The sequence below is a fragment of the Salvia hispanica genome, chromosome 5, assembly GCF_029641045.1.
Source record: "Salvia hispanica isolate PSC_SH4W2 chromosome 5, Shi_PSC_v1, whole genome shotgun sequence".
Classification (NCBI taxonomy): domain Eukaryota; kingdom Viridiplantae; phylum Streptophyta; class Magnoliopsida; order Lamiales; family Lamiaceae; genus Salvia; species Salvia hispanica.
The window spans coordinates 46,472,766-46,544,854 of NC_142696.1; the positions used below are offsets into that span (position 1 = coordinate 46,472,766).

At 34.1% G+C, this 72,089-nt stretch overlaps 5 protein-coding genes and 1 pseudogene across 12 annotated transcripts; 3 read left to right on the forward strand and 3 right to left on the reverse strand.

Moving 5' to 3' along the window:
- Window positions 1–2,029: 2,029 nt before the first annotated feature.
- Window positions 2,030–7,334, reverse strand: LOC125190195 (Tetratricopeptide repeat (TPR)-like superfamily protein). Its single transcript, XM_048087418.2, has 4 exons — window positions 4,536–7,334; window positions 3,439–3,545; window positions 2,635–2,808; window positions 2,030–2,223 (listed from the first exon to the last, which is right to left on the reverse strand). Exon 1 carries the CDS (start codon window positions 7,280–7,282, stop codon window positions 4,811–4,813), a length of 2,472 nt encoding a protein of 823 aa, XP_047943375.1. The 5' UTR covers window positions 7,283–7,334; the 3' UTR covers window positions 2,030–2,223; window positions 2,635–2,808; window positions 3,439–3,545; window positions 4,536–4,810.
- A 1,251-nt stretch (window positions 7,335–8,585) lies between these two features.
- Window positions 8,586–13,191, forward strand: LOC125187060 (Metallo-hydrolase/oxidoreductase superfamily protein). Of its 2 annotated transcripts, none has more exons than XM_048083572.2 (10): window positions 8,586–8,845; window positions 9,285–9,420; window positions 10,361–10,488; window positions 10,899–11,046; window positions 11,147–11,252; window positions 11,790–11,848; window positions 12,297–12,332; window positions 12,411–12,520; window positions 12,648–12,709; window positions 12,976–13,191. In XM_048083572.2, exons 1-9 carry the CDS (start codon window positions 8,655–8,657, stop codon window positions 12,703–12,705), a joined length of 972 nt encoding a protein of 323 aa, XP_047939529.1. In that variant the 5' UTR covers window positions 8,586–8,654; the 3' UTR covers window positions 12,706–12,709; window positions 12,976–13,191. The 2 variants fall into 2 exon arrangements, with proteins under 2 accessions (XP_047939529.1, XP_047939530.1); XM_048083573.2 differs by having other exon boundaries at window positions 12,980–13,191.
- Window positions 13,192–18,488: 5,297 nt separating this feature from the next.
- LOC125191068 (Remorin family protein) lies at window positions 18,489–21,642 on the forward strand. Of its 5 annotated transcripts, none has more exons than XM_089059596.1 (7): window positions 18,489–18,686; window positions 18,796–18,886; window positions 18,981–19,146; window positions 19,474–19,992; window positions 20,444–20,891; window positions 20,978–21,059; window positions 21,153–21,642. In XM_089059596.1, the coding sequence occupies exons 3-7, from the start codon at window positions 19,011–19,013 to the stop codon at window positions 21,354–21,356; spliced, it is 1,389 nt and encodes a 462-aa protein (XP_088915722.1). In that variant the 5' UTR covers window positions 18,489–18,686; window positions 18,796–18,886; window positions 18,981–19,010; the 3' UTR covers window positions 21,357–21,642. The 5 variants fall into 5 exon arrangements, with proteins under 5 accessions (XP_088915722.1, XP_047944487.1, XP_047944485.1 ...); XM_048088530.2 differs by having other exon boundaries at window positions 18,796–18,880; XM_048088528.2 differs by lacking the exon at window positions 18,796–18,886.
- A 135-nt stretch (window positions 21,643–21,777) lies between these two features.
- Window positions 21,778–27,452, reverse strand: ARF6 (auxin response factor 6). 2 transcript variants are annotated; one of them, XM_089059594.1, is made up of 15 exons: window positions 26,865–27,452; window positions 26,683–26,771; window positions 26,071–26,183; window positions 25,889–25,987; window positions 25,744–25,800; window positions 25,480–25,635; window positions 25,064–25,148; window positions 24,717–24,807; window positions 24,470–24,634; window positions 24,260–24,382; window positions 24,103–24,178; window positions 23,816–23,963; window positions 22,573–23,687; window positions 22,228–22,418; window positions 21,778–22,123 (listed from the first exon to the last, which is right to left on the reverse strand). In XM_089059594.1, the coding sequence occupies exons 2-15, from the start codon at window positions 26,720–26,722 to the stop codon at window positions 21,919–21,921; spliced, it is 2,664 nt and encodes an 887-aa protein (XP_088915720.1). In that variant the 5' UTR covers window positions 26,723–26,771; window positions 26,865–27,452; the 3' UTR covers window positions 21,778–21,918. The 2 variants fall into 2 exon arrangements, with proteins under 2 accessions (XP_088915720.1, XP_088915719.1); XM_089059593.1 differs by having other exon boundaries at window positions 25,480–25,638; window positions 26,865–27,451.
- Window positions 27,453–46,856: 19,404 nt separating this feature from the next.
- LOC125186193 (putative late blight resistance protein homolog R1A-3) lies at window positions 46,857–52,466 on the reverse strand. Its single transcript, XM_089059297.1, has 3 exons — window positions 51,309–52,466; window positions 47,367–49,560; window positions 46,857–46,885 (listed from the first exon to the last, which is right to left on the reverse strand). Exons 1-3 carry the CDS (start codon window positions 52,464–52,466, stop codon window positions 46,857–46,859), a joined length of 3,381 nt encoding a protein of 1,126 aa, XP_088915423.1.
- Window positions 52,467–64,747: 12,281 nt separating this feature from the next.
- On the forward strand, window positions 64,748–71,840 carry LOC125186087 (putative late blight resistance protein homolog R1A-3; annotated as a pseudogene). The gene is made up of 3 exons (XR_016130536.1): window positions 64,748–65,872; window positions 69,211–71,405; window positions 71,590–71,840. The product of XR_016130536.1 is annotated as a putative late blight resistance protein homolog R1A-3 (transcript).
- The last annotated feature ends 249 nt before the right edge of the window (window positions 71,841–72,089 follow it).

Here is a 72,089-nt window from a genome sequence, read left to right on the forward strand (position 1 = left end):
AAATTCGTAATTTGACTATATGTCGTGGACCAAAAAGGAGTCGTGCTCTTTAAAGAATGGAGGTTGTACAGAAAGATCCCAATGGTTGATTGTTCCCAATCAAGAATAAAAATGATTGTAACAATTGTTACGCAACTGAACTCTTTGTTCATGAACATTAATAATTGAGCACATCAAATTTCTGAATTGTAGTGGCCAGATGCATAGCAGCAAGACCCCTCTTATTTTCCACGAGGCAAAAAAATATATAAAAATTAATTCTATTTAAAAAAAAGTTTAATTTACGGTTCTAAACAAAATACTGTGGAAACTCCAAAATAAAATTGAATAAGTGGGAGAAAAAGGAAAGCTTTGATAAAAAAGAGGCAGGTGAAGTAAAGGATAGTTGGCACTAATGAAGGAGACAATGCATGCTGTATTGTTACATTCAAATCAAGCTTTATGATAAAAGAAATCTCCCTTTATTTATTTATTTTCTATATCCACTTTAATCTAGTCATCTTTGCTTGCAAAACAATTGTAATCATTAATCTTCCTAAAGCAAATATCATACAATAAATGAGGTGTGACATCCTCCTTTTGCTCCACTTGGACCCTAATTTGCTAATATTACCCTCCATTATTCAAACGTATTATTAAAATAAAATAAAATAAAATGTTAGTAGTACTACATAGAATAAAAGATCTTGTCCCAAAAAAAGAGAATTTATCGCCTTTAAAGTTTAAAGTGTAACTAAAGATTTAATTTTTTAATCAACATGACCCAGAATTCGAGGCAGTTTCCAGGTTTCAGTTTTTAACTTTTGAGTATACTTTTATCATAAAATTATTAGTATATAAAATTGTTGGGTTTAGAATTTGGCATATTGAGACTATTTTATCAATAAGATCATAAACTAGGTAGAATATATGTCTACCTTTGCAGTAGCATTACATGTAATACATAGGATGTTCAAGTCATAATGACAGGTTGTAGCACAAATGCATTTAATCTAGGAAATGCAAATATATATTAAAATAATTAAATTGATAGGTTTTGTAGCACAAGTGCATTCAATCTGGGGAAGGCAACAACTAAAAATACTATTGAAATAATTACATAATTCAAAGATACATAGCGTATCTGTATTTTTTATTTCCTTTAGAGAAACCCATCATTTTCAAGCTTTGCACCAACATAGTAGGATTATTGACTTGTTATTGTAGGAAGACCAGATTTGATCACACTTAAATTTTTACATTTTTAGCAGTGTAGTATAGGGTTGGTTGGCCACCTTCCCGGCATCACCCGCTGAAGCATCGACATCATACACATGACGTGCACTGATGAACAAGTACATGAGATGAAATCGAACGAGAATGAACAGACCTACTCGAATCTATACCTTGGGGCTATGACTCGAGCTAGTGTGTATCCTAATGAGTCCAAACCACTGACAAAGTAGAACCCGAGCATATTGGATCGGATTTACCCCACTTGTACCGAGCAATATACGTGTACGTGGAACCATTATCACTCGTTCACGTGGCAAAGAAAAGACGGTCGCGAAGACTATGTTTTAAATCACAATGATATTTGAGGGAATTTAGGGAAGAGCAGAAAAGACATCTGAATGAATCCTTGGCAAGTATAAAGGAGTTTGGATCCACTAGCTAGTCATTCTGGACAAAATGTCGACAGATGGAGTCGTGTCCTAGACTTCTATGATCAAAATTCTAGTCATGTTGTTTTCAACTCTCTCTCTCTGTCTCTCTCTCTCTCTCTCTCTCTCATGACCAACAACTGTGTCCATCACACATTTAGATATTATGGAGATTGGTGGTCAACATAGTACAATGCAGTCACAAAGATACCAGCAAGTAAAGTTTTTTCTACATTAGAGACTATGGCCTAGTCTAACTGAACCAAGAAGCTAATGTTACGATTTTCTCAGACTAACGGTGACAAGAAAGTTTTCGGCATACAGGTTAAACAAAGTTGGATAACTATACCCTTGAAAGTATTTGGGAGGAGCATAGAAACTACGACTAAGCAAAAAACCATGAAGTCGACTTAATCAACATTCCAAGTAAATATTCAAAAAACTTATATTTCACAAGTGTAATTTGGTTGAAAGCAGAGTTAGTACAATAGATATATGAGGGAAGGAAACATACTGGCCCAGTCTGCTTATGGAAGGTTTAGAGCCTTGACTTGAGAGCAGCAGCTGTATAATCACAAACCTTCAAACATGATCAAACAGAATCAGCTCCTAAGAAGCAAAGATTACTAATGGAGTAGCCAGAAATATTGTGGTTGAAGAGCAGATATACAAATTTCACACATAATGAACAATGATAACATGTTACCGACATCACGAAAGAACTAGTTTTCAATGTCACAAAGAGATGAGGTCACTAGTTATATTATCAACACCGGCAGTTTTGGGGGTGTAAACATTGAGTGGTAAGTATCAAGCTACCGGTAATTCTCTCCTCCAGGATAGTATCATCAATTGCAAAGACAAGAAACTTTCTCAACCTTGACTTGTTTTTTTCAAACATCTCATCAAAATGGATTTAGATACTCATGCCAGAAGGTAAGATCATGATTGATGTAAGCAAACAAAAAAAGAGGTATTAAAAGTAGTTGACCTTTTGTGCTTGGAGCTTTGGACAAGGACAACTGTCTTAGGATCCCAACAATCAAATCATCGGACACAAGTTCTCCGTGTAGAATCACAAGAGAGTTTCATTTAGAAATCCTCAAGTCTTTTCAGGAGTCGATATAACATATCACGAGTATAGCTTTTCCAGATCCCCGTGGACCTGAAAATTAACATGAACGATACAAAGCATCAAAACAACTGTTAAGTAGAACACCTGTGGAATGTAACAACTGCTTGAATGAGCCTCCGAGGAAAGTATATGCTTTTACTTTCATTCACTGTCAAGAACAGGGATCCGAGATCTATAAATGCAGATACACCATAAGATACTCTTGAAATTATGTCTTTATCTTGGTGAAGATATCACTCAATTAAGAATTAACCTAATTGTCCTCATTATTATTTCCAGGCACCCATACTAGATCCTAATTTTGTAAATCTGCTAGCACCTCTTGGAGTGAACTTAATCCAAATAAACAAAGAATCAAGTACATCATAACTATGAAATTACCTTACACCACTTGACCATCACATTTCATACATACATTTGGGGGGAGATGAGTGTTACTTTTCATCCCCCATAAAGTGAAGCTTTTAGTTTTATTACAGCAGTTAATGTATAAAAAACCACTATTGTTATCAAGAATATGAAATTACCTTACACCACTTGACCATCACATTTCATAAGATGTACTAATACATACACAAAAATATTCCAATTCAACTGCAAAATTGAGGGTACTCATACATATTCCTGTGATCGTCTTAAAAACTAAGCATACAATCATACCAGAGAGTGGAGGCAACGTTAATGAAAGTAAACATTCAACTATGATTCTACAGCTGCATCTAGATTTTCATCCGTGTTCAGCTTTTCATTGCGCGGCCGTTTCAAAGCTGAGACAAGAAATAAAGATAAAGGATTATTAGCATAATGTAACCAGTAAAATTAAGCATAATAAACTGATCAGAAGAGTAATTGAACAACAAAAACTCTGTCCCAATTAAACACCTTAAATAGTGCCACAAGCTTTCTTTTTAAGCTAACATTGAGCCGTTTTAAATGGTGTCCATGCTAATAATGCAACTTCACTAAAATTCAGTATATCAAATCCTAATTCACAGCCAAAATCCAACTTTTGATTTCAACACAGAATTGCAGCAGCTAAAGCTAACTCTCTCTTTTTCATATTAGTTCTTGAAGTTGAATGGTATTACTGTTTAGGAGTTCTTCCCAAAACTACTACTATTCACATTATTGAGCACTCTGTGTGTGACCCATTAGTGATGGCCATATGCTATTGTTAGCTGTTAATGGGGGAAGAAAGGGTCACACAAAACACAACAAAACGAAGCATGTGACCCCGGTGCTATAAATGACAGTAACATATAGTGGCTTCAGCAAAAGGAGACCACCATTTTCTTCTGCTCAAAAGGTGAGACTTGCAAAGTTATTATACATTAATACACAACAACTTATTAACTTCTATAATTCTATTCATTAAGCCAAATGCATATTCCAGAGTATCTATTCTGGAATCCAGCCCAATGGTTTTAGGCTGGTATCTAAGCCTAGAATACACTGGTCATTTTTTTAGCTAAAAAGGTTACTTTTTTACTTAATATATGGCGGTGCAAGTTTTTAAGCTCTAAAGCATTAAGCTTTTAAACTCTAAAGCATTAAGCATATAGTGGCATGCAACAAAAGGAGACCACCATTTTGATCCAACAAATTATTTCGAACAAAATTCAGGGCCTTGCGGTGGCACCAAGTCAGACTAACCATGATCTCTACTCACTAAGCTATCTACTAAATTGCAGTTAGAATGAGAGCATCACATCCAACGTCAGAATTCGTAAAAACCAACTAACAAAATGCAGACTCACATCTGATAGATGATCCAGCGAGGCAAGTGAGCCTTGATTTGGTATGGACCTCACTCAAGGGCTTTCCGTCAGCAGCCTTTCTCACGTCCCAGACGCGTATTACACTATCAGATGACGCAGATGCCACTATATAAGGATTCTCCCCCCCTGAATCAGCACTGCTCTTAGATAACACAACAATGCCTTTGACACGAGCTGCTTGAGCATTTTCAATACTGTAAGCCAATTTTCCGCTGGCTGTGTATGTACATCGAAGAATGGCTGAACTTTGCAGTTCAACTATGGAGAGCCTGTTTTCTGTTAGGCGAAAAATGCCCACGTTCTACAAATCGCAGCATAAGCTTATCAGCCTCCTCTAGCTTCTTCTGTGAAATCAACTTCTTACTCACTTCCTCACACAACTTCAAATCAGGAACCAAATTCCGATTGAACATTCTAGAAGCCACTTGATATGATCCAAGAGGATTCTCATTCCTTAAGAAAGTTCTCATAAGAATGTGGCAAGTATCCACATCAATTTTGGAAGCAGTTCTCAGAACCCTTCCCAAGAGCTTGTAAGCCTCATCAGTGTGCCCAAAACAACAAAGCTTTTCAATGATTTGGTTGTAGGCTGTTTTGAAGCTTTGTCGAGGCAGCAGCTTGTCCATCAGTTTCAACAAATCATCTACCCTCCCATGCTGGCAGAAATTATGGATAAGTGATCTATAAGTGACGGGTGTAGGAAGCAAACCGCGATGGAGCATTTTCTTGACCATTTCAGTAGCCTCGTCAATTCTGCCTTTTCTTCCCAGCGTATCTACTACCGTTGTAAATGTCACTGCATCGGGGTGTTTGTTATTCAAATACATGTCATCAAACACAGATAGAGCTGAGGCTAAGTCATCGTTTTGGCAAAATCCATGAATTATAGAGGTGTAGTTCACAACATTGACAGCACACCCCTTTTTAAGGCACTCCTCCATTAACTTCCTAGCTTGCTCTGTCTTGCCAGCTCGACATAATGATTGAATCAATAGGTTGATGTCGACAGGGGAAGGATAAAACCCTTTTCTGATCATCTCCATCACTATATCACAGGCCTCAGACAGCTTCCCTTCACGACGAAACCCATGCAAGATTACACTGTACGTCACAGAGTTCGGAGTCCACCATCCCTCGCTCATGTCCATCATCTCTCTTGCCTCTGAAGAGTTCCCACCCCTACAAAGCCCGTTTAACAAGGCTGTGTATGATACACAGTTAGGCTTGCAACCATGCTTGTACATCTCCTGCAGCAATTTCTTAGCTTGGTCAACTTTCCCCACGCGACAAAATCCATTCAAAACAGCAGTATATGTCACAACATCAGGGCTGCATTCCTTCAATAGCATTTCATCAATGATACCTTTAGCCCTATCTATTTGTCCTTCCTGACAAAAGCAATGCACTACCGCAGTGTGCCCAACTTTGTCGATACGAAACCCTCTTTCCTCTGCTTCCCCTAGGAACCCCAGCGCCTCATCTCCATGACCATGCTTGCAAAGCATGTGAATAAGAGTATTATAAGTGACTTGATCTGGCTGCAATTCACTCTCTTCCAACATCTTCTTCAGAAGCCCTTTCAGTTCATCAATCCTTTTCTCCTTGCATAAAACTCCCATCACAGTATAATAACTAACTTTATCTGGAGCACAACCTTTCAGAGGCATTTCTTCGATCAGCTTCACTGCATCATCCAACTGTTTCCTTTCACAATAGCCCTTAACCAGACAGTTATACGTGACAACATTAGGTTCAATCCCAACCATCTGCATCCTCTCCGAAAACCTCAATGCTTTCTCCAACTTGTCCCCCTCCACCAAAACATTAACAGCAGTGTTGCAAACTGAGATATCAAGCTCGACTCCCGCTCTCTGCATTACATTCAACACCTGCAATGCTTTACTGAGATGACCAGCTCTACTGAAAGACACCATTACACAACCAAAATCTTCGGGCCAGAGCTCAATCTTCCTCCTAATCATAAGATGAAGAACTCGCTTAGCCCCTTGGCATAGCTTCGTCTTACTCAGAATTCTCAGCATATCGTGATAAACAACAAGGTAATGCCTGTATCGCCATTGCCTGTCAGCCCAGTAGAAGAAATTCAAAGCATTTCTTTCATCAGATTGAGCTCGAAGCACAGCGCACACTTGGCTCGGTTTCAGGCTGCGCAGTAATCGCTTCAACTCCGATTCAAGCTTCGGAGACCATGCTGCCCTGCGATCAATCAACCTACATATCTCTCTCACTAAAGGATGCCTCAAATCACCTTCGTCCACCTCAATTCTTCTAGAAGCTTCGATTCGCGCTCTGTTCCCATCAAAGGCACTCAATACCCTAAATTCCTCGTCGCTCTGTTCCCCTTCTTCATCAGACTCGTCGAAACCATCAAAATCGCAGTTTTCTCCTCCCCAACTGCTCGAATTATAATCTGAATTCAATAGGCTTTCTTTCGAAACCGTTTCCGCTGTCCTATCATAAAATCGTTTGCTATCGTCGATACTATCGATTTTCACGCGTTCGTCGCGAATTTCGGAATTGCCAGCTGAAAACGTTGAGAAAAAATGTGGAATCGCTCCAATGCGAGCGGAAAACCGTTCGTGGAAGTAATTGTGCCCGATATAATCAGAACAAGAACACGTATGTGACGCAAAAGTCTCACTCAATCGGTGAGTGATATCTGAAGTTTCTCGATTTTTCTTAAATTTTCTGAAATACAATGACATTTCCGGTTAAATATAGAGCAGATTGGAGTCTATGAAGTTTAGAAATAGGGTTTTGAGAAATCACATTTGAAATATTCAGGAATTTATAGATGGAAGAGCTGAAACTGAAGTGAGCTGCAATTGGATTTTCACTAATTCAAAAAGGGTAAAAACAATTCGAAACGTCTGCAGTTTAGGAAGTAGAAGCAATGTGAGTACTAAGTAAAATCAGAATATTAATATATGAATAATTTAAAAACAATTTTTTTAAATCTTATAAATATATCTCATTAATTAGTTAGTTTAATTAATTTAATAGTGTTGTTTTGTAAGTTAAGTGAAGAGAATAAAGTACTAAGAGATAGGAAAAAAACAGAGTGAGTGATATTTTTAATTTTAGAAATGTGATATTTAGAGACATTCTAAAGAGGAAAATTATTCACTTAGATTGAGACAAAGGGAGTACCTACTAAAATGAGCATCAACAATGGATTCGAAACACAAACTCAATTCGTAGTGAAGAGACTTTTCAGCTCGTGTTGTGGAAAAGGGTAGCTCGCATTCGCATACGATGATGAGTAGATTGCACGAAGGGAAAAGTGAGTAACTCTATTTTTTTTTTACTTGTAAGAATTTAAGAGATAATGCGTTTTGGAATGAGATAAGGGTTAAAAAAATATAAATCCAAATATGAGAATTAAGAACAAATAGGGTAAATAGCAAAAAACCCCAGCAATATTTGATCTTTTAGTCTATCCCATAACTTTAAAAAACGATCGATGAAATTATAACTTTGACAATTTTCTAAATTGTCTCATGAATTTAAATTTGGGTAGAATTGAACATGACGTTGCTGCCAGGAGAATATTAATAGCCCGAACATTTATTCCACGACATGCTCAATTCTCCCCTGACGTTCTCAACGATCACATCCTACGTTCTCGGCGTCCATGTCATGCTTAATTCGTCCGACGTTCTCAACGTTCACATCCTATGTTCTCGGCGTCCATGTCATGCTTAATTCGTCCTAATTTCAAATCTATGGGATGACACAGTTTAGAAAACCATCAAAGTTATAATATAATTAATTATTTTTTAAAGTTATGGGATAGCTGGTTTTTTTTAAAGCTATTTACCCAAACAAATAAAATCAAAGAGGTTTATGGAGTATAAAGCTATTATATGATGTTGGGCCTTGTGAATTTTAGCCTATATTTTGATACTGGGCTTCTGAACTTCAGCCCATACTCTGATGTTGGCCTTCTGAATTTCAGCACATAAAGCAGTTATATTTGTAACCGAATTTTTTACTAGACAACTCACCAATCTCTCTCTCTCTCTCTCTCTCACACACACACACACAGACACGTCATAGAATCAATTCGCCGGAGAGATGGCAACTGCCACCGTGGTGGTGGCCGACAACGGCAATGCGCGGACGGAGGAATCCGCTTTGATATTTCTCGGCACCGGTTGTTCGAGTGCAGTTCCTAACGCCTTGTGCTTGATCCAGCCTTCAGATCCTCCCTGCCCCACCTGCTCCCAATCTCTAACCCTTCCGCCTGATCAAAACCCTAATTACAGGTATTTGATTGATTGTTGTAGCGGTTTCAATGCTTATTACTGCTTTAAGCAAATCTGCAGTCAATTTGTCTCGATCCATATTCATTCTTTTCTGTTTCTGGAATGATCACTTTTGAGCTACTAAATATGGCATATAATGTAGATTCCTCCGTTCTAGATGCCAATGCTATAGAAATTTCATTGCCTGATAGTACAATTTAGTAAATTGTTGAGGAATGTGATGCGGCAGATGAATGTTGTAGCTCGTTTGAGTGAGTGATGTTGATGCCAATGCTATAATATGGCATATAATGTAGATTCCTCCATTTTAGATGCCAATTCTGTAGCAATTTCGTTGCGTAATGGAGTATACAAGTAAATTGTTAATTAAGGAATGTGATGCGGCAGATGAGCGGTGTTGTTGCTCGTTTGAGTGATTGCTGTTTATGGTTTTTTGTAGGTGCAATACATCTCTCTTGATTGATTACTTTGGCAGCGAGGGAAAACATAAGTATATTTTGATAGATGTTGGGAAGACTTTCAGGGAGCAAGTACTCCGATGGTTCACTTTTCATAAAATCCCTCAAGTAGATTCAGTAAGTTGTGAATCTTCATTTTCTAAAACAATCTCTCAATATTTAACTTTCCGGCACAATCATTTGTCTTACTGGAATTCATAAGTACATAGTGACTTGGTGTTGCATAGCAATGATCATAGTTATTCCTTCATGCTACCTAATTTAGTGTTACATAGTGACTTGGTGTTGCATAGCAATGATCATAGTTATTCCTTCATGCTACCTAATTTAGTGTTACATAGTGACACTGTAATGATAAAGCTGTATACAAAATGATAAAATCTATGTCCTGAAAATTGGAGAATCCACTAACATATAGGAATGAACTGCCACTGTGTCACATCCAGCAAGATTGATGGTAGAACAAGATTGATGGATATAAAATCTTGGTCAGGTTTGGGCAAACAAGAGAATTAGGTTAGATGAATTTAGTTAGGAGGTATTCCTTCTTTCTGTTTACCTTATTCACGTTATATGTTCGAGTTTCATCACTTGGTATCTATTGTTGGTTTATTAGGACAATATGATCTCATCTTATCTTATGTTGGTTTAATTTTACTTTTCTTTCCCCATCATTTAGTAAAAGCATTAAGATAAACTATTTCGTACAATGGATGATTCCTAGTCCACTGAACAGAGAAGTTATTCCCAGTTAGTGTTTTTAGATGGAAAGGAACTTCTCATTGTTTACATTTCTTCTCAAATTTAATTAATCTTCCATGCTTGCTATTTTTTTAACACAGGAAAGAAAATAGAAAATGAATAAGAAAGTGGCAAAAGTTGATTCATCTTAAACAAAAAGATCATGTATTATGAGACTGCATCCCCCTAATGTTTGTAACAATGATGAATGCCTACTTCTGCTTTACATACTTAACCCAGGTGAGATTGTCTCACTACCTGATATGGGTAATGGTCCAGTAATTGTTCTACTTGATCAATTTTAAAACCTATGCAGATTATATTAACTCATGAACACGCTGATGCTGTTCTTGGTTTGGATGATATACGTGCTGTGCAACCTTTTAGTCCAACTAATGACATTAACCCGACTCCCGTCTACCTTACTCAAGATTCAATGGAAAGGTATACTGCACCTTGAAAGAATTTTTCCCATACTTCCAGTGGTAAAAATTGTACTAATACTTTTCATTGCCATATCTTATAACTCGACTAGCAAGCTTAAGCAGTGAGACGATTTCATTACTTCATTATGGTTTGAAAACGTGATACCAATTGGAGTACACACTACACATGCATTTTTTAATGTAGAATAGCTGTTTGATATTAAGTTTCCTTGTGGCATTAGTGGATCAGTCTGCAGTTAACATAAGATATCTTATGCATACATATCTTAGACTATAAACCTTGACATTTATATTTTATGTGTTTATAATTTATTATAGTTAAAAGCAAACTGTAAATTGAAAATCTTGCGACCAATGTTGTTTGCAAATGCAATATTCTATGCTACATAATTTATTGTTTTTTAACAGCATTGCAGTGAAATTCCCTTACTTGGTTCAGAAAAAGCTAAAGCCTGGCCAGGAAGTTAGACGTGTAACACAACTTGACTGGAAAAATATAGAGAGTGATTTGACAAAGCCATTCATGGCATCTGGATTGCAGTTTGTTCCTCTCCCAGTTAGTTATATCTTATTCCTTTTTCCGACAATTGTATTGTTTTATCTGAAGATAGTTCTTATGCCTTACTTGTATACTCAAGGTTTTCTGCTCTTTATAGGTGATGCATGGTGAAGACTATGTGTGCTTAGGTTTTCTCTTTGGCCAAAGATATAAAGTAGCTTATATATCAGATGTTTCACGCTTTCTTCCATCTACAGAAAACTGTAAGCACTCACTTTCTATTTGTTACTGGCGTACCAGCCCGGCCAATCTGTTATTCCAGCAGATATTTGTTATGTATAGCATGTCTATCATCATTAATTAGAAATGTGTTAAATAATAAGAAATCAAATGGTATATCTTATGAAAGCAAATGGTCTAATGGTAAGACTTAATTAAAGGGTCTAATGACAAGATTTAGTCAAATGGTCTAATGGTAAGATTTAATCAAATGGCCTAATGATAGATTTAATCTTATCAATTAACCTATCAGTATTCTCTTAAATCTTAGTCTTTGTTTCTATCATGTGAATCTTGTGATACAATTCTTTTTATCTTCCATGGCAAAAACATGTTGAAGAACTTCCAAGGTAAGAGAAAATAAATCAAATGGTCTAATCTTGTAACCGGTAGTTGTGATTTATATGCTGCTGTGCTGCGTGACAGAGAAACACATTTTGATTAGCCTGAAGTTAACGACCATACACTTGTGCATAAGTAGAAATCCGAACCCTCTTACAAATACACCCCTGTTTTTGTAGATATTTCAAAAGATGGTGGTCAACAGTTAGATCTTCTTATCTTGGACACTCTGTATAAGGTAAGCTGCTGCACCTAAGATCCTTATACATTCATGTTTATAGTGCCACTTGTGAAGAATTTTGCTTAAAATCAATTCTAGTTCTCGTAATATTTTTTCTTTGATTAGATAGATAGATTGGAGGGCTTGCTTATTCTGAAAATGCAGAGAGCTTTCAGTTTTGAATGTGTTTTCTTATATTACTATATTAGTACTTCTTTATACTTTCCAGTTATTGCCTCTTTGAAAAGCCTTTTGATTTAAATCATTTGATATGTTTCATTCTCACGGACTGCTTGAATCTATTATTTTTTTCTGTGTATAGCTTCTCCACTGCTAAAGTGCAAGTTCAGAGCTAACTAATTGTCATTTTTATGGATTGTCCTCTTTATTTCCTTTTCTTCTTAATTAACACTGATATTCATGCTTACCTTATCAATGTTGCTTATCTGTCTACTCATATTTGCAGAAAGCATCCCACAACACTCACTTATGCTTTCCTCAGGTTCAGCTTATGTATTTACTTCCTTAATAAAAGAAATTCCTCAGTGCCATGTGTTTCACTGTAAAGTTTGTTCTTCAGACTCTTGATGCCTTGAAGAGGATACATCCAAAGAGAGCCTTGCTTATTGGAATGACCCATGAGTTTGATCACCATAAAGACAACGAATTTCTCAAGGACTGGTCTGAAAGGTATGCTTATAAAAACAAGTTCAATTTTCAGAGGAGGTGAGCGGATCGCATATTTGCAGTGACCCCCGCCATACTATCTTGTGTATTCAACATTTAGACATAATATACAATTTTTTATTGATTCCAGAGAAGGAATTCCGGTTCAGCTTGCACACGACGGACTGCGAATCCCTGTAGACTTGTAATGAGGTAAGCTTTCAAAGTCATTAATCAGTGATTTAGCTGAATCACTGATTTCAAGTCGACTTTATAATGCTCATTCTTTCCTGTGAAGTTGATGATGAAATTGTTTGGGATACAACACATCACGAATGCTACGTGTATATAATGTCTTGTTACAGCGTAGTACTTTAAGGGACATGCATCACATTCTAAAATGCTATCTGCAATTGCATTAGCTAGTATTGAATCTATTGATTGAGATTATAAATTTACCTATTTTGTGTTTTTTGAAGGAAGGTCGAATAAACTGCTTGTATGAGAATGACTGAGGAGACTTTCTTGGTTTAACTGAATATACTTGATCTTCTAGCAGCATGCACTGAGTTTGAAACTCCAATTTGTAAACTCAATACCATTTTTTTTTCAAAATTTCAGCACACATACAACTGTGATCAAATTACAGATCCTCTATACCAAATGCATTTTGTTGTTTTAATATACATATATCAGTTTCTGTAGCATAGCATTATGAATGTTTCCCAAATTCTAATTCAGTTTACTTCATGCACAAGTGACAGCACTTTGATTGGTTGGAATTTTATATTTTACAGATCGACTTAAGGGTATGTTTGGACGACTTTTAATTTAATGTACTTTTTTTTTGTTACCATATTGAGATTTCCCTCCACAGCTCAAAAATAAAATAAAATGATTGACTTAGTACTAATTGGATAACTCGATCTTTAAAAACCACTAAAATTTGCAATAGTGCAATATCCGATAATAACTACTTAAGTGAAAGAATTAAATACTACTCCAAATCTCTTTAATTGATAACTTGTTCAGATTTCGATAAATACCCCCAGTTTTTTATATTTATCATATTGGCCCTTTATGTTTTATTGTCTTCTTCTTTTGTCTCCTTTTAATTTTTTGTTCCTTCTAACAAAATGTTATTGTCTCAAGATACTCCCTCACTTGGAAGTTGATCTAAGATTCTTAGAATTTGAATGTAAATGCGATTTTATTGAAAATTTTTTCATTAAGTTCAATAAGTAAATCAGAAAAAAAAAATTCTTGTGTTATCGATGAAACTTTCGGTTCAAAATTATGTCTTATGTTTGCCAATAGTCCATATCCATCATTTGATCCTTTTTTTGTTCTGTAGCTAAGAGTGAATTTATGGCATATAGATTATGATATTGAATGTACAAATAGATTGGCAATGTGAAGGCAATATTGGTCAAAGATTTCATCCAAATTGACTAAAGCAGAAAAAAAATTCTTATTGATATTAATAGCATCATCATCATAAATGTAGTAATACAAATTGATGTGTGGTCAAAGAATTGGGCAAGGTCATAAAATGGAAAAAGATATTTGAGGGAAATGTCTATCAAGAAGAGAGGGGACACTATATATCCATGTGAATGTGGGTTCACTATTGCAATTAGCCCTACCCTTAGAAAGAATATTTTGGACTCATGCTTCCAAACCCATATCATTTTCCCAAATTGACAAAATTCCCCTTAGAGCATTAGTAGTGGGGAAGAGGCGGGCCGGACCTATGTCACGAGTGGTTAGTCGCGTAGAAGGGGAGAGGTCGGGTCCGGCCCTCGGTACGGGTAGCATATTAGAAGGAAGTGCAAAGATAATGCAAGAGAAATAAAAATAACCTTTTGCAAGAAAAAAATAATAGTAATAAATAATTAAAATTCACGTGAGAATGTGTCTCATATGGATATGAAATTAGCAGTCTTGGGGTTCGCAATCACATGGGATTAGCTTTAAGCTAATATCTAATGATAGCATGGAAAAAAGTATAATAGCAGTACCTGAACAAAACATAATTTACACTATGCCTAATCCAATGCCCTATTACATAATCATGATTCATGAGTAATAGCCTACCCCCCATCTATATGTGACAAAAATATGGACTTTGGATGCCCCTTTATTATACATAGTAGTGATCTAGGGAAACAAAGAGTAATAATACACATACAAATTTTTTTATACAAAATATACTTTTATCTCGAAGCATAAAATAGTTACTTAGAGTAAATTTTAATCGACTTTAAAAACTAAACATAAACTTACGGAATTTCAATTATTCGACTAGTTTTATCCGGGCGGAGCCAGGATTATAAATAAAAGGGGACAAAATTATATGTGTTGAAAATTTTAGAATTTGAGGAGGGGCAAATACAAGAAAATTTTAATAAGGTGGCTCCGCCCCTGGTTTTATCTTAGAACAAAACATTATCGTTTATTAATACTTTAAAACAACATTATTTTATTAAAATAGATATTTTTTATTTTATTTATTCATAAATGAATGGTATCATATTTTCATAAATACTATACTCATGTCGTATTTAGTTTTAATTCGAAAAAGAGTATAGGAATTTGGAGTTAAAACGATTCAAATTATAAGTATATATTTTGTATTATCGAAACATTATCGACTTAGTAATTGGCAATGGGGAATGCATGATTGCCATACAAAAAAAATTACAAACATATGATATTTTAGAGGAAAACGGAAATATTATTAAAAAATATAATAATCACAATGTACATTGCATTGCGATGCATTATTCTATATCAAATAAAGCAATTAGATATATACAGTTTATAACATTTATTATTAAAAAAAATACTCTTATATTGATAGAACAAGCACCACTGATAAAAATCCCTTAACAAACTACTTTTTGACCAATTACTATTTACTAAGCCTCTTGTGATAATATAGTACCACCTTAAAATATTTACTCTTTTTATTTAATAAGTACTAGTATTATGATTATCTTCACTAATAAAATACGTTCTATGATATGTAATCCTAATACCAGTAGCCTATTTCCTGAATTTACAGCTAACACTATTATTCATTCATAAATTTTTGGAATATGGCCGAATTATTAGGGTGAAAAAATACGAATTCAATAGCTTCATGAAAAATTATTATTCAAATGGAAATGTGATATCTATCACGAATGACAGAGGGTATATGATTATCAAGATTGCTTAATTGAGTCTATTAATTTTCTTTTTATCCCTCCACATTTTCCCATCTTAATATATCTTGATAATTACTAGTAGTAGTATTTGTTTTGTTCAATACTCTCGATTTAATAATAAAATACTCCATATGTGTTTCTCTCATGTGACGACCTCATCAGCACCCACTTAGTATGCCGAAATTAGAACTATGGAGATTAAATCAGCAAATAAAATGAAATAAAACGCGTGCAATTATTCAAATTGGATGATAATAATTCGTTTATATTCTACTGAAGAAGATTCAAATATGTTCAATGATAGCTAGAATTATACTCATAATCTACTGAGAGAGGTGGTGTGTTTTTAATTAAAAATAGGCCTGCATAATAGCCTGAATTAATGTAGTACATAACTTCTGAAATAAGTAAAAAAAAAAAAAAAAGATCAGGCATTTCGTGACAATCATTATCACCTCTCTCTCCCGCCTTCAGTTTTGAACCAAATCATCATTCACTTCAATTCAATCCTTCATCTATCAAAAATATACAATAATACGAATCATAATGTGGGGTGAATATTGTGAATTGTAAATCGTATTGCTCTACATGGAATGTGATGAATTTCATACGCACATATAAACAAAAAAAATTGTTTATATTTTTGTGAACGGATGAAATAATACTACTCCTTGTGTAATATATTAATCTACTAAACACATTAAATTCATTTTTCAAAAGTCTAGTAATTTAAATTTTGAAATTAAGTGGGCAAGTTGGTATCATTTTCATATACCTTTTCAACTACTACAATACGGTATACTTTTACACAACATTTTAAAGCCAACAATGATACAAGGAGTGAAAAAAGTTAAACGGACCCATTATCCCAAAAGTGTAAAATGTTGGAGTCCCTTTTTTTCAAAAATTACGTTTAATAAAATCAGCAAAATACATTGACAATAATCCACTAAACCCAAATTTAGTAACCTAAGTGATTTATTTGTTGGGTGTAGTGAGAACCAGCTGGAAATTTATTGAGGGGCTAATTAACACACAATTTTAAATAGTTAAAGATGAACTATTGTAAAATACTAGTAGTATGAAATATAATTAAGAAGTTATACAACGATTTTAATTTTTAACTGCGATCCTCTCACAACAATTTTCGTTTATTTTTTGAGCTGTTAAAAGCTATATTTTGCTCATTTTTTCAACCCATTTTTTATTTATATTTCTTGTCAAAATGCAATATTTAATAGCAGACGGATAAAATATAGTAATAGCCTTGTTAGCTCTTATACATGAATATAAATAACTTGAAAACAAAAATTAACAGTGTATCAAGATATTAAAGAATATAGTACCTTGCAAAAACATTTGTTAATAAATAATTAAATAAATAGTGAATTAAGTAGTACTAATATATCACTAAAATAATTCAAACATAAAAAATTAATTATAAATTTTAATTTAAATAAATAAGAAAGTCATATGATTGTATTATTGTGAACGTTTCAAGACAATTTAAACTCGTATAGATTTTCTTTAGTATTATTTATTGCACCAAAATTTAGTGACGATTTTAGTATTTAAGCATAATTATCCTTGAAAATAATAAATACTGAATTATCTACTCCTGATTGACAGATTTGAATCCACGGGAAAAGACAAATGGTCATACATTAAAGTCATAAATTCCATTACAACTTAGATGTAATCATCATAATTGCCAAAAACAATTTGTGAAGTGGAAATGAATAGAATAAGGCATTAATAGTATTTCGAAAAAATGTCGTTCATATAATAAACTGAGTGATTGAGTCTCAAGAATATTACCAGTTTACCACTACATACCATTTATGCACCAACAAATATTTCAATATTATCAATCTCCTAAATATTATTCTCCCGCATAAGGACACATTGTAGATGTTTGTGAATAATATAAACTTCTCACTTTACAGAAAATATTAGAACAAATTATCAAAGAAATTGCAAAAGATGAAAATTTTGGTCTTTTTCACACATTTCAAAAATTGAATTTTAAACCACGAAAATTATATTTTTCACAATTATTTAAATTTTTTAATTTCCAACAACATACATAATAATGTGATAACCAGTTTTAAATATGTGGATATGCTATGGCTACTATATTAGGAATGTCAATTCACGTCATTATAATGATACATGTTTATGTGGTGAGTGGCGTGTTCAAAATCGATTAACATCATCATCACGTATTTCAATGAAAACAATACAATGAGATGATTGCAAAATTTACCATATTTATATTTCATTATTCAATTTTGGGAAAGTTTGAAGTATATTAGAATTTGACTTTCTTGATTCATCTGATAATTTATTAAATTATTATCCCTTCTTATCCCCATTAACTATTTCATTTTTTTAATACTGTAAATTATTATCCCTTCTTATCCCCATTAATTATTTTTTTTTTTTTAATACTGTAAATTTTACATTCTTATTTTAGTATATGGCTTACAAAATTTTTATAATATCCCTATATTTGGTTTTGTTCGACGTAAAAAAAAATGAGTTTGAATTTGCAATAAGATCGAAAACTCTACACAGAAAATGAAATTTGACAATATAATTGGAGATGTCTTAAAAAACTGGAAGGAAAAAGTAATGAAATGTATATTTCTATTTATCAAATATAGTAAAATAAAATTGGACAATTAATAGAGATAAGATAAGAATAACAAAATGAGACAATTAACGAGGATTTGAAAGAGTATTAATTTAAATAAATCATTCCAACCCCCTCTCTCTAAATAAGGCATCAGATTAGCAAGCTCTGACCAAAAATCGTGTATTGGCTGGCTGGCTTCGTCTTGGCTAGCTCTCTCTCTCTCTACACCTCTCTTCACGGTTTTCTTATATACGTATCTGCGCCTGTGAGTGAAACAGTAGAAAGAGCAAAAAAGCATAGACAGAATCTAATGGAATACGATAGGATACACAAAGTTCAGGTATTCAAGTCTTTAATCTTCTCTCTGCATACATGCATTTCTCCTCCTTTTTCGTGGAATTGTTGTTTCGTCGTCGATATATTTCAAATTAGATGTTTTGTGATCACAGCACGCCAATTGCTTGATTAATGGCCTCAGAGAAAATCACGCTTAAAGAAAATTGAGGTTGAATGAAATGAGATCATTTAAATGGGGTAAAAGTAAAGTTTTGATCTTTTCCAAGTTTTCTAAAGTGGGGTGTGTTAAAGTCTCTCAATTTGGATGGTTTTTCATTTTTTTTGGGTGTTATTGCAGACTGGTATTCTATCTCCGAGTAAATTGAGGATGAAGCTTATGGGGTCACACCATCAAAAGAGATCAAACAGTATTTCCTCAAGAACATCTCCTGCTAGAATGGGAGATTCAGAGTTTGCCAAGGACAGCTTGTTGGCAGCGGAAAATGGGGATTTTGGAGAGGAAGGTTTGATGTTTTTTCCCCCTTACCTTTTTGCCTTCACTTGCTCTGTTTTTTATTGGTAGGTTGCATTTATTAGTTATCTTTAGTCCTTAGATATCATTGAATTAGTGGTAGTGGGCCTAGTAGCTTTTGCCTGCTTAGAGCTGTTTCTATTGGTAGTGAGTGACATATAGTTTCTGCAAAAAATGGTTGAATTAGTTTTAAGTTTTCAATGGGGAAAGACCTTGAGTGAAGTTAATTGTTTCTTTGAGTGAAGCAGCAGTTTTAGTGCTCTAACTGTGAAAAGCCCTTTTGCTGATTTTAGGCCCGCATCCTGTTTTCTTTTTGCAGCATTGAATTTAGAGGTTTCACAAGTTAAGTCTGATGGTGCTAGCCAAGGTGATGGGAATTCATTGCAGCCGAAGGATAATGGCGATGCTAGTCGTTTTAGAATGCAGCTTCTTTCCAAGGGAGATACTGGTAATTCCAGTTCTGTCCACCCCATCAGAATGTCTGAGGATGACAATCTTGATTATGATAGCACCTCGAGCTTTGAGTTCCATAAAGGGGATAGGTCGCTGCACCATTCCATAACAAGATCGTTCTCGAGGCCAATGTCGTCGAAATGGAACGATGCAGAGAAGTGGATTATGAACAAGAAAAATGTGCAATCCAATATCTCAAAGAAGGCCAACATCCAAAATCAGGTGAACAGACAACCAGCTGCGAAAATGGTGAGAGTTGTGCCAGAGCCATCGGTGAAGCGTGTCGATTTTTGCCAACCTGCTTCGCAGACAGGACCGGGGAAATTCGCATTGATGGATGATTCAAATATGCCTTGCACCAAGAGTGTAACAGACGAAACAACAGGTGAATATGGTGCTTCAACTCTATTGTATATTTTGAATGGGTGTTTTTGTTTTCATGCTTTTTTACTTCATCAGCTTGAACCTCCGTTGCTTTTTCATGAAGATAATGATAACTTAGAATGAAAGAAGTGTCGATGTTTCTCTTCCCCTGCAATATTTGTCAGTTATAGAGACAACTTTGCCAAGCTTTTCAAATTTCAAGGTTTGACTAACTATGTAATTTGTTAGATTGAGACATGTACTTAGGAGTAACTATCTCATTAGACTTGAAATTTGGTTGATTTGGTTTGAAATATGTTCTTTATTACTCAAAATGTTACTCCAATGATTCTGCTGCTGCTGCTATCTTGATCTTGTCAGGGAATGAATGAATATAATGTGTAGCTAAGAAAGAAAACAATGGTTTGCAACTTTGTGAAATTGCTTTGCTTATTGGCTTCTTTTGATGCCAGCAGATCCTGCCATACGATCAGTATCGATGAGAGACATGGGAACAGAAATGACTCCTGTTCCGAGCCAAGAGCCGTCAAGGAGTACTACACCGGTAACTCCAACAACCCCAATTCGCAGCCCAATGTCTTCCGTACCTTCTACTCCACGGAGAGGGGAACAAGCACCCACACCAACCGAACATTCCATCAGCAATTCCACTCAGAACTTGGCTGAACATGCTAAGAAGGAATTGTCCGAGCAAGAGCAAAAGCTTAAAACGAGAAGGGAGATTGTGGCCCTGGGCGTTCAACTCGGTAAGATGAACATTGCTGCTTGGGCAAGCAAAGACGAGACTGATAAGAGTGATTCTGGGAATGAAGCTATAGACAATGATGAGCTTACACCGACTGAGTATACAAAGCGCGCAGCTGCCTGGGAAGAAGCTGAGGAAGCTAAGCATGCTGCCAGGTTCATTCTTCAAGCTTTTGTTTTGTAGTTGAAATACCGCTGTTGTTATCAGTTGCAGCTTTCGACTTACTTGAATCTGATTTCAGATATAAACGCGAAGAAATAAGAATTCAGGCATGGGAGAGTCAGCAGAAAGCAAGGCTTGATGCGGAAATGAAGCAGATAGAGGTAAAGGCATCTCATCTCCTTATCAATGAAATGCATAAGAATTCACTGTCAAACATCAAAAGGAAAACTGATAAAAAAAAAATTGATAATCAGGCCCAAATCGAGCAAATGAAAGCGCAGGCTCAAGCAAAGATGGTGAAGAAGGTAGCAATGGCAAGACGAAAATCGGAGGAGAAAAGAGCATTAGCTGAAGCTAGGAAAAACCGACAGGCTGAAAAAACTGCATTGCAGGCAGAATACATACGCGACACGGGCCGTATCCCTTCTTCCACCTTCATCTGCTGTGGTTGGTCATAACCGAGCAGGACGTCCTCTCAGCAAAATACGCAGGAAAACACACTCCTGTGGGAATAAGTTTCTCCATGTGAGAATCACCATTGTGGTTATGCTTTCCACCATATATCTTTTTTCAGTCAAGAATTTGAAGCTTTTGGATTGAACTGCAAGTCTTTGCAGCTATACATGTCCTCATTCACACCATGTATAGTTTTGATGTAATATCTGCCATTTTTGGTTATACTCCATATAAGTTTCCTATCAAGTTTAGTCAAATTAAAAAGACTAAATTGACTTGTCAAAAAAAGTGTACACAAGACATGAGAAGCAAACAAAATAGGGCTAAACTGAGTGTTTTTTTAAATTGATAGACAATCAAAACTAGTGCTATTTCATGATCAACTAATACTAGACCAGAACATGGGAAGAGAACAGAGGAGGATGGACTATGAGATACTTACAGTATTATAGCTTCTATTATAAAATCTTTTCAAGTTAGAAATAGAAAATCTCATGGCTACCAGATTCAGATAAAGCTAATATTACAGACAGATTGCAACTATTAATACAACTGGCTCAGAATTCAGAAATCAAGACTTCCGACAGACGGTATACCGGTGCTCATGTTCCTACCCTCCTGCCGGCTTCCATAACTATCACAGCCGCCGTTTTGGACAGGCAACCTTTGTAGGGGGATTGAGTTTAGAAGCTCCAGTCCTTGTTTCCCCATTTCCTGCACCTCTTGTGGCGACAGGATCTTGATGCACCATACGCTGTTTACGAACTCCCTGAAAATAGTACAGGAATCAGAGAGTGTCTTCGAGGCAACAGAAGATATATACATTTGCATATTCTGTTTAGAATGTGAGTGAGAAATGGAAAGAGAACTTACTGCCAGGGGTCGTCCCCGAGAAGAAGGACATCGTTTTCACGGTCCACAAATACAAGCTGCCAGCCTGATCTCAACGGATCTTCCAATTCGCCTTCAAGGCCAAACATCTGAGCGAGCTCACTGCGCAGCTCCGGATAACTGCTAAATTTGGTGATGTCGAGTGACCTTCCGAACGACCCAGTTTTGTGAACCTGTGGAATATTCACAAACACAAATCAGATGTCTGACTCATAAATGGGTATTTACTTTGGGTGATAGATTAGATTCATAATGCACAGAGCTGAGTTTTTGAAGGATTAGACATATCTATGAAAATTATCCCCAAATATTTTTTGAGCAAATTACCTTAACAAAGGTTCTATCGGACGGATCATTATGCCCACCATTGTCATTAGATATCAGAAAACCCGAGTCATCAATGCAACTGCTTGAAGTCACTGTAGGATTGAGTGAGTAATCAGCACCGGAGCTAGTCATGTAGCTGGAAGAGGCGAAGGTCATGGCAGCGTTATCAGGCTCACTGACTGCTTTCAGGTTTGACAATCCATTCGGCATGAGAAGAGAGGAGGAATCTATGTTCACTCCAAAGAGAAAGTGGTTTTGGGGATCGTTATTCGCTTCTTGCTCCATCAAGCAATCTCTACTGGGAAATGGAGGCAAAGAAACAGGATTGTTGGTTGCATTTGAGTTTAAGAGTCCTAACTGATCAGCCCGCGGTGAGATAGTCTGGGAGGGGATACCACTGGAAAGAGGATCTAGAGCAACCCGTTTTGTCGGCCAACCACTCGAAGATAGCAAGTTGTTCGATCTTGACACGTTGAGGAGGTTGGAGGCCTCCTCCTGGGTGACCGAACTCAACAGGCTGTGCAGAGGAGAGCTCATGTTGCCGACCGGTTTCACATTCGACTCTGGAAAGCACTGCTGCATGGAAGACATCGAGTGCATCGTCTGAGGCTGCACTTGAGAATTTGATGACAACTGTGATAGCTGTGGATCAACAACTTGCTGTGTCTGATTACTGTGCTGCTGCTGCTGCTGCTGCTGCTGCTGGTGGATCTGTGCATCGTTGAACGAGTTTTGTTGGAGCAATTGCTGCTGGAGGAGATTTGCATGCGACTGCGACATTGCCTGAGACTGAATTCCTTGAAGGTTTTGAACAAACGGAGCAGAGGACAGAGGCTGCTGCATATAGCCTGCAGATCTGCTGCCAATGGATTGGGGCTGCTGGAATTGCATAATCGAGGAAAGCATTTGTTTGGAAGGGTCCATAACCCTCATATCCTGCATAGCTGCAGCTGCCATAGCATGATAAATATCGTTTTGCATGCCAAGCATCGATGCATCAAACCTCGGCTGCATCCAAGGTGAGACCCCCATTCCTTGGTTCAGGGCTTGCATTCCTCCGTCTCCACGAAGCCACATGAGGGATGGGTTTAACCCCATGTCATCAATCTTCATCCCTAGGTACAAGGAACAATGTGGATTTTAGAAATTCGATCAGCCCGGAATGTGTGAGAGATGACAATATAGATAGAGCTTGAATAGATCCAATCAAGTATGGCATGAAGGAAGGAAAGTGGGATCCTACCTGCGTAGGAGGGGAGACCTGACGGCCATGGCCGCTTCAGTCTTAGAGGAAACGGCGATGGATACATAGGGAACGTGGTTAGAGGTTCAATTTCCCAAAGTGAAACTCTCGGCTGCCTCTCTCCAGCTGTTGATTCGTCCCAGCCAACCTGTATTGATTAGAAATCATCTAATTAACCAGGCTGTCACATTACAGTTCTTTCAGAGAAGTGGAAGTGGTGAATACCATGTGTATCTATCCATCAAGTCGTACACGAGTTAGTAGGAAGCTGAGAACATGTAGCTTACCTTAACTGATCGCCAGTGTGAATTCGGCCACCTGACAGGATCTGAGTCGCTTATGCCAGTTATCGTGCCCATGTAGCTGGATGCAAAAACATCTCAGAACCAATGCAAAAAACATGTCAAAAAAACATTTCTCGGCGTATAAAGCACCAAAACATACCGACGAACACTAGATTCTTCTGTTTCAAATAGCATCCGGAAGCGCATCCCCACAGACACTCGCGTATGATGCACTGCTTTTATGTATTTAGCCAGAGGTATAACAAATTCGGAGGGACTTGCCCTGAATCAAAATCGGTGTCAGCAGAATGTCGTTAGAGTCCGATATATAGCACATCGTCTACAAATTTATCTAGAGTTAGCAACATACCTGGGATTATAGAATATTGTGAAACGGCTATTTGTTGCGGCTGCATGAGCAGCAGCAGCAAGCAGACCTAGATGCATGCTATCACTAGATAAAACCGACGAAGGCATCACTGTTTGTGGGCGGTTAGCACGTCGAATGCCAAGAAGCAGCTGATTCTTCTCGTTCCTGATCAACGCATAAACAAACCAAGTAAGACCTCGCCGCCCTAGAATTATGTTACCAGATTCTAGAGAAATGAAGTGCATACCATATGAAAAGAACCGAATCACCAGCAACAAGTCTCTTAGCACTCACAAAAACACTCCAACCAGTTGTTAGCAGATGCCTCTTTGGCTGACCTGAGATTGTGATAAAGTAAGATTTTAACATCAAATTGTTGAAAGTTATTGAAAAGAAAAATCCATGGCATAAGCATACATTTTATGACACAAACATCAATTAAAATTCTAATTATGAAACCAGATGTAACGATTATGCTAATAGACCAAAGTGACCAAACCTAAAGGCCATAAATAATTAGGCGTTGATAAAAATATGCAAACTGAAGATATTACAATCTTTCCCATCTACATTTTTGTATAGTCGAGAACTTACCTCGAAATATATGCCTGAATTTCCACTCGTTGTTATGAAGATCCCTGGCAATCAACTCTTGTGCTGGAGGTTGTTGTGAAAAATCCTGTAAACAGATATTGATTGCATAACTATAAATGCCAGACAACAAAAAAGATACTCCCTCCGTCCGCGATTAGGAGTCCCGGTCACTTTTGCGCAACCGTTTTATAAAAATAATAAAAAATAGTTAAAGTGGAAAAATGGTAAAGTTATAGAGAGATTAATGTTGACAAGAGTCTTCTCAACATTATTCTCTTTTTTACTTTACCATTTCTCCACTTTAACTATTTTTTATCATTTTCATAAAATAGGTGTGCATAAGTGACCGGGACTCCTAATCGCGGACGGAGGGAGTAAAAAAGACTTGTTTTTAAATTTCAAAGACATTTTTTTACCAATGGTGGGAACACTTTTTCAGCTGCCCTACGCGGAACTGAGAAGCCACCGTGAGTACTTGTGTCACTAGCTGTCAAAGTTTTGCAGAAGTAATTCGTCGGCTGTTTACTGGCTGCACCCATGTCTGCTGGAAGAAAGGAAACCTCTTTCTGTTCCTGCTGCAAAAGATCACAAAAATCAACAAGGATGAAGCGAAATTTGCAGTTTTATCACAAGGACAAAGACTAAGATTTAAGGAAACCACAATAAGATAAGTGACATACTGCATTTAGTGGCTGCAAGGTCATCTGTGCATACACCTCATCCGTCTCTACGTCGGCCTGGTTAATAACATAAACATGAGCTTCATGAACTAGCTCACATGAGCAACGGAGCCGTGATAAAATTTCCAGACGCGTGATGACTTACATGCATGGTCACGTTATGAAGCTGGCAAACAAGCTGTGCAGGTAAACTTTGGTAATTGGGCATCTGAGCATCGACTTCCTTGTTCGTGGACACAGCAACCTATGCAGCATGCGTTAAGAACTATGAGCTTTTGATTCACAAACTATGTTCATGGATAAATAAATGTAGTGTGAGACGAATACCTGCTCGCTGTGGCCCTGAGGAAAATACACCACATGACTTCCAAGGGACGGGAGAGAAACGAGAGGGCCAGCACAGGCATGCCATAGTTCAGAATTTAGGCAGCTCTTCTCTCCTGATCGAATTAGAGAAAAATCATCAGTAATCAAGAACAGTCAGAATCAACACAAATCTAAGAAAAATCATCAATACCAAAAAATCAGATGAGGAATCAACAACAGTACTATAAAATAAGATCAATCAACAATTCATACTTAGAACACAAAACAAAAGGAAAATGTTAAAAAAGGGCCATGAAAAATATTCATGAAATAGGGAAAGGCAAAATATTCAAACTCCCAGAAAAACAAGGAAAGAAGAGAAAATTCAAGAAAGAGAATCAAGTTCTTCTTTTGCAGATTTTGCAGACTTGAATTATTATTATTATTATTACTATTATTCAATTTTAAACTTAGAAAAGCATAAAACAAATCAAGATTCCACATCAACTTTCTCCAATAAGTACATGTCAAAATCTCACAGTTGAGCAGCCTCAAACCATCAATGCATAGAAACAAAAGGGAAGAAAGGGAACACACCAAAAAAAAAAAAAAGGGAAGAAAGGGAAATCTCACCTTCAGGAGACTGCTGATTCAAGCAAGCAGAGAGTTTCATGATGAAGATTCAAACAATACAGTTGAAGAAGCACAACAAACAGCAGTAACTGCAAACAGCAAAATCCAAACAAATCATAAATCATAAATAAACTAAATCCCAAATATTCCCCAAACTCAAAAATAATTCAGCTTCCACTTACCTCCTCTCCACCCCCAAATAGCATAACACCTGCACTTTTATCCTCCAAATTTCACCCTCCAAAAATTCAAAACTCAAAAGTAAGGCCAAATTTCAAAACTTTCCCCCAAAACTCAGCGCAATCACTTCCTGAATTTTTCCCCCTCCTCAATCAGAGAAAATGCAACTGAAAAAACACCATCTCTAGCTCAAAAAAACAAACTTTCCAACCCTCCTCAGATCTCAACACTCCTCAGAAAGCAGCACACCAAAGCTCCCAAAACCCTCAGCAAAATCCAACCTTTTCCCCCTCAACCAACGCAAACAAACAAAAAAATAGAGTCTTGTGCTGTATTCGAAGGCGCAGATTCCCAAACAAGGACTAAATCAACTCCACCGTTGCATGCGCGTAACAATGCTTCGATAACTGTAAAAAATGGCGAAAACTGAGATACTCCTCTCTGCAAAATTAAGCAGAGCCACTGAGTTGGAGAGGAAAAGGAGTAGAATAATGCGATTTTCTGTGTGTGTATATATGGGTTTCTCACTCCTTCCCCTCTGCTCCAATCAGTCAATATTCAATATCACCTTTTCCAATTTTTCAGATGTCATTTTTAATTTAGGCGAAGAGAGAGAGAGAGAGAGAGAGAGAGAGAATGTGGTGGGAAGAGAAGAGTGGACCATGCAATAATTAGATCTTTTGAAGGAATTACTTTTTTAACCTTTTTGCGCTTTTTCCCATCTTCGAATTTTTTGTATTAAATTAATTCGTAAATTTCCAATTCCAAGTGGGCCTTCTCGGATTAAGACTGAGATCTGCTGAAATTGCTGTCAGTAAAGGCCCACTGCCAGCCCACCCTTCATTTTTTTTAATATTTTCTTTTTCTTTTGTCAATTTTAATTATTATATATATAGTCATTTAAATCGCAGTTATGTGAGAGAATTGAGTCATTATCAGTTCTATGCGACTTTCATTTCTAGGATATTTTGTAACACTGCATGGATGGATGATCATGCAAGGGTGTGGTCGGTTCAGGAATCGTTTGTTTCGAATGGTGAGAAAATGAATCCGAACAAGCCCGGATAAACATTTGATTGTTTCAGCTTCAAATCGTTTTTTTTTTTTTTAAATTTTTTTATCCTTTTAACTTATTTTTATTGATTTTTTCACTATTTTGTCCATTTTCATGGTTAGTTTTGGTTTTGTGCCAAAATCGAGAATTAACCGTCAATTCTCGTTTTGAAAATATTTGAACTGAAACTATACATGTAGAATAAGGGATGTGATCATATCATAACCCATATTTATGGTGATAACCTAATAACCCTCATTTTATGGACGAAAAATATCATTTTATGGAATAGAATATCATTTTATGGAATAAAAGTATCATTTTATGCATGCTGAAAAAATATCATTTTATCGTGTACAAATATCATTTTTAGTAAAAATGATACTTTTGACCCATAAAATGATAGGGTTATTAGGTTATCACATAAATATGAGTTATGATATGAATGCACCCCTGTAGAATAATAAGTCAATCCCAATTAGAACTTTCGTAGTCATAGCTGATTAAGATTCAAACACTCGAATGGTCGATATGGTTTCCGATGCATTGAAGTGAATAAAGCTTGTAATGTTGCAAACTACGTGCATCTTGATCGAATCATTTACGAACTTGATTGAATCTCTTTTAATTGAGTTAATCTTAGTATTAGTATTAAATTAAGAATGAAGTTTACATAAGTGCAGCAGGGCACTATAGTATATAGCATTAATTAACTTGGATATAAATCCTCGTGCACTGTAAACTTTTTAAAATAGAGAAATATTCGTTGTCAGATTATAAATTCACTGATGTAAATTTTCCCACTGTTTTAATTTTGTCGATATACGAGGAGAGGTCGTGTTTGAATTGCGTTTGGCAGATTAAATTATTTCCACTACCAGCAATTTCTAGCAAACAATATGCATTCACTTGAAGATCAATGTCACTACTACTACTACTACTAATAATAATGTATATACATATTGGGAAAATATTAGGAGTTTATCAATTACTCTTCTATTCGCTATTAGGAGTTCCGGTTTTCCATTTTAGTACTATATCCGTCATTAGGAGTTCGATTCACTTTTACTTTAAATGGTGTACACCTCACTTTCCACTGACTCATTCCACTCATATTTTACTATCTTTTTTCACCTACTTTCCTTTATATTTCTTAAAACTCATGTCGAACTAAAATGAGACTCCAAATAAGAAAAGTTATTTGTTAATTTATTTTCTTTCCACTTTAATTATTTATTAGTATCATTTTCCAAACCACGTGTTAAAATTAAACGTCTAGTTCAGTATGGGACGGAGGGAGTATAATTATAAGTATAAATGCTTCAAATTATAAGTTATACATAATGACTTACTCTATATAAATCATCAATAACGGATAAAATGGATGCTCTAGCTTACACAAGGAATGCATTGTATGTATATTAATATAAATTAAAGAGGAAAACCCGCGAATAGTAGCAAGTGAAGGGATAATGATTTGTGAGGGTTGTTTATTAAATAAGAAATGAGATAAAAGACACTTTGTGGATACTCTAAAACATATTCCATGAAAATTGACAAATTAAAGTGAAGGGACTATTACATCCTCAGAAGTTGATAGTTACATCGTAATTTGATAATAGTTACTCCCTCCGTCCTAGATAATTTGGGACACTTTGACCTGGCACGGGTTTTAAGAATTCTAATGGAAAGTGAGTTGAAAAAGTTGGTGGAATGTGAATCCTACTTTTAAAGTATTAGTTTTATAATAAAATGTGAGTAGGAATGAGTTAGTGGAATATGAGGTCCACTACTAAAAATGGTAAAAGTGAAGTAGGATAAATTATGTGGGACGGATCGAAATGGAATACTGGGACGAATTATCTGGGACGGAGGGAGTACTAGCTAGTCATGCTAACTACTATTGCATGAAATTTATTACTCGTGAGAGTTCATGCAGGAGCATATGAGAGTACGTGTGGGAGTAACTCAATCCCCCCATAAAATGAAAATGTAACGTCTCGGAATTTAGAACCCTAATTTTAGAGCCCTAGAATTTATTAGTGATGACGTGGAGTCGTGAATGCATTTATTGCATGTGAGGCTATGGCCGAGTTGAGTCTAGGGTTTGCATTGAAAGTTTGAAAAGTCAAACTTATTGATTTTATGACGTGGCATGTGATTTATTAAATTATGAGATTTATGTGGTAAATTAATTGTTTAAGGGTGAGTGAGAATATTAGAGAAAATTTCCATAAATACTTGTCACCCTAATTCTTGAGATTTTCGACCCCTTGAATTTTTGAAGAAGAAATTCTATTTTTCCGGATTTAATTTAATTCTTGGGATATTTATCCAAATTAAATCCAAGACCCAATTATTTCTTATCTTTAGAGAAAATCGAAAACCCCATTTTATTTATTAGTGATTTTCGAAAATCACTATATTTGGGAAGGAAATAATTATTTTATTTTATTTGACTCCTTACTTGATTTCTTCCATACCTAGAATTTAATTATTCTACCAAATCTTTCCATACTTCAAGAGATCTTGCCTTACCTTATTCTAGGCAATATTAAAAATCCATGCCTTATTTAAATAGACATGGGGACGCCTATTTTCATCCCAAGTTGGGAGAATCCTTATTTTTATTTTGCTCCGTGATATTTTATTCTACTCCGTAAAATATACCAAAACAAAGCCTTGGCTATTTTGGGAGCCTAATTTTTGAAAATCATGAGATTTTGCCCTAGGATCTTTTTTTGTTAATTCGTCTTCCCTACTTCACAATATTATTTTATTTATTGTGTAGAATAAAATCTTACCAAATATTCTATTCTAATTACCTAAAGATCTTGTTGAGCACTATAAATAAGAGAAGACCCCAACCCTAGACCCCAAATTTTCGTCCCCCACCATTCCTCACTCTCTCAAATTTTCTTCTTCCACACACCAATATTTTGTCATCCTTTGAGAAGAATTTAGAGTTTGAACGCCAAGATTCTTGAAGAACCAAGTCTCTACTTTGTTTCTACCGATTGTTTTTCTCTAAAAAGGTATTTTGTTTATGAATTCTTCTTATTCTTCTTCTACTTCTTCTTTTCTTCTTTCTAACCGATTAATCGGTTTTCTTGAACCCTCATGTATCTTGGTTGAGTGAAAGTGGGATAAAAGGGATGTGGGAATATGTTCATGTGTGTGTGTGTGTGGCGTGAGTGTGTGTGTGGCGTGCGTGTGTGTGTGTGTCGTGTATGTGTGTGATGAGTAGTGTGTAGTTGATGGCTAAATAATCTTGTGAAATAAACATGATCTTGATTAATTAGTAATGATAAGATAAATCAATGGAAACGGGAAAAGAGGTGTTGAGACATGCATGAGTAAGAGTAGTATTGAACCTAATTTGTGATATGTGCCTATGTGATTAAAAGGTGAAACTTTGGTAGCGAAGCCGGATAACGGAAAAGCGAAACTACTTGAAAACTAAGCAGTCGAGGTGGGCTTTACTCTAAAAACTCTCTTTTATTTTATCAAAATGTTGTTTGGTGTTATAAGGGTTGTTTAACTGTTATGCCATGCCTATGTTTGTTTTAATGTGATATTGGATATGCTTATAAGAATTCGGGTCTGAGTATGGGCCGCAAGCCCTACCAGGCTGTGTACACGATGGGATCGGGAGCCGTCCTTGATAGTCGGCCGGTCTCGTGGGCGAAAAGTGTGGCCACACTTTCGTCGCACCATGAAATGTTTGTGATTGTTATTTTGATGAGAAAATGGGGGATTATTTTGACTGGCCAGTCTATGAAAATATATTTTGTGATACTCGTGATATTTCTCTTAACTGCTTAAAACTCGAGTTCACTTGGTGAGGGTGGCATAACTTATAAAACGTTTTGGCAATGAGCTCACTGAGTATTTCAAAATACTCAGCCCTGCATGTGTTTTCCTTATGTGCAGGTTGAACGATGGCGAGTGGTGGCGGGTGTTGAGCTTGTTAATTAATTAAGATGGTGGTTATGAACTTCAAACATAGTTGTGTCTTCATACATAACTATTCTTTCTCTTGGTCGTCTTCCGCTGAATTTTGATACACTCTAGAATTTGTTTTTGGAATATTGGCATCTTGCCTTCAGTTTGAGAGCTTAGCCTTTTCTTGTGATTTCGTCCGGGATATTACGTCGTACTCTTCAAATGTTTTGATCGTTATTTATGATACCTTCCTTCTTCTTTTAAACTTGTAGGTTAAGTTATTGTTTTAAATACTCTGATAGTTCTTTCGAATCTTTTGGTCAATACTCTTTAAATGAAACCCTAGCCTATGTTTACTTCTTTGGAGTCTGTTTGGGTAGCAGCCGCCGCATTTATTGTACCCTAGGAGGGCGGGCTGTTACAGAAAAAGTACAAAACTTGTGAGAGTTGTGTAAAATTTGATTTTATTCAATAATTGTGTAAGTTGACTCGGCTCGGATTTTAATAAATATAGTAGAAATTGTGAAAAAAAAAGTTTGTGAAATATTACGTATGTGTCCTATTTTTGTAAATTAGTTTTATAATAAAATATGAACAAAATGAGTTATTATAATTAAATGTGTGATCTATGACCATATATGAGTAATGATATGCTGCGCGATTGAATTTGCGCGACGGATGAGCGCTTCCAATCCACGTCTGAATATTCCTTTTTAATCTATGAATTTCTCTCTCATCAACCTCTCTCCCTCCGTGAACACGTGAACACCGCTCATAATCTCTCTCCCTCATTTATTTTTACAAAATGAAGCTCCAGATCTCGTTCTTTTCTTCATCCTTTTTCTCTACATCATTTTCACATATATATATTGCAACTTCGTTTTTTTCACTATGAAATATGAACTCCGTATTCCTTCCCTTCAATAATATATGTATTCCTTCCCCAGCTTCTCGATATTTGCTACCCCAATTTAATAATTTCATTGAAAATGTTAATCATTTCAATTAATTTCACTCTTCAAAAATGTTTTAATTTTCTTCATCGTTCTGGATGCTCTCAAATTTTAAGCTTTTCTTCCATCTCCCCATATTCTGACCCTTTTGTGTTTTCGAAATTTGAAGATTTTGATATTTGGGGATAAGTCTAGTGGTCGACGGTAGAATTCTAAATTTGAGAGAGTTGGAATTGTGGAAGCATCGTTGACTCTTGTGAAGAAATAAGAGTGGTGGTTGGTGATGATTAAGGAAGGAAAATTTCCAAGTATTTGTGACCTTTTAGAAAGAACGATGAATTGTGGTTTAAGAATTGATAAGAAAGGTTGGAATTCCGCAAGAATGAAGAGTGATTTTTACAGCTCATTTAGGGGAAGTTAAATTCAACGAAAGTTTGTCTATTTGCTATTTTTTCACCTTTTGAGATAAAATTTCAATTGAAATTGTGCCTGAACTTCGAAAATTGGTAAGCTTTCTTAGATACCTATCTCTGACTTTTATGCAAAAATTCTTGAAAACGCAGTCAAATCAATGGAAGGATAAAATTACGTATAGAGTTCAATTTTGTAAAAGAATGGTGGAGAGAGATTCTGAAGATGAGTTTCTTTCACAATTAAAAAAATAAAAAGGAGTGGAGCGGTGTTGACGAAGCTAAGAGGTGAGATAATTTAATATTGATAATATATGCAAAAGAAGTAAACAGTTGTCTGACGTGGAATGACACTCATCAATCGCCCAAATCAGTCGGATAGCATAACATTTCTAGACTATATATAGTAAAAAGTAAATTAAACAATTATTTACTGACATACTTAAAACAATTAATCATGAACGTAGGAAGTGAATATGTTATTACTAAATTCAGGCAACTAGTGGAAATGAAATATTTTTCTCATCCCACCATAAATGAAACACATGCTCTGTTTTAATGGGTAGAGTTTTTATGGGATTAAACCTCTTTAGATTTAGGGGCCTATCAGTCAGTTAATGTAGCCAGATCCATCCATGAACTACCTAACGAGTAACGACTAATGATGCCAATTAAATTATCCAACCCCACAATTTTATTTTATCTTTATGTAGTGCTTAATTAAGTCTAGTTTCGATCGTATTTATTCCAGCATGCCACACTTAACAAAAGTGGATATTCGTCGTTGTTGATTAGATTATACATTTGGTTTTTCTTAAAAAAAATACCCATCGAAAATGGTCCATTTTTCTTTATCCTTCCCAATAAAGATGACTGCTAATTTATTTAGAAAATAGGAGTAACTAAAATATATAACTATATTTTCTCTATTAACTAAAATATATAACTATATTTTCTCTATTTTACTTTATGTTGTTCTCTATCTATATTCATTTCTAGAATTTTAAAACTTCTAACAATCTTTTCTCTTTCTTACTTTATTCATATTAACTACTTTAAAATATCAAATAACCTTCTCTTTATTTAAACTTTTTATAAATATGAATGAATAGAATATGTGCAGTCCAAAAATGGTCATCATTCCCGAAAATAGGAATGCATAAACTATTTTAGGGCAAAATATTGAGATACTTTTATGTAAGTCGTCTCGCTTTAAAAATATAAAAATATAGAATAACCTGATATCAAAATACTTAATATTTAGCGAGTCACTCTTCAAATCACCAATTAATTTTGAGGTGAGATCTTACTAGGATTTGCATTCTTTCCCTTTTACGTATCAACACACTAATGAATAAAATTGTACAATTAAATTCTTTGTATTTAGTGTAAATTGTCTAAAAAAGTCTTTATCAACGCAATAAAACATAAAAAATAAAAAAAATACCATCTCAATTTTTAGATTCAAAATTTTAGCTTTAGTAGTAAAAATTTATACTCTACTTTCTTCCCAATATGCAAGTTGAATTAGGGAGGAAATGAACTAAAAAACACAAAGCAAAAAGGCTTCTCCATTGCCACTTTTTCTGATCGAACTTGACAACACACGTGCAAGTTGTCATGAAATGGTCTTTGAATAAGTAGATACATCTAATCTCCATCAAATAGTACTTGCCCTTAGACTTAGATCCCAATGCAAAATTTGCTTTTTATTCCCAGTTTGCCAGCAAGATTCATAAAATTAATTTTCTCGTACTATTTGGTCAGTATTATAGATAAATGCAATAATTGAGTGGGGGTGATTTAATTAAATGGGATGGGCAGGGAGTGAAAGATTACCAGTCACCAAACAATACAAGCCAAATTCAATAAAAAGAATCACATGTGTAGGTTGGTCCAAGCAATTATAGTTAGAGAGAGAGAGATGGTTAGCCTAACATGGTGGGTTAGGGGGTGGGCTCTTTGGGTAGAGAATTAATTCTTAAAAATTCTACTTATAATTATTTGTGGATAAGCAAAAACAAAAATAAACGGGATACAGACATCTAGTACGGTTTCCGTACTTTTTGGGGAATTTGGACCACTCCTTGCCTTTGATATCTATGTCGTTGTCTTTCTACGCCGTTACGCCGTTTTTTTGTTTGGATGAATTTTGGATATAGATTGGCAACTTGTCTCCACTGATGATGTCGTTTTAATTAGTACTCCTACAAATAATTATACATATAGGAATAGATGGCAGGTCCATGAAATGGAACGAACTTGTGGGGCGGACGGAGCCGATATAAATTGTAGCCGGCATGTGGGAAGATAAATATGGACAGCTAGGCACGAAGGGCGCTCCTGACGTATTAACAAAAGGAACGGGAGATAAATAAGGTTACAACAAGACAACAACGACTTAGACTAGAGTTGGTTAGATAGTGTTGGGATCATCGACTGCACATTAGTTTGATATTGTCAGCTTTGGGTGAGCCAAGCCCGCACGGATTTGTTTTTGGGTCACCCCCAAAAGGCCTCAAACTAATTAGGGATGGATAGCACTTCCCTCACTCATCCAATGTGGGATAAGTTTGCATCCAACAGATAGTAACGATAGACAAGACGTAGAAAGCAAAGCACATGCGATGAGACGAAACGAAATATCTGACTAGCCAAATCACCATTTCCCAAAAAATAGATAGACATGAACAAAGAACATAGTAACAACTCTGTGAGAGTCAACTCTCTTTTTCTTTTTTTTATTCTCTCACTCACAATCGAATAAGTATCAATTGTAGTACTTTTGAATGAGATGTGAAAATGTGGATAAATTACATTATGAAATATGGTGGTGTTGATAAATGAGTTGTAGATAATTGCCTTTTGAATTAAACTTGAAGTGTGCAATTTAATTTATGATAAATATTTCATAATTGTATAATAGTACTAGTAAAAAGATTAAAGGTTCATAGGGTAAATTTGAAAAGAAGAATAATAGTAATATGCGATGTAATTTTCGATAGCTTCTAATATATTTGTGGAAAAAAGGTATTAACATTAATTGATGCATGAAATGATATTTTTGTCATGTGTCTTAATGTGACCTAAACACAAAGTGCGATGAAATTGATATTATTAACATACTGAAATTTCCTCACATGGTAAAAGGCCAAAAACAACATATATTCTGCATACAAAATTTGGTATCAAAAGTTTCTTCACACGAAATATTCGATCGGTTTAAACCTACAATGAGTTTTCAATATGTTTGATTTTTGCTATTCAGACGTTATTTTTCCATGTGATTGTGTCAGCTGTCAAAGGTACAATTTAAAATATATACGCATTAATAAGTAAACCATAGTATACTGTACATCCCCCATTCCTAATCCAATCTATAATATTTTCATATATAGTGAAAATTTATTATATTTATATTTTTCGAAAAATATAAAAGGGTGTTTGGGTCCATCCAAGTGTTATGTGATGTAGCTGTCGTGAGTGGGCATAGAAAAGTGATGGGCCTAAATTAAAAAGTAGTAGTACAATCACATTTAGCTCTTAAAAATTCTTGTCATTATATAATAAGGTAGTACTGTAAAAAATATACGTTAAATTATAGTATTGAGTAGTAATATATCTCGCAATGAATACTTGCTGCAACATAAGTATTTTAAAAGACCTAACAATTTAATTTTTATTCATTTTAAAATACATGCATTTCACAGTAATAAAATAGTGCTCTGTCTCTATATGACTGATACTTAGCAGTATTTCTTAGGGGTAACTGCTTTTAAAGTCATCAATTTTTCATGAATTCCGTTTTTTCCCATGTACTTTAAAAAGTTCGTGTAATGTCACGAACTTTATTGTCGGTTGCCATTTTCCCATGTCAGGTTTTCCGATCTGATTCAAAGAGTTCGTTTCCTATTAAGACAATGTCCAAATTCTTTTATCTTACTATCTTTGAAATAGTTTCGCGTGGGTACCTTGTGCGCCTCAATCGGAACTCGGATGAAGAAGTTATGGTCATTATGATAGTACAAGGTCGCACAAAGGTCGCAGCCTTCATCAAATGGCCATAACTCCGAGTTCCGATTGAGGCGTACAAGGTACCCACGCGAAGCTATTTCAAATGCGAAGATAACGATAGTAAGATAAAAGAATTTGTACATTGTCTTGATAGAAAACGAACAGTTTGAATCAGACTGGAAAACCTGACATGGGAAAATGACAACCGACAATAAAGTTCGTGACATTACACGAACTTTTTAAAGTTCGTGGGAAAAACCGGAATTCATGGAAAGTTGGTGACTTTAAAAGCAGTTACCCCTATTTCTTAATAAGTGATCTCAATATAATATTTGTACTCTCTTGTTCTCATGCGGATACGCCACTGCATATAGCTTTCGGTAACCCCCACCCCATTCCAACCCCACCTTCTAATTTGAGTCCATGGACAAAGGCGTACCTTTTTTGTTTGTTTGTTTGTTTGAATTGATTTGTACAGAGAGAGTGCAAGCTCATACGCAACCATAACATATAGGGTATGTGTCCATTCACAATTTAGGATGGTCGAATGTCACATTTCATCTCTCAATAATGCAACATTGTTCACATCATATAATTATATAGTAGTATATGTAATATTCTATGGATATTTAACTTGGATGAATGTGTAACACTCAAAAATAATAAACATAGCAAATACAGTACTTGCTGTATACACAATAAACGTGCATGCATTCTATGCCAAAGAATGTGTTAGAGTTGTCATCCACTTATTGTTCTTTTTGATAGAATTTCCCTTTATATTTACTCTATTGAAGCAAAATGATATGCGATGTATAATGTACATGTGTAATAGTATATGTAAGTGGTAGCCAAAAAAAATGAGAATATTACACCCTTCGTTTTATAGTAATAGAGTCATTTTGTCATTTCAGTATGTTACATAATATTAGAGTCATTTTTCATTTTAGTACTAAAAGTTAACACATTTTTCCACACCTACTTTACCCTCTTTTACTTTTTTTTCTCTTCATCTCTTTACCTTTTTTATTTTCAACTTTATTCTCCCTTTACTTAACTCACCTAACACAATTTTTCTTAATATTCGTGTCGAAAAAAAATGTCCTTATTACTATGGAACGGAGGGAGTACTAGTTTACAAGAAAATTGTTACAAATAAGCTATAGTATATTGTCATATAAATTGACTATATTATTTGAAATTCTTTATATACTTGGAAATTGGAATTCACACTATGCATTTCAAGAAAAAGTGGAGGAATAAAAAGTGAATACCCTTTACGAATAACGAGACAGTGGCGCAATTTTTACTTTTTATCTCTTGACCACTTTTCCATGTTCAAAAATCGCCTTTTCTTTTGCTTATTATGGGAAAAAATTTGAACAATATCTCGAATTATTAATTTATCACACAGTAATAATTTTCTAGTTATTTATGAAACAACGTTGGCCGCGTTAAGACCACTAATTATAAGCATTACTACTATTCATAAAATATCTCATGTTACATTGCATATTAATTAGTGCTATATTATTGTGAATCTGCGATTGACTGTTAATTCCCTATTTCCCATTGAAATTTATAGTTTTTTATTTTAGGTTTATGTTACGTGTACAATTATTTAGTAGAGATATAAACAGTGGATCACGTTTATATTTCAGTTGAGAGTATACTGATTTTATACAAAAGCATGTTTAATTAATTAGTTATGCTGCAACCTTCTTTTGTTCGTGCATGTTCTAACAATTATTCGATTTGGATTCCTTAATACTCCTACAAGTATTAATTATTTATGGAATCTCACAGGGTCTTGTCGGGATTTCAATGATTGATTATCTAATTAAGGTGTTTAAGGACATAAAACAACTAACACATTAAACTAATCATTTGGATACTGATATTGGACACTATCATATCACAAAATCAAATTTTAAAATCTTGTTTACTACAGATTGTAGTTAGTTGTGTCTTGTTATGGAGGTATAGATGTTATAGTAGGTCAATATATATAAGTCTCGAAAAACACTACTATTAACTTCACTGTTTAGAATTGTCAATTTCAACTCCATTCTAATCCTTTGAGATTTGTGATTCACTTCCGTTGTTGGTCTATCATTTATTGCTATAGATATATGAGTATATCAAAGTATTGTTTTTATCCAAGTTAATTAATCTATTTGATTGGAGCTCAATTAAATTTTTAAAAATATTTGCATCTAAATAATACTTCGGAAATGAAATACTACCAAATATGTAAAAAAATAATACTGAGTAACATTTTATTTCATACAGATAGGAAATATTTACTTTTTGTTTTTTTAAAAAAAATTTCCGTACAAAATATAGCTAGTGAATAAATATAAGCAGTTAATTTTACATTTTTCAATAAATTATTCTGAATATGTCCACATGTCAATATCATATCAATATATTTTAAATACAAGCTGTCTCCATTTAATCAAACATACTATCTGTGAAATCATATTCTCTCCGTCTTTCAAAAGTATAAACTTATTTTCATTTTAGTTTATATTTATAAAAAGTATCGATTTTCTAATTTTAGAAATCTAACTACACTATTATTAATGTAAACTTTCTCTTCACTAACACTATATATTTGTATCTTTTTTCTATATATCTCTTATTTTAAAACATGTAATACTACTCGATCAATTAAATAGTCATATTTTTCAAATACAGGTGGAGTATAAAGTTTTAAGCTCTCAACCAACCGATATCTGTAGACTGTAATAAGTAGGTCAACGACGACTTCTATTGTGCTAACATCAAATTCGCTGAAAATTTAAAATGAAAAGTTATCCCTTTTTATAAACACGGGAGTGTTATATTGCTAACTCAATACTTAATTGTTGAATACAACTATTTAGAGAGAAAAGACTTTCTAAAATTGAAAGTTCATACTCTTGGGGGACGGACGAAAAAAGAAACAGTGCATACTCTTTAGAAATGAAGAAAGTATTTTTTAACGTTTAAACTACGGGCTGTTTCTATAGATTCTAGTGAAATCCTACACTCCACTAACTTATCACACTCATATTTTATTATAAAATTAATATTAAAAAATAAAATCCCCATTTTATTAACTTTTTAATCAACTTTCTACTTATTTTTTTTTTTTTAAATTCGAACCGAGTTAAACGAAAATAGTATAGCAAACTTCTTCGGAGGATCATACAATAAACAACAAACTTTAAATAAATGTGCAGATTTACCAATACCACGAAGGATAACCTTATTCAATAAAGTCGGCCGCCGGATTAAAAAAGTAAAACAAAAATGGCGGAAAATGTTTAAAAGTGTTTAATATAGATAATGCAAAATTAGAGGGGCATGGAAAAAAAAAGTGAAGTAAGAAAGGAACAGCTCACCTCTTAGATTTGAGGGTCCCACCAAATTTTTGCAAATCTAGATTTCCTCGCCTGCGGGTCCCACAGACTTATGTCGCTCTTTTTGACGATGACCTTCCCTAACCTTTCACACATTCTCTTTCCCTCTCTTTATCTGTATAAAAGTTGCTTCTAATCTAAGTTAGGCATGGAGCTGTTTATCCATCCGTTCCATATTACTCGCATTATCCGTAAACTTGGGATTAATTTTTAGTATAATTAAACTAGAATTTTAAGTGTAATGAAACATCACTTAATAAAGAGCTCTTAACTTAATCTAACATATTAATTATATGTATTAATTCTAATTTAAACTGTAAATAGTGTAAGGAGTTTGTGACGGGCCGAAAAGCAAAAGTGCAAGTAACATGAGACTGACGGAGTATTTTTTTAAAAAAAAAAAACTTTATAATAAAAGAAATACACATCACTTATATTACTATGGAGACAGTTCATAATATTTTTGACTTGTGTGATATAGAAAATTTATTATCAATTACACATGACTATATAAACACATTTAATCAATTTTCATGTGTGCTTTATAAATACATTACGTAAACATCTAACTAGATAGTAGGAGTATTTTATAAATTAATTTAAATTAAAAGGCATGTATCGGTAGAATATATGAGTATTATTGCTGGTCCTAAATAATTGATTTATTATCCAAAATAATGTAGCGCAATATATATATATATAAATAGACGACTGTGACAAACAAAATATTCATTCTAGGATAAGTTCATTTATCGTCTTTCACAGTTGCGGCGTCGATGATTTCTATGAATATTCCACTGTTGTATTAGACTATTACTTAGTACTTTAGAAAATAATAGTACTCCACATTTTTAACCAAAAAATATATTAATTCCGTGAACTATTATACAATTATATTAAGAAGCGGACGCAGAAATATTTGTCAATAGGAACTGAAATTTCTAAATTTTATTCTATATTTTTGAATAAATTAGATTGTTTATAGGAACTTTTACATAATAATTTACACTAAATTTTAAAAATTTAATAAAAAAAGATTAAAAAAATAATATGAATAAGGGCTTAAACCCCTCCCACTCCTCACGTGGATCCGCCCATGGACTTATATTCCATCACTTCATGAGGATGAAATGTCTAGTAAAAAAAAAGAAATTATACTGTTAAATATTTTATATTTTATTTATTATTTTTATTAATTGGACTATACACTTTATTAACTCATTTTCCTTATATTTTATCATAAAAATAAAAATAACATAGAACATATTTGAATAACTAATTGTTTCCATATTTTTTTATACTCCCTCCGTCCCACATAATTTTACTCATTTCACTTTTACCATTTTTGATAATGGACCTCATATTCCACTAACTCATTAATACTCACATTTTATTATAAAACTAATACTTTAAAAGTACGATCCACATTCCACCAGTTCAACTCAGTTTTCATTACATTTCTTAAAACCCATTCAGATCAAAGTGTGTAAAATTATATGGGATGGAGGGAGTACTTTCTTAAAATTTATGTCAAAATAAAAATGAGCGTATATTTCTTTTCTTACTCCATAAAATCCACTTGTGTTTTTTTTCCATTGTGGGCCCATATAGTGGGCTAGTTGTGAAATGACTGAATTGGACACGCATACTCCTACTACACCCCAGCCCATTTTAGTGGATTGGTCTTGGAATTGAAGAGGGAAAATACCGGAATATTTGCTACTTTTTCCCATTGTGTGTCTCTACTGTCTCACCTGTAATTAAACGGCCAGGATAGGTTTAGTACCCCTCATTAATCCTTAATTAAAAGCAACTTAATACATGATTAAGACATTTTGTATTGACACATGAATCTGTCCTTTTGTGATTAAGATAATTTAATGTTGGATACAACTCCATTATGCGCTAACACGAAAAGACTAGATTACCCTTCGAGATATTATAAGTATACAACTTTGCTAATCTCGATATCAAAATTCCATCATATTGGTAAGTATAACTATATGAAATTATGAATTTCTCCTATAATTTACAATTCGAGTGTTGGCTACAATTTTCTCTAGCAAATTTTGAATATTGAAAGCATTAGCGACAAATTAACCGTAAATAATAAATTATGCTTGATTCAGATTTCCCAACGTTGTATAATACTACATCATTAGCTTGAGCCCATTATCTTTCATTAAATGATATAGAATAAAATATTATAAATTTTTATTATTTAATTTTACCGTCAAATGCTATGAGCATGTAATTGTCTTTATCAAAACGACATGAATAAATTGTTAATAATCAAAACTGTATGTGGATTAGCATGTTTGAATTAGCAATGATAGTACTAGAATAAAGAGAGGAATATAAACGTTATGATTAGTGGAGCCCCAGGTGCTAATCATGTTCGTGTGTATCAAGAAAATGATTATCTTTTTGAAACAAAAGACAGTTACTTAAAGGGTGAGTTAATGATGATTAGGAATATAATTATACTAATTACTAATTAGTGTTTGCTGCCTTCCCAAATTTCCCTAGCGATGCATATAGTGGTTTGACCGAATATTTTTGTGTATATTAATATTAGTATGAGATGATTAAATTTCATAGATTCCCCATATTTATTTTATGTATTCATAAAATCGAAGAACATTGATATGAAAATTAATAAAAACCATATTGATAGAACAATAGTATAGTACTATCAATTAAGAGGTTTTGCTTTATAAAAATATTGTTTCCAAATATAGGGGTTTTGTAAAATTCAAATATCATTTTCATATTGCATGAAGGAAGTGATTGTTAGGATTATTTTAAGTTTGTATGATAAACTCTAATGATTAATACAATCCCAATTATGAATAAAAAAAGGGAAACAAGGCAAGGAAACAAGAAAACAATTGATTTGTTGGTTTTCTTGATCATGTTTTTGGTGACACAGAGGATCCAACACATATGTCTAAGAAAGTCCTAAAAAAAGATATAATTCGATGTAAGATCTTTGTATTAAATTATGATGTTTTAAAACCGACCTCACTAATCATTGTTATATCATCCCTCCGAGAATTAAGGAACCAAAATGGTCCTTAAATTATATATTAATCCTATTATTTTTGTTGACCTTTTCTTTACCAAGAATTAAGGGAACCAAGGGTCCCTAGATATTTGTATAGTATGTACTTTTAGATGAACTTCTGTTAAATATGGGTTTATTTTGATATGCAAATTAACTCATGCAAATAAGAGACCTTTCAATTTGATAACTGAGTCCAACATTTTTTAACATGTTAAACATGTGCAGTCTAGGGAAGATAAAGTTTTTAAAATTAAATGAAATATTGATGTTCAAATTGCATGGTTTTTTTATGTTACGAAACAAGTAAGCAAAAAAATTGTTAAGTGGAGTAGTATAGTATGGAATAAGTTCAGAATAGGAACACTAACAAAACAACTAAATTAACTTGTATATAGAAAACAACAAAAAAACGTTATATCCAAAACTATGTACTACAGAAAAAACTGACGAAGAACACAAAAAACATAAGAAAGGAGCATCACACATCCTAGGGTTATTTGCCAAACTCATCAATTCCAATGGAGTGACTTCACAATAATCACAAAACACACAAAAACAAGCTACGAAAGTACACTAATTAGGATCTAATAAACCCTAAACCCATCAAATTGTATTGTTATTCCTTATTCGTTTCATTCAACGAACCCAATATCTTGAATTAAGATCTCTAACTTAACTTCTCACACTAGAATAGGACTTTAGAATTTTTTTTTCTTCGGTTATTATCAGCATTTATTTAATTATTAAGAGAGAGAGAGAGAGAGATGCATGAGAATTATTGAGGTTTGAAAAATAATAGTCTCTACACATGATGGGACCATATATATTCCAAACACATATAACGTGTGACGCATATGGTAGGGTTTGACATGCATAAATATTTGAGAATTATTGAAGTTTGATATGTATACAATTTTAAGAGCTGCTGTCCTCTCTCTCTCTCTAAATAGTTGATGAGTGTGGAAAAAAAAAGGATATATGTGAGAAAAAGATTACTTGTCAAAGCACTTTTAAGATATCAGAGAGATAGTGTAGGCCAACCCTAGATTATGTATTAATGAAGGCTGGGCAATACCAAATTAAAGAAGAAAAATGGGGTCCCCATAAATACACATAAAAAAACGACTCTCTAATAATGTGTTTTGGTTTCATTTTACATATACTAGTACTTACTAATTTAGCATGCTAGTACACTATATTTCATTTCTTATACCACTTTATTTTTTTCGTAAATACACTCCATGAATATATAAATTAATAAATTAGCATGATATTTACTGTTACGGTTCTCCTCCAATTAATAAATTAATAGTTCCAGTCATCTAGGATAATTGTTGGTAAATCTGAAAAAATAAAAAGTTGGTCTGTATTAATAGTATTATAATCAACAATATTTGACTCTCTAAATGTTTATTTCCTTTTAACATAGTAGTAATTTTTTGCTAGATTTTGAAAATCCACTTTTGAGGTAAAGAAATCTCTAGATAATGGGATTTTCAAATTTTACATCTTAAAAAAAATGTAATTTTCGAAATTCTCTACCTTGACTGTTCTAATTGGACTCTTCTCTTCAATTTTGCTTCAATTGATGGCCGCCACTTGCATGTAATTAAATTAATGCATCTTGATCGGCTTCAATCTTCATTTCTATTGGGCCTCTTGGATACTTCTTGAGTCCACATTTCTCGAATTAATCTAATCAATTATCCTTGTCTTTCTTGGATCAAATTTTAGTGACTGGTCCGACGGGCACCATAATCGGCCATCCTTGGGCTCCACCAAAATTGCCCTCCTTCACATCCTCGAACAAAAATTTATTGATTTCACTTGTCTGCCAATATTTGATTTCACTATAAAATGAGACAAGATTACATAGATTGAGAAAATCACATCATTAAAAATTTTATGATTATTATTAAGTGAATAGTGGGATGAAGAAGAACTGAGTTTGAATGGAATCGAGTGCAGCTTTGAGAGGCATTGATATTATGGAAATGAAGGAATTAGAGAAAGATGGGTTCAGGCTAGAGAGATAGAAAATTAGAGAAAACTAAATGGCCACTAAATAACAAGTAAAAGGTGTAAGTTAGCTAAATTATTGAAACTAAGTTAGTCGCTTAGGTAGCCAGGCTAACTATTGATTTTGGTTAGTTTCTGATTTGTGATGATATAAAAGTGTTGGTGAATGATGATACGACATTAATTGGACAACTGATATTTTATTTCTTGAATGATACAAAATCACAATAGCCATATTATATAATCTAGACTTACGCGTTTCGACTCTCTTTTGCATCTTGGGAAAGAACCGACAAAGAAAATCTGAAATGAAGCTTCGAATTTTGCCTGACTCAATACAAGACATATAAATAAATAAAATAAAATAGTGCTATAAAAATTCATTGTAAGTTGTTCTTGTGCATCAGTGCATGGATTGTCGGGGTCCATGGAGTACTCATTATCACAAGATATCTGTTAAGGGAGCCAACAGATTCTCGCCGGCAACAAAATCACGGCTGTCGCGGGCTTTCCCCGACGATCACGCCTCAAACTAGGGTTTTGCAGAAGGAAAAAATAACAACGAAAGTAGAGATAATTGGTTATTTCATTCATAGTAAATAAAATAACATCTCCTTTTTTTTACTAAGGACCCTAGGGTTGATTCGACATACGATTCGGGAAAGAATCAACAAAGAAAACCCGAAAAGGAGCCTTTAAATTGCTCGACCCAAAAGTTAATATAGCGTTCAGCCCAAAACAAAAATAACACAAAATAATACAACTCAATATACTAAAACTGACTAACTACCGAGAGACATAATCTCTATATTTATCTGGCCTCTTCGATACCCTCTTCGGTCGACCTGGACACCTCTCCTCCGTGGCTGGTTGTATCGAAGTTTGGCTGCTCGGGTTCCACCGTCTGGTTACGGGTTCACCCGTATCAATATCACAAAAGCACACTAAATCAAGTTACAAATTGTCAACTATTGTTAATATTCATACAAGCCAAAACAAACTCAATTTTTCAATGGAAACTAACAAGAATTTTTATATTAAAATGAACCAAACACAATCGAATACTCTTGTTGCAAACATGATAACCAAGCCAACTTCCTATCCTTTGAACAAGCACCTCAATTCTCATTCTTCGAGATCAGCTGCAACATTAACTGGAAGAACAGAAAAATCATTTAGAGAAGTATAAAGAAATTTAAACATTTAAAGAATGTTAATCCAACACGCTAATCATCACTGAAATTCTACTTTTCTCCCGCGAGAATACAATTTTAGGTTCTTCTTGAAAGCCATAAAAGAAACTAATTCTTGAAAATTAGTTTAGCCCTAATTAGTCCATGTTAACATTAGTTTTTATTTTATTCATTCAGTTTGATTACAATACCTTTGATGATGTCATTAAGTTTACAAGTTATTATATAAGAAATCAAATCTTAATTTTTCCACTTTTCTATGCAGCTTCCATAAATCTAAAAAAAAATAAAATCGAGCTTTGATTTTTATATTTTTATAAAATTAATAAAGTAAAAAATGATTTTAAGATATTATAGTCAAACTAAATGGATAAAATAAAACATTAATGCTAACAAGGACAAAACATAACAAATTAAAATGCACAAAAAACGAATGACTAACCTTCTGGACCTATCCACGTAAGCTGGGTTGTCAATTTGAATGGAAGTACCTTTAGCCTCATTTGGTTTGCCCAATTCTCAGTAAAAGGGCTACAATCGACTATTTCCACTTTATTATTCAAATTTAAGATAATAGGGAGCTCTTTCAGTTTGTAGCAATGTCTAAGGCTAAGGCACTCAAATTGCGTAAAACTAGGAACTTTGAGTTTCCAATACACCAAATCTGTATCTTCAATTCGAAGATATTTGAGGTTCTTGAAATAAGATTCATTAATCTCCCATACTGGACCTCGAAATGCATAACTTTTCAATTTGAGCACTTCAACTGACAATTTACCAATGATACTCATGTATTTCCAAGGATATCCAAAACCACTCAAGGTTAAGTTTGTGAGGCTTGATGGGAACATTGGTGGAGGTGGATGAACCGTCTTCGATCCGAATTGAGGATTTACAACAACACATTTAAGTGTTTTTAGTCCGGAAAGGTGACAAGTATTATTCATGAGATCAAAGACATAATCACCTTCATCATCAGGGGCTAGTTCAATTCGAATTCCTAACCTTTTCAAATTTGGGATCATTTCAAGAACCTCTCGCGTGCAGCTTCGAGCACTCACATCCCAAAGTGTTGTGAGCCTTGGCAAACCATCACCAGAATGAGGGTTAGGTATATGCCCACCCATGATCTCAAGATGCCTCAATTCCTTCATATCCCAAATTTCCATCGGCAAAAGCAAAGATGTGTTGGTGCTAATGTACCGCTTCACAATCAAGTATTGAAGCTTCCACAGTCTGGATATTGATGTAGGCAGGCTACCGTAATAGGTCAGGGAAAGGTATCTCAGTTGAAGTAGCGAAACCACTTCAACTGGGAACTGGTATTGGCGGATTGCTAGGGCATCCAAAACCCTAAGCAACCTCAAGCCAAAACTTACGGGGACCGGATATTGATGAGGTGGACTCATACATAAAAAAGAACGCGCACTTGCAACGGACGCCATTGAGGCATGCACATTTTTTAAGCCCAGCAAAGCACTAGTGCGAATGCATAACCTGCGTTGACTCTTCATGTTTTCCACGAAACAATCGTTATAACTAATGATGGCGTGAAAAAACCCATTCTTCGCGGCTTCACTGTTGCATAGATGCCAAAACACAGAATGGAGGCGACAACTTTTTGTGAGGGAACCGAGGGCATTCGATTGGATCATAATCAAGCTCTCACTCTCTAGTTCGAATAAACAATTGAAAACAATATGTTCGAGAAAACCCTCGGCATTGAACTTATCATTAACCTTGAATGCACTTATGTCACAACATTTACGAAAAACTCCCATGTAGAGAAAGCATGCTTTTAGCTGTTGTGGTAATCTCTTGTAACTCGGAAGCAATGCCTCGGATATTTCATCATGTGCGTTCGCAAACACAGAAGTTTCTTTCCCAGAGGCTACAAGGTCCCAGAACTCCGGATCCTTATCCTCTTGGAGTAACTGCTCGGCCACTTTGAGGATTAGGAGTGGAAGACCATCACAATCCTCTGCAATTTTTCGCCCGGCTTTCTCTAACTCAGGCGGGCACACTCCCTCAAGAAACACCTTTTGACGAAGAAGACACCAACTCTCTTCTTTATCTAGTAACCGAATTTTATAAACACGATCATGTTCTCCCCATTTAGTTACTTCTCTTAACCTAGTTGTCACCAAAGCTCTGCCTTTGATGTTAGGGAACACTGTTTGCAAATGATGCAAGGGCTCTTTGCTCCATAAATCATCTATCACAATCAAGATTCTCTTACTAGATAATTCTTCACATAACTTTGTGACTAACTCATCATCTTCTTTCATTTGTATTTTTTCTTCACTAGGATATATTTGTGCTAAAATATCTATTAAGATATCTTTTGCTTCATATTTTGGTCCTAGAGTGATCCAAGCACTATGATCAAAATTGGATAATATTTCCTCATCTTGGATAATTTTTTTGGCATAAGTAGTTTTGCCAATGCCTGCCATCCCCCAAAGTGATGTGATTTCCATTTTAGAAAAATACCTTCTTGGAAGAATTGTCTTCTTGATTAGTGCCACTTCAGCAGAAAGATCCATCCATCGTGAAATCAATGTTACGATAAGCCTTAGCCTTGGGTTATCCATATTCCAATTGTAGGACTCCATTTCAGTTTTGATTTTATGCATCTAGCAACACAATGAACGCAAGAAAAAACAATTATTACAATTATAAAAATGACTTGCAATTTGGGTCTCAATAAAAAAAGTAGCAATAAAAACCAAACTTTAGTACTCCCTGTCCCAAGAATTTTCTCTACGTGATAAATTAGTGGAGTATCTATACATTATTCTCGTTTTTATTCTACTATTTATCCACTTCAAATATTTATTATGATTTTTTTCAAAACGAGTGCAAAAAATAAATGATTCAGCCTTCTGGGGATAGAGGGAGTAATTTTTTTTTTTTTTTTTTACAATTTAGACTTATCTAAATTTTGCATGATATTGGATTTGAGATTTAGACATTCATGTAATGTTGAAATCTAAAATTGATTGGGGCTTTTGAAGTTTAATGTCTATTTGATGTCATCAATTTAAAGTTTAAACATTGGATGTTTGATGTTAACTGATCTAGGATTTGAGACGACATAGTTCAGATTTAAGGACAACGCAAGTGGATATTTATTTTTGGACATTCAACAATGGGTTTGATGACACAAAATGACAACTCAAACTATGGGATTTATATTCCTAAAAACGGAATAAGTCTAAATTGCTATATATGGCCTCAAAGATTAGGGATTAAATTGCATATAACTCTAATAAACATGTACACAATCATATACTCCAGGAAATTCTAGGATATAAGCACTTGAGATCACCTATGCCATTTCCTACTCATGTACTCCATCTCCTATTATATACACACAAACATGGGATACAAGAAGTGCATTGAAAACACTAGCGCTATGAATTGTTTAGAAAAGGCAGCACAAATATAACGTGAAGCATGCTATAAAATCTTTGTAATGTAAAGGGATCAATTATAAATTATGACTTTGAATTTTTCAGTCAATTTACAAAAATGACCTGATTTTTGAAAATTTGTCTAACCCTCCAGTTCAAAAATGGCCCGCTTTGCAGTACTCCCTCCGTCCCAAAAAAGTTGAGTCGTATTCCTTTTTAGTCCGTCCCAACAAAGTTGAATCATTTCATTTTTTAACAAAAGACAAAACATCTAATCATTCTTACTTTATTCTATCATTTACTTTACTCTCTTTTATATATTTTCTACTTTTTTCATGTCTCATATTTATTTAATATAAATTCTTAATCTCCGTGCCCAAAAATTTTATCTCAACTTTTATGGGACGGAGGGAGTACTATTTACCAAGTCTGGGTTATTTTGCAATTCGATTGAAAATTATGACTAAGATGCAAAATTTAGATAAATAATTATTCATTTTTACAATCATGCAAAAATGAACAAAATTGAGCTAATACTTTTTGTGAGAGTATTTTTAATTTTGATTAAGTGATAAAATAATCATTCAACTGGGTGATTTAATGAGGTCGAGATATCTATTACTAGCCTAATCATGTGAGCCAAATAATCTATTAAGTTGGATTATTACATATTATCACTTATATATTAGTATTATCACTCATTCAACTGTGTGATTAAATCATAATCGTGCTAACCAAATATTGAATTAAGTCTATATGAATTATGATCATTTTGTAAGTCTATATATATATATGATTAAAAGGTTTACATTTTGTAAATAGAAAAAATAATGATTCATTTTTAAAATCACGCAAATAAGTAAAATTAGGGGGAAATAAAACCAGTAACGCAATTTTGGTGTGATAAATTATTCATTCAACTCATGTGTGATTAAATGGGTTCGAGTAAAAAGCTTTTTAATTTGTACCTCTGAAACTTCATCCTCCACTTTGAAAATTGGATGTTCCTCATGTGCAGCTATGTAACTCCACTGCTCCACTGTTGTCATTTGTTTTTTCACCAGAAATAGCAAAGTCTTGGCAAGAGCCAAACGGCGACCCCCACAATTCTCACCAATCTTCTTTATAGCTTCCACAACTTGAGGATGTATTAATCGGAAAATATCACCAAAAACCGCCTGTCTTAAATACCACCACCCCCAATCCTTAAAGTCCCCAACTCTAGTCACTACATTAGTACCTAGATAAGGTTGTAATGAGCCAATCATTTCCCTTTTGTTGGTGGTGAGCAACACCAAGCTCCCATTGCTCTGATCTGGGAATGAGCTTTTCAAGTAGTCAAACACCTCCACACTGCACACATCATCCAGCACAATCAAATACCTACGCCCCTCCAAAGCCTTGTACAAGTAGTTGCGTATTCTCTCATCTTCGTCATCACCATCTTCTTCTTCTTCTTCGGAAAAATCATTGTCCAGTTGATAAAGGATGAGTCTTACAATTTCCCACTGCTGAAAATGGGTCCCTATAGTCACCCACGCTTTGCAGTCGAAACGCTGGTCTTCGTCTTCGAACACGGTGTTGGCCATAATTGATCTCCCGGTGCCGGACTCTGCGACGAGGGAGAAGAAGCACATGTCATCCGGCCTTACTCTTTTGAGCATGTAATCCCGGAGTTTGGCAAACTCTGTGTTGTGGCCGACCATCTCCACGCCAACGTCTAGATCTGGTGAAGCTGAAGTTTGAATGTCGCCATCTTCTTCTTCTTCTGGAACTATTGGCATGCTTAGTTCGGCAATGAAATTATTCGCACTGGTGCTGAACAAATCAAACTCTTGTTTGATCACTGTCTCCAAGTCTACGAGCGGCGGCTTTGCTCCGTAGCTCTCGAGTTCTGTGAGCTCGAGAGCATCTTGGAATCGATGTGCAGCGTGTATTATTGGCTCCACGAAACCTTCCAGCCTCTTGGTGTTGTTGTCTTTTCGAAGAAGCTCTTGTAGTAAACCAGTATACTTGCATATTAGAGGTAAGATTTGTTGAGTAGAGGGGGCGAGGGAAAGGCGAGAAGAATTGGTGAGGAGATCTTCTGCTGGGTGCTTGAGACAAATCACAGCCACATAAGCCATAGTTTCAATGATGATTGTTAAATTTGGAGAAAATATAGCAAATATGTACTAGTATGTAGAAGTAAGCGGAGTATATGTTTTTTTATATCTTCTAAACTATAAAAATGTTCCCTAGACTATTAGTTTATCTCTTTCATAGCCCTTGTACTTTAAAAATATCGCCAGATATCCTTGGACTATGGGTTTATCCCAAATTTAGTCATTTTGCCATTTTTTGATACGAAAAATACCCTTTTTACACTTTTAATATTTTAAATCTGATATTATTTCAAAATTATCATTCTCTTCCCTTTTGTCATCCTTCACTTTGTTTCTTTATTTTCAATATTAGATTTAATTTTATAAAATTAAATTTTAAATTTCAATTTTTAAATATCAATAAATTTTTATTAATTATTAAAATTATTAAATAACAAAAACTAATAGTTTTAATCAATATCTGAATGTATCTAATATTTAATCAATAAGGTATGCTCATACGACCCCAACTTAATCTTAATCAATATTTAATAATAAATAGATCATATCACACGATTTATTCTGAAATAAAAATGCATCTAATGTAAGATTAATATAATTTTTATTTATTTATTTGAAAACAATCAAAACTAATTAAAAAATTTCAACAAAAATACCTCTATATAAAATTTTTAATAATATCAAAATTTTGGTCAACTTTATAATATTTAAGAACAAGTAATTGATAAGGGATATTCACCGGGTCTCCCGTGCGTCATATATCTGCTCGATCTACTTGTTATACGGTTGACTATTAATAATCTTGGTAGTGAATGTAACAAATGTCTTGGATTTGAGTTAGTCTGCCACATGATGTTTATGTCTCTCAGAGTGGAAGTATTAAACTTTTATTGACTTTGGTATCCGAACGCGGTAAGGACTAAGGCTCACCTACAATATTTAATAAAACATCTCTTGAGATCATCTCAAATTATTTACACCAATTGCAAACTCATATTTAAACATACGTGACACTAAAAAATAATTTTACTCCTGTCATTTATACCAAATTCAAAATTTGTTTACTATTTTTGAATTTTTGTATCATAAAACTTTTGCCATAACTCCAAATATGGTATTGTTTAAACAAAAAAATCTCAAAAATAGATTTGAATTTGGTGCATGATTGGAAGAAATTTCTACGTCAAAACTCATTTTTTAATATATGGTTGGGAATGGTCTAATAAACTAAACAAAAATTGAGATGTGGACAATATTTTAAAAATGAAAATATGTTGATTGCATTTACTTTCTGAAAAGTGATGACAATATATTGGTGGGGGATCTATATTATTATTGACTGGGTTTCCCGTGCATCATCCGCTCAATCTCGGATTCAAGTAATCTAATATTTTAAAGTGATGATAAATTAACAAAAATTGTATATACAAAATTAGATAATTTAGGTATTTGACATTTACAATAAATTTATGATGATCATTTAATTTAATGTATCACATAATTAACCTTCTAGTCTCATATATGGAAAACGAAGTTTTCCATAATCAATATTCACACATTTAGGAAACGTTTTAGTAATCAATTATAACCTACATTAATTGCACAATTTTTTCTACTTGTAAAAAAATGATTGCATCATGTATATAGTAATTTTTACTTTAATTTTTATTGTTATTATCTAAAGAAATAATATTAGTATTTCATGTTTAATTTTTTATTATTAAATAAAAATTTTTAAAATTTTAAGTTATAAACGATTGCATGCATATATACTTAATTTCTAAGTGTTATAAATCCAACAATTTAATCATAGTTGTTCACATCCAATTATTTTATTATTAAATAAATTTTAACATCTAAATTATAGAATTAACTACATGTATATATACTTAATTTCTTTGTTTTATTTTATTATTAAATGAGTAACTTTTAAAAAATTTAATTGGAAAAATGATTACATGCATATAAATACTTGATTTCTTAGTGTTAGCACTAAGAGATACGTCTTACTCATTCACATCCAATTATTAGTCATTCACATCCAATTATTTATTACTATTAAATAATATTTTCAAGTTATAAAAACGACTACATGCACATATATACTTATTTATTTAGTTTTATCATCAAACAAAATAATCATAGTTATTCACATCCAATTATTTCATTATTAATTTTTAAAATTTCAAATTATAAAAATTTACTACATGCATACATATATATATATATATAATATATTATATATATATATATATATATATATACATACTTACTTTCTTAGTGTTATTATAAAAAAATAATCATAGTCATCCACATTCAATTGTTTTATTCATTAAATAATTTAAAAAATTCCATGTTATAAAAATGATTACACATAGATATACTTAATTTCTTAGTTTTATCTCGAAATGAAATAATATTAGTATTTCGCATCTCATAATATTATTACTCCTATTAAATAACTCTTAAAACTCTAACTTGTAAAACCGAATACATGCATATATATTTACTTTCTTAGTATTATCATCCAATGAAGTAATAATAGTATTTCACATCCAATTATTTTATTATTAAATAATTATTAAATTTAAAGTTAAAAATACGACAGTATACTTAATTTCTTAGTGTTACGATCAAATGAAATAATCATAGTTATTTACATCCAGTTATCTTATTATTAAATGAGTTTTAATATTTTTAATAATCATAATCATTCACATCTATTTATTTGATTACTATAAAATTATAAATTCTAAATTATTCATTTTTAAAATCTTAAATAATCATAGCTATTAGCATCAAATTATATATTTTTTTTGTAAACATAAAGTTCTAAGAAATTAATTAAGATTATAGAATAATTATATTCACACTCTATTTTAAAAGTGTTTATGTGCAATTTAAGAATTAAAAATAGTTGCACTCTGATTAAGATATAATTGCAAGTAGATGGAATAAAATGACTAGGCAAACTATATGATGAAGAACTATTAAAATCGGCTACCAAAATTTTGTTATACTTCAATTTATGAATTTCTCTAAATAAATGGCACCATTTTAATTTTTGTTAGTTGGTCATCCATAATTTTTGTATTTCCATATATAAATCCATGTAATTTGGTAGTGAGTTTATAAGAAAAAATAGTTTATAAGAAAACCGATTAAATAGAAATCGGTTTAAAATTTAAGAGCATTTTGTGTATACAATTTTTGTTAATATATCTTTATTCTATTTTAAATTAGTCTGCCACTATGATGTTTATTTTTCTTAAATTGGCCATATTAAAGTCTTATTGACTTGGAGAGTTGATATAAATTAGTTGATCGCATTTACTTTTTAGAGATTAGAATCGATTTGGCAAAAATAATTCACCATGATCATCTACTCGAAATATAAATCAAATTTCACAAACAATTACAACCTGGTCAAACTGCATTAATTGGGCTAAATTCCAACAACTACCAAATCCGATGAATAGGTCTATGAAGGAGATTAAAACAAAATATTGTATACTCCTATCCACTTGTAAAATTAATGAATTTCCTGAAGGCTAATGCAATCTTAAAACTTTTTATTTATTTATATAAAGTTAGAAATTGGACTCAAAATTTAGATTAATCATATATTTTATGTAGTGATATTCCCCCCCATAGAATCATAAACTTCTCAAATAACCAAGGGATCAAATCTAATAGGAGTAATAAACACTGCTTTCGATAATAATTCATCATCGAATTTGTATGGAAAATAAATATCTCGAACATGTATAATGAAACGTTGTTTAACCTTCACGTTTCTCAGTGCTGACCTATTATTTCCATATATTTTGTACACAAAACAACTTGAATCACTTTGCTTGTCTAATAGGTTAAGGTTCACTATTCCGCTTGACAAATCAAGATCCGGATCGAAACACAGAGTTGTGATCAATGTCGAACCATTCTTAAGGGCCGAACTAGAGACCAAATTAGGACCCTCCATTTTTTTAATCTTGTGATTAGGATTAATTTACAATTAATTTAATTTTTTATTCAATAAAAACATGCTGAGGGGTTTTTTGGAAATCAATTTATTAAGCTTCAACAATACGCAAATCTCTTTTCTTCTCAACTCTTCGATCTTCATACAATCTTCACTCAATCTTCACGCAATCTTCATCAATTTTTACTCAATTTTCTTCAATTTGCCTCAATCGCGATCTGCCTCAATCTGCAATTCCTTCAATTCACGTTCTACCTCCATCGTGTTTTGCTTCCTCAATTCACGATTGTTTTGCAATTGCTGCATCGTCGAACAATCGTGTGTTTTGCAATTGTTGCATCAAATTCTTGATCGATCTGCCTCAGTTTTCGCAATTCCTTCAAAGCTCGATGGTGTAGGAACGACACCGACGAATTCTGTGGTTGAAGATGGATCTTCATCGACCAATAATGAAGAAGCTAGTATTGGATCAATTATGGATGATCTACAATATCAAGGAGGCACTCTATTCGATATAGATTCAAATTCAGATTCAGAGCTAGAAGGAGAAAGTAACGCGGTTGAAGGTTTGTAAACAGATTCATAATGAAGTATTTTTATCGTAATATGATATTCAGACATGCTCTGTATTGTATACAATAAATACGACTCATAATGAACTAATCTTTGATTATAATGAAGTAGTAATACAACCGAATGAACTAATATTCTTGTTGAATGAATATGTTTTATTTTGTTTTGATTTTCTACTAACAGTTGTTTGTATGCGACAGTAGTTTGTATGCGATCAATACGAATCATAATGAACTAATATGTGATTATAATGAAGTAGTGATACAGCTGAATGAACTTATATAAATGAACTTATATATGCTTGTTGAATGAATATGTTTTGTTTTGTTTTCATTTTCCACTAACAGTAGTTTGTATGCGATCAATATGACACATGATGAACTAATTTCTAGTTATAATGAAGTTGTAATACAATCGAATGAACTTATATGCTTGTTGAATGAATATGTTTTGTTTTGGTTTCATTTTCCACTAACAGTAGTTTGTATGCGATCAATGCGTCACGTAATGAACTAATTTCTGGTTATAATGAAGTTGTAATACAACCGAATGAACTTATATGCTTGTTGAATGAATATGTTTTGTTTTGATTTTCCACTAACAGTAGTTTGTATGTTTTATATCAGTGTCATACTTACCTGATTGTCCATCCCAGTTGAAGCCCTATATTAGATAGATTGCCCATCGATCTTCATCAATCTTCTTCCTGTAATCTCCTTAAATCTCCATCGTCTCCATCGTCTTCATCAATTCACTATTTGTATCAATTCATCCATTTCATCTATTATTTTGCAATTTCATCAATTCAACAATTGCAATCTGCATCAAATCATGATTCATCTTTGAATATAAAGCTGGAGATATCTACACAACAAAGCCGGACGTGAAGAATTCCGATTACTTTGTGAGATCAGAATTCCGATTACTTCTCAAGCTTACCTTCAGAATCTCATAGAAGAATTCTGCTTATGGATGATCTGCAAACACCAATTGGCACTCTTCTTCATACGAATTCAGATTTAGAGGTAGAAGAAGACGACAACTCATTTGAAGGTTCACGGTTTTTTTGATTCATTTTTTTTGGATACCTGATGTGTTTTTAATTTTGCTAAAGTTTTTTTAACACATCCGATGAAAAATCTACGGTTGAACCTTGTTTAAGAATGAATTATATTTAACAAGAGATTAACAATTTGTACATTTTTTTATTTCTTTACGTTTGTAGTAATAAATAGATTAGTATGAAGTAATAGTTTATCTGAATGAAGTAATCACCAGATTGAATGAAGTAATATTAGCAGTACTGGGTTGTATGTAGAAGAAGAAGAAGAAGAAGAAGAAGAAGAAGAAGAAGAAGAAGAAGAAGAAGAAGAAGAAGAAGAACATTGGTAAATTATTTCACCAGTAGGTTTCATTTGATTTTTTCACGCTTGTAGTAATAAACAAATCAATATGAAGTAATTTATTTCCAGTAGGTATTACTTCATTTTTGTAGTTTTTTTATTTCATTACAGTAAGTTTATTACTTCAGTTTATTATCTAATAAATTTAAAATGAAAATGTTTTTACTTCATCCCGGTTGATTTCTACTTCATTCAAGTAAGTTCATTACTTCATTCCAGTACGTAATATATTGAAAATGAACAGATTTTTACGTCGTTCCATATTACTTCATTTAAATGAGTCGTTACTTCATTCAAACATGTTTTTAGTTCATTGCATGCAGTAGGTTTTCAAATGATTTAACACATGTTTCATTCGAATTCATTGAACTAGGTTTTTACTTCATTTCAGTTGATTTTTACTTCATTCAAGTAAGTTTATTACTTCGTTCCAGTACGTAATATATTGAAAATGAACAGATTTTTACTTCATTCCATATTACTTCATTCAAATAGGTTTTTAGTTCATTGCATGCAGTAAGTTTTCAAATGATTTAACACATGTTTCATTCGAATTCATTGAACTAGGTTTTTACTTCATTCCAGTTGGTTTTTACTTCATTTCAGTTGATTTTTACTTCATTCCAGCAAGTAATAAATTGAGCTAGGTGTTTACTTTATTCAGTGTAAACAATAGTATAATTTATTCCAATAGATTTATTACTTCATTCAAAAACATAATTACTTCATTGAACTAGGTTTTTACTTCATTCCATTCAGTAGGACTTCAAATGTTTTTACGCATATTTCATTTTTGCAGTGTCCACGGAAGAGCTTTAGCTTCAAAAAATCAAAACTCCCCTGAATTGTTAAGCAAATGGATTGAGTAATCAAACAAACTGTATCACCTTTTCTGCACAAATCTCAATTGTTAAACTCCCCCCCAGTAGGTTTCATTCGATTTTTTCACGCTTGTTGTAATAAACAGATCAGCATGAAGTAATAGTTCAGCTGAATGAAGTAATCACCAGATTGAATGAAGTAATATTAGTATTACTAGGTAGGTTTCGTTCGATTTTTTCACGCTTGTAGTAATAAACAGATCGATATAAAGCAATTTATTTCTAGTAGGTATTACTGCATTATGTGCTTTTGAAATGATATTTTGTTTTACGTTCAAAAATTTAAACGGCAACAAACCATCCTCACTATATAAACCCCATAACCAATACAAACTCTCCATCACAAAAAAGGAAAAAAACGCAAACTTGTATAGTTATATATATTCATAACATGGGGATTATTGTTGGGGACTTTCATGAATATCACATACCCCAATTATTTTGTTGAGATGGTGTGGGTTTGGTTTGGTGGAAGATTGTTATACCATCTGATTGAAAATTTTACGACAAATTTCTTGTGTTTAATTTGTATTTTCATTTTCCAGTTGTAAGGAAATTAACTCACAAGATTTTACCCTTTAAATTGTAGTGACATTATACACTGGTGGTTGGAGATTTTTTTGTTTGCATTCCTCATCTACCCGCGCAACTTAAAACCAAACTATTCGATATCTATACTTAGGTTTCAAACTCGAATAAAATTACTCCATGATCCATCATATATCATTATATCTATGTGTTTGGATTCGGATCTTGATTTGTTAAGCGGATTAGTGAACCTTAACCTATTAGACAAGCAAAGTGATTCAAGTTGTTTTGTGTTCAAAATATATGGAAATAATAGGTCAGCACTGAGAAACGTGAGGGTTAAACAACGTTTCATTATACATGTTCGAGATATTTATATACCATACAAATTCGATGATGAATTATTATCGAAAGCAGTGTTTATTACTCCTATTAGATTTGATCTCTTGGCTATTTTGAGAACTTTATTATGATTCTATGGGGAGGAATATCACTACATAAAATATATGATTAATCTAATTTTGAGTCCAATTTCCAACTTTATACAAATAAAAAATTAATTTATAGAAAAAAAAGTTTCAAGATTGCTAATGCCTTCAGGAAATTCGTTCATTTTACAAGTGACTAGGAGTATACAATATTTTTAATCTCCTTCGTAGACCTATTCATCTGATTTGGTAGTTGTTGTTGGAATTTAGCCCAATCAATGCTGTTTGACCAGGTTGTATATATGTTTGTGAAATTAAATTATTTAGAATTGATTTATATTTCAAGTAGATGATCATGGTGCATTATTTTTGCCAAATCGATTCTCTGCCAGTGAATTAATCACATGAAAGATTAAGATGGATACTGATTTACTTGGTTTTTACATGGTTTGAGAGAATATTTTTAGTTGGTTTTGATTATATATTGCTTTACTTTGAGGTATGGTTATAGCTACTCTTTTATTGTGTTGGTATTTTGACCATTTTGTGAAGAATGTATAGAAAAATGTACAAAATATGTGGATGTGCAGCAGCTTTGGTTCGAGACAGTTTTTCTGGAATCAGTCCATATTGCATACCATTCTCTTCGTCTTCTAAAGAGTTTCGCGTGGATATCTTAACATCTCAATTGGAGTTCGGTAGAAGAAGTTATGGTCGTTTTACAGAGACTGCACCGGAGTAGTGACATAACTAACGACCAGTCAGGTTCACGTGCAAACGAACCTGGCAACCCGCCAATATCGTAGAGGAAAAACGCCGTAGGCAGCTGGCCACTCGCCAGCTTCGACACACATCGAACTTGGCGACCCGCCAGCTTCGTCGGACAACTTATTTCGCGCCCAAAGTCAACCCTAGGTATATATATGCCTAGGAATTGCCTCCCAACACAACTTTTACGCCTCCAACCTAAAAAATCACAGTTTTCTGCCTAGGAAGAAGAGAAGAATGAGCAGAGGACGAGTATTCATCGCAAAATTGAAGACGAGGCCTCCAATCCGCCCAATCCAATTGTAGGAATTTCTACCTTTAGTTTTGCTTTGTTCAAACAATATTTTTGAATATTTCTTCAAATATTTCTTTGACTTTTATGATGAACATGAGTAGCTAAATTCTCCGTAGAGTTCTACGGGGAGATACAATGGTTCTTATGTTTAATCGATTTCCTTTTTGATTTCTTCTGTGCTTATACATTTATTAATCTGACGTCTTTGCCAATATAATCGAGAGATTTGAGCTTTGAATGAAGCTAAGTATCAGGAGTTGTTGTCTTAGTTCTAGCAATCTACAAATTATTTGCTTCGATAGAAGATATAGTTTTATTTTAGTGATAGCTTAATAAGCCTTGAGACCCTTTGTTGGCATAGTTGGGAAATTAGTTTTTTTTTTTTTTTTTTTTTTTTTTTGTAATAAACTCCTTAGAAAGAAGGAAATTACAATTAATGTCAAGAGGGCTCGAACTCGGCAGGGGTGTCGAAATGGATAGTGGGTATCGGGAAACCCTCAACCCGACCCGCTATCCGCCGGGTAGCGGGTACCCGGTACCCGACGACAATGGGAAACGGGGCGGGATCGGGTAGTTTGTTTTAAATTTTTGCGGGTATGGGTATACCTGCTACCCGCGCGGGAGCGGGTATACCCGTTAAACCCGATAATACCCGTTATTTTTAGGGTTGGGTTTTCAAATATTTTATTTTAGTTAATTAGTTTCAAATCAATATATACTCTCTAACGATACACTTTATTTCCAATTTATCCGCTGCCAAATGAAGGATTGCAAGATTGGTGAGAGTGAAACTTTTATTAGTTTAGTGTCTTTAGATTAGAGATTTAAAATATTTAGATTTTTAGTTGAAGTTATTTATATTTAGGCTTTAGATGAAAGTGAAGTATTTTTTTGTTTTATATTAAACTTTTGAATGGTGATTTAATTTTAGACACGCTTGAAGTTTCTATCATATTTGCTTATTTGAAATTTGGATTTGCATTATATTTCATATGTAGTCATATTATATTTAAGAGATAGAAATCAAAATAATTGTGCATAGTAGTTGGAAATCATGCAAATATAACAAAGTAAAAAAATTACAAATCTAAAACCGTAGTGTAGCAACTAGCAACAATCCCAAAATTCATTCTAGAATTTCAAACATGTACATAAAATTATTGTATTAGATGACTAGCATTCGAAAACTAAAAGCATAATGCCATTAAATAATATAATACACAATTCAAATTATGCTTGCGGGTTTGGGTACCTGCAACTACGGGTTTGGGATACCCGATGCGGGTATGGGGTTATCCGTTTAACTATACGGGTCGGGATTGGGTAGTATAATATTGAAGTTTTCGGGTACGGGTACCCGCAAAATCGGGTTTGGGTATCCGTGGGTACCCGTTTCGACACCCCTAGAACTCGGCACCTCATACATTGATGTCTAAGCTCCTTGCCGCTAGGACAAAGGCTCTGGACATAGTTTGGAAATTAGTTGAGCATAAGATAGTTGTTATCGATCCCGTAGGATTCTACCTCCCTCATCCTTGATCTATATCCGTCTCTTTTATTTGCTTTTAGTTGTCTAATTGTTCTTAAGTATGTTTTTACTTTGCTTTTAAGTAGATGCGATCAACTATCGATACATTCGATATGTTCACTATCAGAATTATTAAAATTTATGTTTGGTAGACATGATAAGCCCAAGATAACTAAATTATAAGGGCTTAGCATCCGTTTGGTAGCTAAATTCATTCAGCTGTGAGGCCGCGTTTTTTTATCGGCCCGACTTAGGCACACCAAAATAAGTCCTCTTTTTGTGATATGCAATCACATTACGCCGGTAGCGGAGCCGAATCTACTCTCTGGTATGGTGTGTACTGTGTAGTCACTCTGATTGGCATCAGATTTGGGAGTATGGTTGGATATGGTCTTAGCAATACCATATTTGGTGTTACTGCAATAGTTTTATTAGGCAAAAACTAAGAAATGGTAGTAGTACAAATTTTGAATTTGGTATAAATGACTGAAGTAAAACTACTTTTTAGTGTGGCATATACTCAAATATAAATTTAAGTTTGGTGTAAATAATTGGAGGTCTTAAAAGATGTTTAATTAAATGTTAGGTAATCTTACCGGACACCAAAGTCAATAAAAGTTTAATACGTCCACTTTGAGAGAAATAAACATCATGTGGCTGACTAATTCAAATCCAAGACATTTGTTACGTTCACTGCCAAGATGTCTGCATCATATATCTGCTCCGGTTGACTATTCATAATCTTGGTACGTTCCCTTATCAATTACTCCTATATGCAAATACCAGTGTTATTTCTCCATTTTAGTCCGTTCACGAATAAAAGTTCAGTTTAAAATTATTATAAATGACAAAAAGACCCCCGCATTCTATTACACCCTCCGTCCCTGATTAAGAGTCATATACTTTAATCGGACACATATTTTAAGGAAATGTTTGAATGTGTAATAAATGGAGTTAGGTAGTGAAATGTGAGACCTCTTTGACTTTTTGTGTATAATAAATTTGTTAGGTAATGACATTTTGTGTAATAAATGGAGTTAGGTAATGACATTTTGTGTAACTTTTGCCAAAAATAAAGGTATTTTGGATGTCCAAATATAGTAATTAGGAAGTGTGACTCTTAATTGAGGACGGACCGAAATGGAGAAGTGTGACTCTTAATCGGAGACGGAGGGAGTATCTTATTCCACTCACATACTCCCTCCGTCCCCGATTAAGAGTCACACTTCATTTTTACCATAAATAGTAAGTAGGTTTCACATTCCACTAACTCAATTTACTCACATTTTATTATAAAACCAATATAAAAAAATGGGTCTCACATTCCACTAACTTTTTCAACAAACTTTTATTTACATTTCTTAAAACTCATGCCCGGTCAAAATGTGACTCTTAATCGGAGACGGAGGGAGTATCATTTAAAACTAATACTCCCTCCAGCCCATAAAAATATGGGCAATGGATATGGCACGAGAATTAAAACAAAATTGGTAAAGTAAGAGAAAGAGGAGAATGATAGTTAAAACAATGGGCAATGGATGTGGACCGCACATATTCTTGTGGGACGAATGAAAATGGAAAGTGTACATATTTTTATTGGGCGGAAGGAGTATATACAAATGAGACTTTTATTCCACTAACTTTCTTACATCCACTTTTCTTAACATTTCTTAAACCCGTGCTGAAAAGAAATAAGACTCCTATTCGCGGACGGAGGAAGTAATTCTTTATTTGTTAGTATAGTTAACACATTACAAAGTAATTGCAAATTATCAAAGCAAACATCATAGATAGTGGCAGATTAATTAAAAAAGTTAGGTTGCTTGAAATCCGAGACATTCTAGTTTTAGTTTATAGCTTACTTCTACTACTACATTTTTGCGATATTTTCTCCAAATTTAAGCATCATTGAAACTATGGCTTATGTGGCTGTGATTTGTCTCAAGCACACAGCAGAGGATCTCCTCACCAATTCTTCTAGCCTTTCCCTCTCCCCCTCTACTCAACAAATCTTATCTCTATTATGCAAGTATACTGGTTTACTACAAGAGCTTCTTCTAAGAGATAACAACACACCGAGGCTGGACGCTTTCGTGGAGCCAATAAGAGACGCTGCACATCGATTCCAAGATGCTCTCGAGCTCTCACAACTCGAGAGCTACGTAGACTTGGAGACAGTGATCAAACAAGGGTATGATTTGTTCAGCGCGAGTGCGAAGAATTTCATTGCCGAACAAAGCATGCCAGTAGTTCCAGAAGATGAAGAAGAAGATGACGGCATTGTTTCACCAGATCTAGACGTTGGCGTGGTGGAGATGGTCGGCCACAACACAGAGTTTGCCAAACTCAGGGATCAAATGCTTAAAAGAGTAAGGCCGGATGACATGTGCTTCTTCTCCCTCGTCGCAGAGTCCGGCACCGGGAGATCAATTATAGTCAACACCGTGTTCGAAGACGAAGACCAACGCTTCGACTGCAAAGCGTGGGTGACTATAGGGACCCATTTTCAGCACTGGGAAATTGTAAGACTCATCCTTTATCAACTGGACAATGATTTTTCCGAAGGAGAAGAAGAAGAAGATGAGAGAATACGCAACTACTTGTACAAGGCTTTGGAGGGGCGTAGGTATTTGATTGTGCTGGATGATGTGTGCAGTGTGGAGGTGTTTGACTACTTGAAAAGCTCATTCCCAGATCAGAGCAATGGGAGCTTGGTGTTGCTCACCACCAACAAAAGGGAAATGATTGGCTCATTACAACCTTATCTAGGTACTAATGTAGTGACTAGAGTTGGGGACTTTAAGGATTGGGGGTGGTGGTATTTAAGACAGGCGGTTTTTGGTGATATTTTCCGATTAATACATCCTCAAGTTGTGGAAGCTATAAAGAAGATTGGTGAGAATTGTGGGGGTCGCCGTTTGGCTCTTGCCAAGACTTTGCTATTTCTGGTGAAAAAACAAATGACAACAGTGGAGCAGTGGAGTTACATAGCTGCACATGAGGAACATCCAATTTTCAAAGTGGAGGATGAAGTTTCAGAGGTACAAAAAGCTTTTTACTCGTACCCATTTGAATGATTAATTTATCACACCACAATTGCGTTACTGGTTTTATTTGCCCCTAATTTTACATATTTGCGTGATTTTAAAAATGAATCATTATTTTTTCGATTCACAAAATGTAATCCTTTTAATCATATATATATATAGACTTACAAAATGATCATATAGACTTAATTCAATATTTGGTTTGCATCATTATGCCAGATAACTCGACCTTATCAATCACACAGCTGAATGAGTGATAATACTAACGGCATGCTTGGTATGATGGAATGCAATGAAGGTGGAATGGAATGGAGGTTGGAATGAAATGTCAATTTCCTTGGATTTCCTTTCCATGTTCATTCATTCACTCATTCATTCCATCACATCAAGCAAATGAATAGAATGGAAGTAGGAATCACATTCCGTTCCACTATTCCATTCCATCATACCAAGAAGCCCCTAATATAGTAAGTATTTTTCTAGGAGGTGTTTGGTATAAGTGATAATAATCCAACTTAATCGAATATTTGGCTCACATGATTAGGCTAGTAATAGATATCTCGACCTCATTAAATCACCCTTGAATGATTATTTTATCACGTATTGATTGTTTAACCATCAATTAACTAAAATTAAAAATAAAAATACTCTCACAAAAAGTATTAGCTCAATTTTGCATGATTGTAAAAATGATTAATTATTTAACTGGGTAAAATAGTTGAAAAGCGGGTCATTTTTGTAACTTGACTGAAAAATTCAAAGTCATAATTTATAATTAATCCCTTTTACATTACAAAGATTTTATAGCATGCTTTACGTTATATATGTGCTGCCTTTTCTAAACAATTCATAGCTAGCGTTTTCAATGCGCTTCTTATATCCTAGAATTTCCTGGAGTATATGATTGTGTACATGTTTATTAGAGTTATTTGCAATTTAATCCCTAATCTTTAATTGAGGCCATAGCAATTTAGACTTATTCCGTTTTTAGGAATATAAAAGCCAAAATTTAAAATTTGTGATATTGGACTCGAAATTGATCGAGGTCTTTTGAATCCCATAGTTAGAGTTGCCATTTTGTGTCATCAAATCCATCGTTGAATGTCCAAAAATAACCACTTTCGTTGTCCTTAAATCTGAACTATGTCGTCTCAAATCCTAGATCAGTTAACATCAAACACCCAATGTTTAAATTAATGACATCAAATACTTATTAAACTTCAGAAGCCCCAATCAATTTTAGATTTCAACATAATTACATGAATGACTAATTCTCAAATCCAATAACATGCAAAATTTAGATAAATCTAAATTGTAAAAAAAAAATATACTCCCTCTATCCCTAGAAAGTTGAATCGTTTATTTTTTTCACTCGTTTTGCAAAAATCATAATAAATATTTGAAGTGGATAAATAGTAGAATAAAAACGAGAATAATGTATAGATACTCCAATAATTTATTACGTAGAGAATATTCTTGGGACAAGGATTTGAAGAACTCTTGAAGAATATATTTTAATTGATTTTAATTGTTTTTGACATACATTCTACATATGTATTTATAGGACTCTAGATATAAATATACCAAGGAACTATACTCATTGAAACTCTACATTATAAATGTTATTCTCTTCTTAACAACTTGGGACTCACATGTTTTCCTCCCAACATACTTGAGACTCACATGTTCTCTTTCCAATACTCCCCCTCAAGTTAAGTATCGAGTTTTTCGACACTTAACTTGCACGATCTTCACTTTGATAAATAGTTTATACTCGTATTCAGGAGTTCTTCACTTTTCATTGATAGTTTATACTCGTATCATAGAGTTTCTTCAATTTATCATTGATAGTTTTTGCTCGTATCAAGGAGCCTTTTTTTTGTCATTGAAAGTTTAGACTCATTTCAAGGAGCTTTTTCAATTTTATGTTGACAGTTTTAACTCTTATCATAGAGCTCTTCAAATTTTGGTTGACAGATTTAACTCGTGTCAAGGAGCCATCTTATACAGTTTTAGCTCGTATCTGGGAGCCATCTTCATTCTTTTTTTTCTGACCAACAGTTTTTACTCATGTCGAGGAGTCCATTTCTTTTTTGAACTGAATTTAACTAGCAGTCTAAAAACATTCAATTTGGAAGGCCATTTTGACAGTTTTTGTGATTCCATGGATTATACCTATTTACACAAATACCTCGACGATTCCCGCTCGTTAATACATAGAGTCCAATAAGCATATCTTGGGTTGGTACGGAAATGAGATCTCCAATAGCTGGAGACAAAAGATTCATATGAGAAAACATATGTAAACGGGCCTCCGCTTGAGCCTCCAAAGATAAGGGTACATGAACAGCCATTTGATCCCCATCAAAATCTGCATTCTAACCCCATTTCAGCTCAAATACAACGAGCCCATTTCTTTCCAGCTCACCACTGACGACACTACCGGAAAGAAGCATCTCAAAATCGACAATCGGTGAACTGACCATGTCCTCTGCCGCTGAGACTCCTTTTCCTCCGTCTTCTTCTTGCTTTGTCGAAGAGACTCCTTTTTCTCTTGCTTCTTCTCGGCAACGGCGAGACTCCATCACGAGCTCCTAAACCACGCTTTCTCCTTCTTCGGCTGTGGGTGGAACTATCCGGCAGTAGTAGTCCTCTCCCCCTGAGCCAGATTCCACCTAATTCATCCATTTCACTGCCGTCTCTCTTCAGCCATATATTTCCACCGCCGCATCTAGGCCAGCCGGCGCAGCTGTTCGAAGACCCGAAGCTAAGCCCTCTCTCTTTGATGAGAGTTTGATTGGGGCTCTTAACTTTATTTTTTCAATCCTTTCATTCTCTCCTACTCTCTTGCCCTCGGTTTGAATGTGTCAATGTGAAACGATAGGTGGGAATGTAATACAGTAGAAAGATATATATATATTTTTTAATCTATAGAGACAGATTGATCCTAGGGATCGAACCTGCTCTGATACCATATCGAAAAGTAAAATGCGAAAAATTAAAATTGAAGAACTCTTGAGACTACATTTTGATTGATTTTAATTGTTTTTGACATACATTTTACATAGGTAATTATAGGACTGTAGATATAAATATACCTAGGAACTATACTCATTGATACTCGACATTATAAATGTTATTCTCTTCCCAATATACGTGGGACTCGTATGTTTTCTTCCCAATATACTTGAGATTCACGTGTTCCCTTTCCAACACTTTTTTCATTGAGGTCCAAATTGCAAGTCATGTCAAAGATTGAACTTAATTTATAGATACTCCATTTTTATAATTGTAATAGTAATTGTTTTTGCTTGCATTCATTGTGTTGCTAGATGCATAAAATCAAAACTGAAATGGAGTCCTACAATTGGAATATGGATAACCAAAGAAGAAGTCTTGTCGTAACATTGATTTCACGATGGATGAATCTTTCTGCTGACGTGGCACTAATCAAGAAGGGAATTCATCCAAGAAGGTTTTTTTCTAAAATGGAAATCATATCACTTTGGGGGATGGCAGGCATTGGCAAAACTACTTATGCCAAAAAAAATTATCCAAGATGAGGAAATATTTTCCAATTTTGATCATAGTGTTTGGATCGCTCTAGGACCAAATTATGAAGCAAAAGATATCTTAATAGATATTTTAGCACAAATATATCCTAGTGAAGATAAAATACAAATGAAAGAAGATGATGAGTTAGTCACAAAGTTATGTGAAGAATTATCTAGTAAGAGAATCTTGATTGTGATAGATGATTTATGGAGCAAAGAGCCCTTGCATCATTTGCAAACATTATTCCCTAACATCAAAGGAAAAGCTTTGGTGACTACTAGGTTGAGAGAAGTAACTCAATGGGGAGAAGATGATAATGCTTATAAAATTCGGTTACTAGATAAAGAAGAGAGTTGGTGTCTTCTTCGTCAAAATGTGTTTCTTGAGGGAGTGTGCCCGCCTGAGTTAGAGAAAGCCGGGCGAAAAATTGCAGAGGATTGTGATGGACTTCCACTCCTAATCCTCAAAGTAGCCAATCAATTACTCAAAGTGGATAAGGACACAAAGTTTTGGAACCTTGTAGCCTCAGGGAAAGAAACTTCTGTGTTTGCGATTGCACATGATGAAATATCCGAGGCATTACTTCCGAGCTACAAGAGATTGCCACAACATCTAAAAGCGTGCTTTCTCTACATGGGAGTTTTTCGTAAATCTTGTGACATCAGCGTATTCAAGGTCAATGATAAGTTGATTGCTGAGGATTTTCTTGAACATATTGTTTTCGAATGTTTAATCGAACTAGAGAGTGAGAGCTTGATTATGATCCAATCGAATGCCCTCGGTTCCCTCATAAAGAGTTGTCGCCTCCATTCTGTGTTTTGGCATCTATGCAACAGTGAAGCCGCGAAGAATGGGTTTTTTCACGCCATCAATAGTTATGGCGATTGTTTCGTGAAAAACATGGAGAGTCAACGCAGGTTATGCATTCGCAATAGTGCTTTGTTGGGCTTCAAGGATGTGCACGTCTCAATGGCGTCCGTTGCAAGTGCGCGTTCTTTTTTGTGTGTGAGTCCACCTCATCAATATCCGGTCCCTGTAAGTTTTGGCTTGAGGTTGCTTAGGGTTTTGGATGCCCTAGCAATCCGCCAATACCAGTTCCCAGTTGAAGTGGTTTCGCTACTTCAACTGAGATACCTTTCCCTGACCTATTACGGTAGCCTGCCTACATCAATATCCAGACTGTGGAAGCTTCAATACTTGATTGTGAACCGGTACATGAGCACCAACACATCTTCGCTTTTGCCGATGGAAATTTGGGATATGAAGGAATTGAGGCATCTTGAGATCATGAGTGGGCATATGCCTAACCCTCATTCTGGTGATGGTTTGCCAAAGCTCACAACACTTTGGGATGTGAGTGCTCGAAGCTGCACACGAGAGGTTCTTGAAATGATCCCAAATTTGAAAAGGTTAGGAATTCGAATTGAACTAGCCCCTGATGATGAAGGTGATTATGTCTTTGATCTCATGAATAATACTTCTCACCTTTCCGGACTAGAAACACTTAAATGTGTCATTGTAAATCCTCAATTCAGATCCAATGGGATTTCTCCTCCTCCACCAATGTTCCCATCAAGCCTCACAAACTTAACCTTGAGTGGTTTTGGATATCCTTGGGAATACATGAGTATCATTGGTAAATTGCCAATTGAAGTGCTCAAATTGAAAAGTTATGCATTTCGAGGTCCAGTATGGGAGATTAATGGACTTTATTTCAAGAACCTCAAATTTCTTTTAATTGAAGATACAGATTTGGTGCATTGGAAGATCAAAGTACCTAGTTTCACGAAATTTGAGTGTCTTAGCATTAGACATTGCTACAAACTGAAAGAGCTCCCTATTTTCTTAAATTTGAATAATAAAGTGGAGATAATAGATTGCAGCCCTTTCACTGTGAATTGGGCAGAGCAGATGAGGCTAAAAGTAGTGCCATACCAGTTGACAACCCAACTTTCTTGGATTGGTCCAAAAGGTTAGCAATTTGTTTTTTTTTTTTTGTTTGTATATATTTTAATCTTTTTAAAGTTATGTTAAATACCTTATTTTCACACTATTCGTGAGCATCTTTCTCATTTAGTCCATGTCAGCATAGTTTTTTTTGTTTTTTTTCCATTTAATTTGACTATACTATCCACTAAAATTTTCTCTTGTTCTAGTTAATGTTGCAGCTGCTCTGGAAGAATGAGAATTGAAGTGCTTGTTCAAAGTATAAGAAGTTTGCTTGATTTCAGTTGTTTGCATCAGGGGTACTAGGTTGTGTTTAGTTCATATAGTATGAAAGTTCTTGTATTCAACGGTCCTCATTGAGAAATTGAGTTTGTTTTGGCTTGTATAAATATTAACAACAGTTGTTCGAACAATTGTAACTTGATTTTGTGTGCTTTTATGATATCTTGTGATACGAGTACTCCATTCGACCCATCACGACCGTAGAGCCACCCATTCCACCAGTCCTGATGGTTACCTCTCAACCACGCCGCCAAGTCTAATCCTTTTATTAGCATTATTATATGTTATTTCATTAGTTGTCCTGTATTGAGTCGAGCAAAACTATAAGTTCCATTTCGGCAGTCGAACCGCATAGAGTCTAGATCTTATAAATAGGGCAATTGTATTTGTATATCATTCAAGAAATACAATTTTAGTTGTCTATTTC

What these genes read in the sequence shown, in the direction of transcription:
- LOC125190195 (XM_048087418.2), bottom strand. Translation starts at nt 7,282, where the DNA reads ATGTCATTGTATTTCAGAAAATTTAAGAAAAATCGAGAAACTTCAGAT.
- LOC125187060 (XM_048083572.2), top strand. Translation starts at nt 8,655, where the DNA reads ATGGCAACTGCCACCGTGGTGGTGGCCGACAACGGCAATGCGCGGACG. An exon ending in CTCACTTATGCTTTCCTCAG is followed by an intron (nt 12,333 to 12,410) that starts GTTCAGCTTATG and finishes TTTGTTCTTCAG; the next exon opens with ACTCTTGATGCCTTGAAGAG. An exon ending in CTCAAGGACTGGTCTGAAAG is followed by an intron (nt 12,521 to 12,647) that starts GTATGCTTATAA and finishes TATTGATTCCAG; the next exon opens with AGAAGGAATTCCGGTTCAGC.
- LOC125191068 (XM_089059595.1), top strand. Translation starts at nt 18,657, where the DNA reads ATGGAATACGATAGGATACACAAAGTTCAG. An exon ending in TGGGGATTTTGGAGAGGAAG is followed by an intron (nt 19,147 to 19,473) that starts GTTTGATGTTTT and finishes TTCTTTTTGCAG; the next exon opens with CATTGAATTTAGAGGTTTCA. An exon ending in GAAGCTAAGCATGCTGCCAG is followed by an intron (nt 20,892 to 20,977) that starts GTTCATTCTTCA and finishes ATCTGATTTCAG; the next exon opens with ATATAAACGCGAAGAAATAA.
- ARF6 (XM_089059593.1), bottom strand. Translation starts at nt 26,722, where the DNA reads ATGAAACTCTCTGCTTGCTTGAATCAGCAGTCTCCTGAAG. An exon ending in AAAAAGTGTTCCCACCATTG is followed by an intron (nt 25,149 to 25,479) that starts GTAAAAAAATGT and finishes ATCTGTTTACAG; the next exon opens with GATTTTTCACAACAACCTCC. An exon ending in ATTCAGGCATATATTTCGAG is followed by an intron (nt 24,808 to 25,063) that starts GTAAGTTCTCGA and finishes TCACAATCTCAG; the next exon opens with GTCAGCCAAAGAGGCATCTG.
- LOC125186193 (XM_089059297.1), bottom strand. Translation starts at nt 52,466, where the DNA reads ATGGCTTATGTGGCTGTGATTTGTCTCAAGCACCCAGCAGAAGATCTC. An exon ending in TGGAGGATGAAGTTTCAGAG is followed by an intron (nt 49,561 to 51,308) that starts GTACAAATTAAA and finishes TTGTGTTGCTAG; the next exon opens with ATGCATAAAATCAAAACTGA. An exon ending in TACGTGGATAGGTCCAGAAG is followed by an intron (nt 46,886 to 47,366) that starts GTTAGTCATTCG and finishes CTGTTCTTCCAG; the next exon opens with TTAATGTTGCAGCTGATCTC.